The sequence below is a fragment of the Pinus tabuliformis genome, chromosome X (genome assembly GCF_031772625.1).
Source record: "Pinus tabuliformis cultivar Carrire ecotype Pingquan chromosome X, CPIR1, whole genome shotgun sequence".
Classification (NCBI taxonomy): Eukaryota; Viridiplantae; Streptophyta; class Pinopsida; order Pinales; family Pinaceae; genus Pinus; species Pinus tabuliformis.
This window is the reverse complement of record NC_142308.1, coordinates 601,070,335-601,142,423: the sequence shown is the minus strand read 5'-3', so window position 1 is coordinate 601,142,423 and position 72,089 is coordinate 601,070,335. Positions and strand designations below refer to the sequence as shown.

At 38.2% G+C, this 72,089-nt stretch overlaps 1 protein-coding gene and 2 pseudogenes across 1 annotated transcript; all 3 read right to left on the bottom strand.

Moving 5' to 3' along the window:
* Positions 1-23,777: 23,777 nt before the first annotated feature.
* Positions 23,778-24,793, bottom strand: LOC149141469 (class V chitinase-like). Its single transcript, XM_089450099.1, has 2 exons — positions 24,332-24,793; positions 23,778-23,934 (listed from the first exon to the last, which is right to left on the bottom strand). Exons 1-2 carry the CDS (start codon positions 24,654-24,656, stop codon positions 23,912-23,914), a joined length of 348 nt encoding a protein of 115 aa, XP_089306225.1. The 5' UTR covers positions 24,657-24,793; the 3' UTR covers positions 23,778-23,911.
* Positions 24,794-24,801: 8 nt separating this feature from the next.
* LOC149141468 (class V chitinase pseudogene) lies at positions 24,802-25,389 on the bottom strand (annotated as a pseudogene).
* Positions 25,390-47,046: 21,657 nt separating this feature from the next.
* Positions 47,047-57,421, bottom strand: LOC149141467 (class V chitinase-like; annotated as a pseudogene).
* Between the last annotated feature and the right edge of the window lie 14,668 nt (positions 57,422-72,089).

Below are 72,089 nucleotides of genomic sequence, written 5' to 3'. Positions count from 1 at the left end.
AGAACAAGAATCTGTGACTTTCAAAAGAAGAGTGGTTAGATTGCTACTTGTACATAGAGATCCACGAAATTTTCTTCGCATCTTTCCCTACTAAGCTATACGAGTGGATCACGAAGCTAGAACATGGCCAAGGAAGGTGCAAGCTTGACAGTCCTATTGTGTGGACGCCATAATTGGTGTGCAGATTGGAAGCATCAGAGGATAAGATCATGCGTATTATTGATCACTGGCTCAATCAGATTATAGGAGGATTCATCACTGATTTCGCAGTAGACACTACGGTAAGCTACATCGAGGCCCAGTGACACTTTCTCAAAGGATCGTGAGGTAAGTATGTTTAGGGCTACGCGAAGTGGGAGAATTTATAGAAACGAAGGTAGTGCAGAACTAGAAACTAGCCCCTTGATTTCACCTCCGCGAGGGGATGAGGAATAGCTCGCGAAGGTCTAACCAAGAAGTGCGATCAATTTGATAAGGCAGAGGATTATGTGCATACCACCCCCACCCATTCCATCACCAGCTTCATTGCCTTCACCCCCATCTTCACTCGTACCACCTCTGCCACCACCACGACTCAATATGGCAAGGGCGATAAAGTTGTGAGTGTTCAAGGGAGTAGGAAATGAAGATCCGGACCAATTTTGGTTCATGATAAGGGTTGTATGGGAAGTGCAGGGAGTTATAGATGATAACACAAATAAAGCAACATTGGTCAGCGCTTTGTAGGATCACGCATTGACATGGTATATTAAGCATTCTAATGACAATTTGAATGCAGGGATCGTAGATATCCAAATTGCGTTGAACAGATAATTTAGCAAGCCGAAGTCAGAGGCACGGTCATTCATTGAATTCAAAGAGATCACAATGCTACCAGGCGAGAGTCCTTGGGAGTTGGATCGGAGACTGAAGTGCACAATTCGCGAAGCTAATATGATTTTGATGGATGGACAACACTACAAATTGTTTGTGGCATTGCTAACGCTGCATTTAAGGAATGCATTGTCGCAACAGAGGTTAACAACCCAGGCAAAGGCCTTGGAGATCGCGATGAGGCTGCATGAGACCTCGATACAAGATCCTAACCTGGGAGTTCAATAGATCCATGTGTAGTTGAAAAACTTATGCCTTGAGATGTAGAGTCTGAAACAGGAGGGGACAACTCACCCGAAAGTGTGCGAAGAAGTATGGTGCATAAAACGAAAGGGTCAGGGACATGACAAGGACCACTGCCTAGTGTTCATGAATTACCTCGCGGGAGGAGGACTGATGCCATTAAGACCGGAGGCCCAAGCAGGACCTAGCACGGTGCCTGCTTTGTGGTGCACGATTTGTCAAATAGGAGGAAATCATGCTATAGACAACTGCCATTTGTTACAGAAGTACACACAGAATTCGCAACAATTGTTCTGTAACTTTTTTAGATCAATTGGACACAATGACTGCGCCTGTAGAAGCTATGAGTTGATGATGGATAGGACTCCCACCTATAGAGTTTAGGTTGAAACGCGGCCCCTTGACTAAAACGCAGGAGTTGCACGAACCAGATTTTAGGGGGCGGACAAGGCCGAGGTGGAGGAGGACTTGGAAGAGGTTGTGGACAGCTGATACGTTACAATTGCAAGGGGCCAGGACATTATGCCCATGATTGTATGAATCCAACGTGTCCATCATGTTTGTATTGTACGTTGTTTGATCATGAGATGGAGGATTGTCCCACGCTAATAACTAGGTTGCGCGACAAGGGAGCGCTCCAACCTCCCTCAACTCAAAACCTATAGATGATGAGGTCTAAGCCACACGAGGAAGACCCCAATGTGAACATTGTGCTCCGACGTGGAAATACGACAAGAGATGATAAAGGCAAACAACCTGAAGATAGTACTTGGGTTCGCAAGGATCCGACGAAAGAACCACAGTTTGATTTGGAGCATGCTAAGGAAACCTTCATGGAAGCTAGGAAGAACTTCGCTGATGCCTCCACTCTAGGAAGCAAACACAGACCAGAGCCAGAAATGGACCCATCGATGCTCACGACATTCCTAGAAACATGCATGAAGCTACTACGTGATAGTAAGGCTGTAAAGGGATTGCAGGAACTCATTAATAGATGTGTTGAGACCGCGCCAGGAGAACCACTCATAGTTCGAAAGATTGGAAAGCATGCGATGAGGACGGGAAGAGAAATGATGTTGACTGCAAAAATTGGAGAATATGAGATGGACCAAGTAATTATGGACCTAGGATCAGACACAAACGTTTTGCCGAAGCAGACATGGGAGTGCATGGGAAGGCCTACACTGCAATGGTCTCCTATCCAGTTGTGAATGGAAAACGAGAAAAAGAAAATACCTATGGGGAGATTGCGGGGAATCATCGTGGATATTGAAGCGGAAAGTGCACTAGTAGACTTTGAAGTTATAGAGATTGTTGATGACAACAATCCCTACCTCGCGCTCTTAGGAATAGATTGGGCCACTTACACAAACGGGGTGATAAATCTGAAGAAGCGCAAGATGATTTTTGAGAAAAAGTCTTTGTGCGTAGTCGTACCTTTGGACCCTGCTGAGGGATCACGCTACACTGAGCCAGTGCGCGAAGACGACTTAGACTACATCTACAAGATAACTGCTGAAGAGCAAGACTAGGTAAATCCCATCACGGATGGACGAATCTCATGGGAGCACGAAAGCTCCTATACATCAGATTCTGATGAGGAAATAGAGTGATGGCAGAACTGGTACATGAGGTAACCACGGTGAAATGTAGCATGATGACAAGATCACTATGCTGCGTATCGATGAAAGTGAGGGATCTACCTATTATGATGGGTTAAGTGAGGTAGATGCTTTCTTGAACAGATTTGAAAGGGAGGTACCGGAACAACAACGTTTCGAGGCTTTGAAATGGGTACTATGCATTATGCCCACGAGGTGGTGGGGTACGCACCAAGGAAGCTTTGAGGACTGGTGTGAATGTAGGAGAATGATGCGCATGCATTTTGGGAAGCCTTGAATGCAACTAACAGGCAAATATGACGGACGGGATAGTCCGCGCGCACACCTGTCCAGGTGGGTACAGGCATATGTTAAACAACTTGCGTGGACGCACACAAACTTCGCGTTAGGGAACACGGTCAATAAGCATGTGTGGGCAAGACAATTGCACGAACGGTCCCTCCAGTTGGGGCAACAGAGCGTGGAAAGAACGAGTGCGTAGAAGGTTACCCATGAAGAATCCTTTAACAAAGTGTGCGAAGCATTGAATAGGGTATATAATGCGTAGCGAAGTGATTGGGACCTGCGCATACCAATACTTTTGTGGGCTCATAGGACAGCGTGAAAGAAACTGACGAGATAGATGCCTTCTAGGTTGGACCATGAAGCAAACACTATAGTCCCAATAGGGTATAATATTCCTAGTCCGTGCATAACAGCGCCGGTAGATATGATAGTTCGCGGAGCCTTGAAAGAAGGGATCGCGCAGCTGAACGAAGAAGAATGTTTGGAACCTGAGGAAGTAATCCAACAGGGTGATCTTAGGCTCCAAGAACTCATGAAAGAAAGAGTGCGGTTAAGGGATAATAACGCTATGGTGGAAGCGGAAGTTAAGAAGCTTGAGGAAGAAATAAAGAAGGATTTCCTTGATAAGAAAATTGTGGTGATAAAATAGGGTGCACATGATTACATTGGAAAATTTGGTGACTACCGCCGAGAGTTGATCAGCTTGATGCCTTGGATTGGACCATATATTGCTAGAGGGATCACCCATGGTGGTGCGATGCAGATGGTGAAGTGCGCGACACAAACAGTAAAAATAAAAGGTAGATTTTTTCCAGGAAAAGTGATGGATGACTGATTGAAACCCTATACAAGTGGCACAGCCACTTGAATAGCCATGGGAAGTACAGTCCTAGCACTCTAAGCAGTTGAAAGGAGGCGTGGGACTATAAACTACTCTGTCCGAGAGCTGCACGATGTCGAGGTTGCACGCAGGAGTAAAGTGTCACAAGGTCCGCGACCACACAAGGGTGGTTGCGCTGCTGTGTGGGTTGGCTGGAAAGTGATCATTGTAGTCACTATTCATGATGTGATGCTTGATTTGAGACCAAATGGAGCGGGCGACAGGCATTTAAGACGAGCTTTATGGGCAAGATTTGGGAAAATTTGTCGCCAAGGGAGCATTAATGGACCGGATTTGGGGGGAATGGTCAAATTCAAATTCAAAAGGCGTTATAAATTGCAAAGGGCTGCCCAGCAAACAACACTTGGTCATTTGCGAATTGAGTTGTCGTGTGCCCCGAGTGTTCCAAATTGAGACCTGTTTGTCCTGTGGAGAGCGTTGTTGGGCCGCCAAATTAGCATACATTTTCACTCCATTTTTGCCTTTATCCTCATTTTGTCACCTCATTTCATCACATTATCATTACATAACCCTATATTTCCATTACCATATGGGTTTATATTTTCATTTTCCAAAGTTATTAATTTCAAGTATTTAAAGTGAATTTATGATTAAAAGTTAGAAAAATAACATGTATTTGCTTATACCTAAAGGTGGAATGAGTTTGGTGACATGTGTAGGTGATTTGGAAGGTTCCAAGATACTCTTATGTGGCCTCCAAGACTCAAATTCGAATTCTCTTGAAGATTTGAAGGAGATTTGGGATAGGGGTCAAGCATATCTCGTGGAGAAAAATCATGGATAAAGGAACCTGCAAGGAGGTGGAATGAACTACCATATATGGCCACAGATGATGTGGTCTTCGACGTAATTGAGATGTGGCCGCTGGAATGGCACGCTCCAGACATCTCTACAGTGGAAAAGTCTGTTGTGCAGTAAAAGGAGGAGAGGGCAAAACTGCGCATGGCATAGTTGGCGGAAAAGAGAATGAAAGAAGCAGTAGTAGCAAAGGTGTAGGAGGCGCAAGACGCTGCACAGACAATAGAAAAACAACAGAAGGTTGCGATAGAAACACATAAGGTAGAAGAAATGGAACGTGAGGGTTGGAAGTCGCCTTTGTCTAAGCAGGAGCAAGAGATGGACACAGACATAGAGGAGGGTGATGTGGACCCATAGACAGCGTCAACACTATTGAAGCGTCAGCGCCCGAGAGAGCAGATGGGGTCGTGCAAGAAGGTAAAAGCGTCTAAGGTGTCTGTCAACCCAATCATCCTTACCAAGGGGGATTTACACGATATAGGAGAGACGGTGCACGACATCACCACAGAGGCCCTCCAAAACTTTGCAGACGAGAATCAGATTGTGTTGGGGGCCCTCCAAGCACAGATTTAGGAGTTGCAGGTGTGCACTCCTCAGGCAGTACTCTCTTGACCAGCCTCGTAGTAGGGACAGCCACAGTGGAGGAAATGCTGCACACTCGTACGACCAACACAATAGTGCTTCCATAAGGGGCACTGGTTATAGCAAATGAGGCCAATAGGCCTACGGTCAGTACATTGAAAGGAATAGGCATCAACATGGTTCTGCTCCCTCGGGAGACGCTCTATGTTCTACAGGATGGGATCACTATAGAACTGCGGGCTAGGGAGAGCTGCGTGCCGCAGGTTTTGAGTGAACAAAGGATCAACATGGAATAGTTGAGCTTGCAACATGATGAGGTCATGTCTCAGAATAGGCAGATGTTACACATAATTGAATAATCTTGCCAGATGGTCCCTGAGCTGGCCATCCCAGCAGAAGCACCAGCAGAGGCGCTCATCCAGAGATTAACAGCAGGGGTGCGCGAGGCACAAGAAGAAGTGGCCAAGGTTCAGCTAGAGCTGAACCTTCAGATAGCAGAGTTGTGGTTGAAGGTGCGGCCTTCAACTCCTCCAGAGGTAAGGGAACAACATGCCAATGCCATTACATTGGGGATGGAGGAGATCAGCGGTGTAGTAAGGACCTGCACCAAAATATTGGAATAATCGTTCGAGGTCCTCACCAATCTGCAGGAGGACCCGTACATACAACGGTTAGAAATAGAGGTGCATGAACTACAACAACAGTATGACAACGTCAAAGGGACTGTGTAGATGGTGGCCCTCACCTAGAGACTCGCGCGAATGCAACAGGCCAAAGTGCTTAAGGAGCAAGTAGACACAGCGCAACACAGAGAAGCGGTTTTGAAGGCGCGTGTTCAACCTTGGATTGACGAGGCCTTCGTAATAACTGCATAATCACCGCAATAATTGAAGGCAAGCTCGCGAAAATGCAGGGGATGCAGGAACATATACAAGGGAACAGTTCCGACACCACGGTCTCAGAACAACGCGCACAAGAGATACAGCAAGCAACCGCTCAGTGCACGGCCGACCTTATAGCAGTCTGAGCATAGTTGGGAGGTCTCTGCGTGAAGATCTTTGCACAGAGTGACTCGAGGGCGAGTCACGATGTTTGTGTTGGGGGCCTGTTGGGCGTGGGATCCCCCTAAGACACGTTTTGGGGCTTAAAGCCCAAGTTTTGACTAAGTCTGTTGTAAAGACTCCGCGATTTGTGGGTGCGAAGCGCGAAGATGGTAAATGAGTTAGAGGGTTGTTCGCCCGCATTTTTGTAATGTAATGTCAGTTTGAGAGATCTACGCATGGTCCGCAGACCATGGGATTGTATAAATAGAGCGAGGCTCTAAAAGTAAAAGAAAGGAATCAATCAATGGAAGATCTAATAAGAAAGCATTGAGTCTAAGTGTAGAGTCGTGTCTTGGTTCGTAGAGTAGGAGAAAGCTCTACAACTGAGTGCGCAAAGGCCTAGTAGTCCGCAGCTGAGTGCGCGGACCCCTGTAGTTGAGTGCATAGGGCAGGTTGAGTCTGTAACCAATTGAAGCATTAACAAAGAGAAGTTTTACAATATTTTTGTGTATCTTTTCTTGTTTTATATATTGAAGTATATTTGGTATGAATTGCAAGTTTACTTTTTATTTGTTGCGCGAAGGAGAATATAACAAGGGCGTGAAGGCCTCGCAGGTCAAGAAAGTGCGCAAAGTAACCTACGCGAAGGTATTCACAGTTGGACTAAATCGAACCCTCAGACATCTCAAGGGTGCGGAAACCTAGTTCCAGCATCCCCTATACTGCTTCGGGTGAGACCTCAGTCCGCGCTCCATGGACTGTTGCCGAAAGGACTAGTAGTACAGGGATTTGTTTGTCTAATTAACTCCGAACCTGGATCAGGCCCCAACAAGGCAACACTTTGGTTTATTATTCCCTTGGGTTTATAATAACAATCCCTTAGGTTTATAATATAAATCATGGTCAACCATGGTCAATTATAGCCAACCAACGTCAATCATGGGTAACCATGTTTATTTTAGTGTTTGCAATATTTATCCTAGGGCTTATATACCTTGGGTTTATAATATTAGTCCCTTGGGTTTAATACTATTCGCTTGGATTCATAATCCCTTGGGGTTTTAGTATTAATCACTTGGGTTAATTATTCCCTTGGGTTTATAATATCAATCCCTTTGGTTTATAATATCTACCAAGGCCAACCATGGTCAAATTTCAGATTTTGACAAAGATTGTCTCAATATGGAAATGAGCCATGGTCAACCATGGTAAAGAACCATGGTCACATCATGTCAAAGATTGTCTCATAGTCCAACATTGCATTAGGACAACCATGGTTAACCTTGGTCTAATGTCGCATTTTGGCATATATTGTATCAATATGAAAATTAACCATCGTGAACCATTGTTAATCATGGTCAACAATGGTCAATTAGGGTCTAATGTAGCATTGTGAGAAAGATTCTCTCGATTTGAAAATAAGTCATTTTCAAGTACGGTAAACCATGGTACAACATCACATTATGACAAGGATTGCCCCAATATGAAAATCAACCATGGTCATCCATGTTTATTTTAGTGTTTATAATATTTATCGTTGGGTTTATATATTCTCTTTGGTTTAATATTATTCAACGAAGGTCAAACACATTTTATAAAATCAATTGTGGTCAACCATGGTTAATCAAGGTCAACCATTGGCCAATGTCACATTATGACAAAGATTGCCTCAATGTGATAATTATGGTGAGTGATGTTAATCATGGTCAACCATGTTTTATAAGGCCAAACATGGTCATTCATGGTCAATCATACTCAATCATGGTCGAACATCGCATTGTGACAAAAATTGTCTTAATATGAAAATCAACCATCGTTAACCAAGGTCAACCATGGTCCATCGTCACATTGTGACAAGGATTGTTTTAATGTGAAAATAAACCATGGTCAAAAATGGCCAACCATGTTTATTTTAGTGTTTACAATATTTACGTTAGGGTTTATATACCTTGGGTTTATAATATTAGTCCCTTGGGTTTAATATTATTCCCTTGGGTTCATAATCCCTTGGGGTTTTAGTAGTAATCCCTAAGGTTTATTATTCCCTCGGGTTTATAATAACAATCTCTTGGGTTTATAATATCAATCATGGTCAATCATAACCAACCTTGGTCAAGCATGGTCAACCATGTTTATTTTAGTGTTTGCAATATTTATCTTAGGATTTTTGTACCTTGGGTTTATAATATTAGTCCCTATGGTCCAACATCACATTGTGACAACCATGGTCAACCTTGGTCCAATGTCGCATTTTGACACAAATTGTCTCAATATGAAAATCAACCATCATAAATCATGGTAAACCATGGTTAATGAGGGTCCAATGTCGCATTGTGAGAAAGATTCTCTCGATTTGAAAATCAATCATGGTCAACCATGGTCCAACGTCACATTGTGACAAGGATTGTCTCAATATGAAAATCAACCATGGTCAACCATGTTTATTTTAGTGTTTATAATATTTATCTTAGGGTTTATATACCTTAGCTTTATAATATTAGTCCCTTTGGTTTAATATTATTCAATGAAGGTCAACCATGTTTTGTAAAATCAATTGTGGTCAACCATGCTTAACCAAATTCAACCATTGACCAATGTCGCATTGTGAAAAAGATTGTTTCAATATGAAAATCAATTATTGTCTCAACCATGGTCCAATGTCACAGTATGACAAACATTGTCACAATATGATAATCATGGTCAGCGATGGTCCATCATGGTAAACCTTCATTAAGCATGCTCAACCATTTTTTATAAAGTCAAACATGGTCATCCATGGTCAATCATGCTCAACCATGGTCGAACGTGACAGTGTGGCAAAAATTGCCTTGATATGAAAATCAAACATGGTTAAACATGGTTAACTGTGGTCCAACGTCGCAATGTCACAAGGATTGTTTCTATATAGAAATCAAACATGGTCAACCATGTTTATTTTTGTGTTTAGAATATTTATATTAGGGTTTATATATCTTGGGTTTATAATATTAATCCCTTGGGTTTAATAATATTCCCTTAGGTTTATAATTCCTTGGGGTTTATTATTCCCTTGGGTTCATAATAACAATTCCTTGGGTTTATAATATCAATCATCGTCAACAATGGTAAATCATAGTCAACCATGGTGAATCATGGACAACCATGTTTATTTTAGTGTTTACAATATTTATCTTAGGGTTTATATACCTTGGGTTTGTAATATTAGCCCATTGGGTTTAATATTATTCGATTGGGTTCATAATCCCTTGGGGTTTTAGTATTAATCCCTTGGGTTTATTATTCCCTTCGGTTTATAATATCAATAATGGTAAATAACAATCCCTTGGGTTTATAATATCAATATTTAATATATTAATTTAACATATTAGATTTATAATATAGCATATATTAAATTGACACTTTCAATGTATATCAACCATATTTATGAATGTGCTTGTCCTAGCTAATTAAATTTATCATACTGCAAGTTATATTGTTTTTGTTTTTAGTAAAAAATAATTGATTTTCAATTAGCTCTAAAAAAATTAACTTGACATGAGTTGTGAATATTTAACTTGACATGTTATGATTAAAATATTTTATAATTAAAATGTCAATAACAATTTTTATTGATTTGACATGTTATCATTAAACTATTTTATAGTTAAAATGAATTAGTTTATTTTTTTTAGTCAAAATGTATTTTTTACAAGTCAATATGAAAGAGATGTATAACTCTTATGTTCACATAAAAGTTACATATAATATTAAATAATAATAATAATAATAATATATTTCAATATTTATTAAAAGTAAATTAATTTAATATCAACCAATTAATGCTTGATTTTAGACTTTTTTGATCCATATTGATTTTGATAAAGCCTTTCGGATTAATCACATCGTTGAAAAGACTTTATCAAAATCAACAAATTAAATTAGACATTTTTTACCAAACACACGCTTTAACAATTTTCACCAAATTAATGAAACTAGCACAATTAAATTAATAAAGTAATTGATATGTGTGAATGAAGTAGTTGATATGTATGAATGAGCATCTTTTTCTACTTGTAATAATATCAAATAACATATTAAACATAGAAATATATATATATATATATATATATATATATATATATATATATATATATCTATTAAAAATCTATTTTTTTCCAAATTTAAAAAAATATATGTGTTAAATTAAAATTTAATAAACCACTCTTTAAACACGTCATTTAGTGACACAACAATACAGTGTATTTTTCCATTCATTGGTTTTCTACTTTCATATACATTTCTTCAGTTATCTCAAAACTATTTACATATATTTATTTTTTAATTTTAATCTTGTATATTAATGTTTCTTTTTATGGTACAAGGCTTACCTAGCTTTAAAATAAATATTTAATAATAATATTTAAACAATTTAAACCATCATAGTATTTCATTAATTGGTTTTTTGGAAACATGTTATTTTATGTTTACATACATATCAATTATAATTTCAAATTGAAATTTCAATTATTTAATTGTTATAAAGCATATTTATATTTCTATATTTTTATGTTTTTAATTCAAGATTAATTTACATTTTGCTATGAATTGCTTTTTGTCTAAAAAAGTAGGTACTAAGCAACAACTTTGCATATTACACTTGTTTTGGGTTTATTTTGAGTGATTAGAAGAATAATCGTTATCTTCCTACCCTCCACAACTAACATGTTGAATTCATAACTTTAAACTTTATGTCATATCACATTAAATTTTACAAAAAAATTAAAGAATTTCAAATTCTAACAATTACTAATGGTAATAAATTCAAAACATGATTTATAATAAAAGAGTAATCTATTTGGAGTTTTTTTTAGGCATATTTTCCTCTTAAATTTGAGTTGAATTTAATAAAAAATTACTAGAATCACAAGTTTGAGTTGTAAACTCTCTACAGATATAAACGAAAAACATAAACAGTGATCAGTTCTTCCTATATTTAGATCCATAGCTGCATCATGACATATAACATATAACTAGCATCATCGTTGTTATGTAGCAGCGTCCAAAGCACCCAAAAATTATTATTATTCCATCTAGTGGCTACGACCTGATGCACCAACAGCCACAATATTTGCAGCACCAACAATATTGCTGAGAAAAATCAACCGACGATGCTACCGGCCCTAAACGCCCACACATCAAATAATTTTACAATTAGTAACAAACTATTAGATTATATTTTTTTTAGTGTAACTAGATGTAGTCCAGAGTTTTTTTTTTAATTGCATATTTATGAAAGACAAAAGAGCCCCGTGATTCAGTAGTATTTTACCTAATGATGGTGGCCAAGTTACCTGAACAAAAACTATGTCCCCATATTCCAACCCAAAAAACAAAATAAACTATAATGGTTAGAAAATAGGTCATCTGTGCTGCCACACATGCATTGTTTATTTGTACATGGTATTGTTAAGAATAATCCTATAAAATCACAAACGATGGACACACGGCTTATAGAGGTCCAACAGTGGCAGAAGTGTTATTCTGACATCATCCATCCCATGTGCCAGCGACCTTGGGATTTTGATCCTAATTTAAATAGGAACGCAACAAATTACAGATATAACCATAAATACAGAGATTTAGCTTAAATAAGACTTCCTTTCATTAATATCAAATAATGAAATATTCTTACAAATAGAATGGAAATGAGACTAGCTCGTGCGATGGTAGCTTATCTCTGAGAAGAGATGTGGCGGCTACATGCCTTTGAAATGAGTTATAATGAGGCTCAAGGGAATTTTTATTATTGAACAATAAGAGAAAACCCTAAGCAACCAAAACCCTAACCCGAGGAGATGTAACACAAAGAGTTTATGAGCCCCGTTGGGGTTAGTTGGGCAACCAACTTCCTGGGGTTGTAACTTGGTCATATTATTTCCGTTTGACACGCATGATACCTCGTTGGAAAGATCTCTCTTAGGAATACAACAAAAAACATGATTTCAATGAAATCACCCAGAAGGATATTGTTAATAAAATGTTGTTTAGGGCCTCAAAATGGCTCCGGAAGTTCAGGACCTGAAAAAATTCCAAAAATAGTAAAATGTGCTACAATTAAGGAAATTGAAAAAAGCTGACAGAACAATGGTGGGGGTCCAAGTGGAATAGGTGGGTGGCCACCAATATCCACCTAGGAAACTGAAAAAAATAAAAAATAAATATATAAATAAATGAAAAAAAAAAATAAAAAAAATAAAAAAAATTGACAGAACAATGGTGGGGGTCCAAGTGGAGTAGGTGGGTGGTCACCAATATCCACTTGGATCATTCATGCCCCCTTAGGAAGCAATGGTCTCCATTGCGTTGAGTTCCTCCATGAGATGAGGAAACTTTTGCTGAACTTGGTCCCTGGTGAGCCATTTTCCTTGGTGCAGGAGTTGGTCGGCTTTGACAACTTGATACAGTTGGATCTTCTATTGGCGAATGTTCTTGATCTACGTGTCCATGATCTGATCAGTTGCATCTTGTTCCATGCGGTCTAGATTTAACTCTGTTGGTGTGAGTTGTTCTATAATGTTGGATGCGTCCAGTAATGGTGGAAAGTATGGCCAGAGGTGATCCAAATTAAAAATTGAGTGCAGGCCAAGGAAGGGGGGAATGTTGAGCTCATAATAATTATCTCCCACAGCCTTGGTGATGGTGTATGGCCCATATCGAAGCAGGCGAATCTTGTCGTGGGGCCCAGCGAGGCGCTCCTTCTGCAAATATAGCCAAACTTTATTGCCCACCTGGAACTTATGTGCCACCAATGTTGATCATGCCATTACTTGTACTTAGCATTGGCTTTGTCAAATATGTCCTGCACCTGTTGGTGGATGTGTTGAATGTGCTTAATGAAGCTATTTGCCTTATCGGCTTCGGACTGGACATGAGCCGAATCTGTCAGAGTCACTACAAATGGTATGGCCACATCAATGGGACATAGTGGCTAGAATCCCAAGACCACCTGAAAAGGGTTGTGGCCAATCGAGTTGTGGAGAATCTAATTGTCTTTGTGCTGGACATAGGGGAGGGTCTCATCCCATGTGCATGGATGCTTTGAATTGTACATGCGCATAATGTGTACGATCATCCTGTTGACGACCTCTGCCTAGCCATCAGTTTGGGGATGGAAAGTTGTGGAATTAGTGAGCTTGGTGTCCAACATCGACCAGAGACTGGACCAAAATGTACTAAGGAACCTGTTATCCCGATTTGAGATGATAGACTGTGGGATCCCAAAGTGTACCCACACTCATTCAAAGAAGAGTGGAGCAGTGGCTTCTATTGTGATACTCTTCTTGCAGGCCGCCATAATGGCCATCTTCGAGAATATGTCGAAGACCACAAAAACATAGTCGTTTCCATTCTTAGTAGAGGAATTCCTGACATGTAATCCATGGAGATGGATTCCCAAGGTCGACTAGGGGTAGGAAACAAAATATAGATACCTTGCTTCATGATGGTCGGTCTAGAAATCGCACAAGCAATGCAGGATCTAATGTACTTCCAGACATCCTGTCGAAGATTCAGCCAATAGAGATACTTCTGAAGTACTGACATTGTTTTCTTGACCCCGAAGTGCCCAATAGCCCGACTATAGTGCTCTTCCAAAATTATCTTCGCATGCTCACTTGAAGGAACACAAAGGTGTCCCAAGTGGCGTAATAGAGAATCTTGGAGGTGAAAATCCGGAACTTGTTGACCCTCCAAGAGTGTATGGTATGTGTGGCTGAATTCTAGGTCGCTTTTGTAGAGAAGTGGCCAATCAGAAGTCTTGTGCCCACAAGAGTTGAGCACGGTGCTTAATGCCATGATCGATGGTTGACTGAGATAGTCTGCAACATTATTTGTGTTGCCCTTCTTGTACTTGATTTTCAAATGGAACTGTTGCAGGTATGTGGACCACTTTTGTTAGAAATCATTCTGCAACTTCCCTTGTGTCTGTATGAACTGCAGGGGTTAGTGGTCTGTGTGGATGATGGTTTCCTTCCCTAAAATGTAATGCTTCCATTGTCGATGGGCCTACATAATGGAATACATCTCTTTGTCATAAGTGCGATACTTCCAGACTGTGTCTGAAAGTGTCTCACTGCGATATGCCACTAGATGCCCATGTTGAGTAAGGACTGCCCCAATAGCATAGTCAGAGGCATCTGTCTCGATCTCAAATAGTTGTTGTAAGTCTGGTAATGTGAGCACTAGTGCAGAGCAAAGGCAATGTTTCAACTCTATGAATTCCTTCTGTTGAGATTCAGACCAAAATAGTTTTTCCTTCACTCCTCCTTTGGTGACTTGACTCAAGGGCCAAGTGATATGAGAGAACCCCAACACAAACCTGTGGTAGAAATTGGCAAGACCCAGAAAGCTACGAAGCTCTATCAGAGTGGTTGGGGCTGGCCAATCCTGAATGACTTGGATCTTGGTTGGATCCACATGCACCCGTTGTTCATCAATAAAGTATCCCATATACTGAACTCGGGTCATGCCAAAGGTGCATTTCTCCAAATTGGCACACAACTTGTGTTGCCGCAGTGTTTGGAGAACCTATCGGATGTGGTGGAGGTTCTCTTCCAAACTCTAGCTAAAGATCAGGATGTCATTTAAGTATACCACTACAAATGAGTTGGTGAATGGCCACAAGATGTCATCCATCAGCTTCATGAAGGTTGCAGGAGCATTTGTCAACCCGAAAGGCATAACCAACCATTCGAAAAGGCCCTCCTTGGCTTTGAAGGTAGTCTTCCACACATCGGGGTTCAATGGGTACTTGGTGATATCCAGACTTCAAGTCGATCTTGCTGAATTATTTTCCCCCCTTGAGTTGGTCCAGAAGGTCATCAATCCATTGGATCGAGTACCTATTCCATACAGTGATCTTGTTCAGCGCCCAATAGTCAGTATAGAGTCTCCAAGTCCCATCCCTCTTTTGTTCCAACATGATCGAGCTCCCACAAGGTGATGAACTCGGTCGAATGTGACCTTTCTACAACAACTCCTGAATTTGCCTCTTGATTTCATCGTTCTCCAGAATGGAGTGTCGATATATTGGTCCATTGGGTAATGATGCACTTGGGGTCAGATAGATGGAGTGCTTGACCTGATAGTTCAGAGGCACCTTTATGGGGGAGGTGAAGATGTCCTCGTACACATCCATGACCTTGTCCATCTGTTGTTGTCGTGTGGAGGGGCCTTGTCTAGACATCGTGCCCACCATATTCTTCTTTCCTTAAGGGGGTATCATCAGGAAAACAAATTTCCCAATTTTTGAAATGAGTTTACTGCATTATTTTGTAGTAACCAAACAGATGGCGATAGGTGGTGCTACCTCTGGTATTTTGTACAAATTATTTCCCAGTGTAATAATAACAGTGCGAGGCCTTAACTCATACACAACATGTTGCTTCCACAAGTATGGTTGGCCTAATAATACATCACAAACATTGAGGGGAGCAATGTCACATAATACATCATCCATGAAAGGCTTGATGTTGTATGGAAGGCGACATTGTTGGCTCACGCGTAGATCCCGTCCTTGGTGAATTCACCTGATGGTATACGTTTGTGGGTGTGTTGTAGTCGGTAAGCTCAGCTGCTTGATGACCTCTGCTGTAATGAGGTTCTTTTGGTTCCCCCTTCTCTGGATCTTCAAGTTCCTCCTTTTGGATCTTTGTGGTGGCACAGGTGATGTTGGACTCTGCATCAATAATCTAATTCTCTTTGTCATTCCCCTTGTTGGGTTCTGACTCATAGTCGGAACATGCATCTGATTCGGAAACCTTCAGCTCGGCCACCTGTGAACGCTTGGCCTGGCACTCACTTATGTTGTGGGTGGAGCTCTTATGGAACTCACACCACTTTCCTATGTCCTTCTTTGGCTTCACAGCGTTGTCCTTTGCTTGTGGCCTTGACGGTTTGTCTTGGGTCGTTCCGCCTTGGCTCTGTCCTTTGTTCTGCAGTTTGGGGGCACCTTTCCCTTGCTTCAGATTCACAGATCCAAAGTCTCACTTCTTCTGTTTAAACTTCTGCTCGATCTTGACAGCATATTGGTATGCCGTGCCAAGTGAGGAGATGTCCAAGAACTCCATCTTGTCCTGGATGTGTCTATGTAGGCAGTTGCGATACTTGAGTGCCAAATGTTTCTCAGAATCCTTGATACCCAACTTTGTACGAAGGGTATGAAAAACATTGGTAAACTCTGACACATCTTGGTCCCTTCCCTGCCGTAGCATGGTTCACTTTATGTATTTTTCCTTGTAGCTTCCGACAAGTTAGTACTACTCCTCATTAGGGGAGTTTTGAGGTCTAAAATGGGCCTCCTAAGAAAATTATAAGATAATAGTGGAAATAGTAAAATAAGATTAGATTACATCATCAAATTTTAAAGGGTAAAATGAAAAAACTAATTTTTCAACTCGTATTTTCAACTTATCTCCCTATGGGTTCATTCAAATTTCGAGAGACAACACTCGTTGGATGCAAAATTTGATTACTCATCCAAGGAGTACCCATGTTTCATACTTTCGATGGACTCTACTACATGAAAAATGAGAAATACATGAAAAACATTATTGCAATCACGTTTTTCATGTATTTCTCATTTTTCGTGTAGCAGGGTCCATCGAAAGTATGCAACATGAGTACTCCTTTGATGATAAATTAAATTTTGCATCCAACGAGTACTCCCATTCAAAAATTTAGTAAAACCTTAGGGAGATAAGTTGAAAATACGAGTTTAAAAAGTAGTTTTATTATTTTATTATTTTTTAATCTTTTTACTGTTTTACTCCAAAAATGGTGAATCATCCCCCATGGTTGACATCATCATCTTGAATCCTATTGGTTCTTAAAAAGTTTATTTTGGTTGTACATTTTTTTTTAGGAGGCCCATTTTAGACCTCAAAATTCCCCTAATGTAATGGCATTCCAGAATGAATTCCAAGTGGGAGCAACTGAAAATAGTGAGGTCGTACTTTCATCCTTCTGCTCACAATAGATTTCCCACCAGTCCTTGACATGGGGGGCAGCTTTGAGAAGAGAAAAAATAATCTTTTCCCGACTAGAAAAATCATGAACAGAAAAATAACTTTCTAGCATATTCAACCATTTATCTACAATGTCTGCATTTATTTGGCCCTCAAATATGGGAATGTCAAAGTTTACGTGTACCTTAAAAGGTGTGAAGCCTCCAGAGTGGTTGTTGGATGTGGATGCACCGTCGGTGGGCAACCGTAGATGGATCTAGGGAAAGTCATCCATCATCGTGTTCCTTTGTTTCCCAAGGGCCTCCTCGAGAAATATTTTGATAGGATATCCTATTGCTTCATCTTTCTTTTCGTCCCCCATGGGAGGTCGTCGAGATTTATGACGCTGGTCTTGCAAAGGTTTGACGAGTTCGAGCCCTAACTCCTTATATCCCGATTCGTTGGGGACATGCAAAGAAAAACAGAGAAATAAAAAACCGCTCCGATACCACTAATCCGAACTTAAACATGAACGCAACAAATTATAGATATAGCCATAAATACAGCGATTCAACAAAAATAACACTTCCTTCCATTAATATCAAATAATGAAATATGGTTACAAATAAAATGGAAATTTCTTCTCTTGCTTTTGTTGAACCTATGTTTAATAATGTTAGTTTCCACTATAGAAGTCGATATCACAGCATCCTTCCCTGCCTCTTCCAGAGAATTTTGTCTGCAATTTACAGTGAAGTAGTGTATACAAAATCTTGACCGGAGAAAAGATGCAAAAAAAAATAAAATAAGAGATATATTCACGTACTGAAAGAGTTGAAAGGAACAAGAAGCATTTCCCCTAGTAGCGTTCTGAAAAACTTTTGGCCAACCTTGGACTGATTCACGGAATTCCTCAATACACCGCTTGCTAAGTTATGTATTCCCTTCACAACGTTCTCACTAATATTCTCTGTCGTCATTGATAGCCTTTTCACTCTAGTGCATATACCCAAACAAAATCAGATGAATAATGTGAAGACAAATAGTGAAAGAATGGCTACTAAATTACGAAAAACCTACTTGGATGAGAAATTCAATGAAGCACTGGAAACAAAGTCCCCTTGGATTACATTAACTTGCCTCTGAATTCTTCTCATGACTTTTGGATTTATTTCTGCACTGCACTCTTTATTACATGTTTTGGCTTAGGAGTAATGATTTTCATTTTTACAAGTCCGATTTGACCAGCCAGTCAAATCCTGGTGTTGTGGACAAAAATAAATTCATACTAAATTTCGCTCCATTAAAATAATTTACAGATCAAATGAATCTCTAAATCCAAACGACGATGTCTATTATAAGCTTTAAATTTAACGGAGTAGCTGAAACATGGGTTAGTTATATATACATATGTATGTAAACTTGAGACACAATCCCAGATCTTACTATATTTTGTTAATTTAAAAATTCTTGACAGATAGATCGCAGCATGGAAGATCTATAAGGTACTTTTCTATGAACATGAGTAACCCTAATTATCAAATAAACAGGAAGACATGTCTCTCGTGCCGATGAAAGCGACGATCATGTGTGGGTTGCGTAGATCAGTGAAGGCCAGAGGCACTTTGAAAAGCCTCTGGCATGCTAAGCCCAAATGAAAAGAAGTTGAACAAAAGCCTCTGCCATGCGAAGCCCAAACAAAAAAAAGAAGTGGAACGGACAGGCCACGTTACGAGTGGAAGCCCAGATAATTTTTTATTCATCCGCTTCGCTCTACTTCGCGCCACAACCCTCAATCTGAGAATCAGACGAAGCCATATCCAGGTTTATTGGCCCAGATTGAATTGCACCCATCCAAATTAAATTTTCGAGAAAAAGACAAAAAAAGGTCAACGCCGCCCCATCCACTGGGGGCCGCTATAGAAACGTCTACGGTGAATTATGGTGTCGATTATTTTTATTATAAATTTGGATGATTCAGTTTAATTTACAAAAATGATTATTGTATTGTTTTTTATTATAAAAGAAAAAAATATTAATTAAATTTATTATGCTTGTTGATGGTTGATTCTTTTGTTTTTGTTTTCAGTCAATTGACTTTTAATTAATTTTTAAAATTTTTAAATAAATTTTATTAAATTTTTGAAAAAATATAAATATTAAACTTAATATTTTGAAAATCAAAAATAGGTTTTGAAATTTTGTAAATTTTTATTTTTATTTTTTCATTGGTTCATATAGATGGAGTGACTAATATCATGGGGTTATAAATAGTATTTGTAAATAAAAATTATTTAAAAAAAAAAATTATATACTACTAAGTGTCATCATAGTATACATATCAATGTCAATATTTATGACCAAATTTCAATCAAATCTCATGATTTGTGAATATTTGACTTCACATGTTATCATTAAAATATTTTATAAATAAAATTTCATTAACAACTTTGATTGATTTGACATATTATCATTAAATTATTTTATAGTTAAAATGAATTAGTTTATATTTTTTTGTCAAAATGTGATTTTTACAAGTCAATATGAAAGAGATTGTAACTCTTATGTTCACATAAAGATTACATATAATATTAAAAACATAATAATAAATAAATATTTCAATATTTAATAAAAGTAAATTATTTTAATATCAATCAATTAATGTTTGATTTTAGACTTTTGTGATCTATATTTTGATAAAGTCTTTGGGATTAATCACATCATCTGAAAGACACTATCAAAATCAACAAATTAAATTAGATAATTTTTACCAAGCACATAATTTAACAATTTTCACCAAATTAATGAAACTAACACAACTAAATTAATAAAGTGGTTGATATGTGTGATGTGCATCATTTTTCACTTATAATAATACCAATTAACATATTAAACATAGAAAATAATATATATATATATGTTTTAAAAAATATATTTTTTCCAAAACATTTTAAAAAACTATTAAATGAAAATTTAATAAACCACTCTTTAAACACATCATTTAATGACACAATAATACATTTTATTTTTCCATTCCTTGTGTTTCTACTTTCATATACATTTCTTCAGTGATCTCAAGACTATTTATATATATTTATTTTTTAATTTTAATCTTTTATATTAATGTTTTTTAATGGTACAAGGTTTGCCTAGCTTTAAAATAAATATTTAATAATAATATTTAAACAATCTAAACCATCATAGCATTTCATTAATTTGTTTTTTGGTTCAAATTGAAATTTCCAATTATTCAATTATTACACTGCATATTTAGATTTCTATATTTTTATTTTTTTAATTCAAGATTAATTTACACTTTGTCGTGAACTGTTTTTTGCCTAAAAAGATAGGGAGAGCAATCTCAATAGAGATGACGGCTTGAAAATTAGCAGTTGTTGGATCCTTGCCCTCTCTTCCTAGTCGTTTTTCCCCTGGTCTTTTGGTTCGTTGGTGTGTCCTTTTATATCATCTCTTTGATTTTTACGTTTTTAAATTTTATGGTCGCCTGGTCTCTTTCACCCCTTCTCAATTAATGATTAGAACAAATTGTCTATACATGGAATAAAAATCCTTTTTCTATTCCTAAATATTGATGAGTACGGTTTTAATTTAACTAGCCAATTAAAACAAACTATTTTCTTTCTCATTAGTTCCTCTTTGGTTTTAGTCATTTTAGGGAAATTTCCCTCATATTCTTTTCCTTAAATTTATTAGATGGTCCATTATCTAACTAACTTAATGGGTTTAAAAAATTGTCTATTATAGATTATTATTGATCTAAAATTTATATTTAATTAGAAAGTTTAAGTTTATATTAGATAGCTTAATGATTTAAGTTTATATTTAATTAATAAGTTCTATTAATAAGTTATACACACCATTAATAATAATAATAATAATAAGATAATTTATAAAATGATTATTATTATAGTTATCTATTTAGGAATATTAAGAGTAATAATAAATCCATACTATTTACATCTATAAGATAATTAATATTAATGATCCCTAGGTTTATTAATATTTTACTATTAATATATTAACATAAATATAGTTACTCCCGGATGCGGGTGGTTTTAATGCATAACAGGTCAGTGGCTCGTCACAAGGGCATGTGTCAGCCCGGACGAGCCACGTATGCCAGGACGATTCACGTATGGTTTATCTGCGCGATTCATTTAAGAACGGAGGCGATGGTTTATTGCAGTCGAGTCCTTTCGGCATTTACTGCTCTTCTTGGTAACGGGAAAATGGCGTTACAAAGCCATGGCATCTCTGTCATTCTCCCGCAGTTTGTGTTGGCTCACGCTCTGGTTCTGAGGGAGGTTGTGGTGGCTCACTCTCTGGTTCTGAGGGAGGTTGCGAGGGGGTATTCCTGCTCTTTGAACAATTCGGGGATGTATGGCATCTCTGTCATTCTCCCGCAGTCTGGCATAAGGTTTGGGTGCTCGGAGGTTGTGTTGGCTCACTCTCTGGTTCTGAGGGAGGTTGCGAGGGGGTATACCTGCTCTTTGAACAATTCAGGGATGCAGCGTGAGCGCCAAAGGATGATAAGTAGGCGCGGAAGCTCCAGAGGTCGGGCTTCGTCTCAGAGGCAAGCCCCTTCCCCCTCCTCCTCAATCGAGGTTTCTTCCGACCGCAGACGCTCCAGGGGACGGGCAGTTGGCCGAGGTAGAGCAGCGGAACACCGAGAAATTATGGACTGTGGGCACTCTGCGCATCCCATGGTGAGATATCGTATTCCATGTACTCTGTCAAATTCTACTTTTTTTGTTACGGTTTCGGTGGAGCATTGCAGCAATCCTGGCGGTCAAGACGATGCTCTACAGGCCAGCCCTCCGCAGATTCCTGGGTCGGCTCCCACAGTAGACATGCAAGTTCCTGTCGTTGATATGCTGCGCCCCGTCCAAGAAAGCTTCTCCCTAGATCCTGGGGCAGGCCCAAGTGAACCTGCGCAGCGAAACACTCTCCCCGAACCGGACATCCACAAGCAACCCAGATGCAAAACAGAGGAAGATCCGCACACCACTGATGATCACTAGCTCACTCTGCGGTTCGCCTCAGGTCTCTGAGAAAGGAATTTTTTCACTGTCTGCTCTTACCGCTATCTTATATATGTCAGGTCTTTGTCCTTATGTATCTTTGTCCTTATCTGTTACAGTGACGGATATCCATATTTGTTCCAGTCTTTATGTGTTTCAGTTTCGGCTAATCATGTATGTTCAGTGTCGGTCTCATGTACTGTCGATATGGTTCAGTGTCGGTCTTATGTAATTTTGGAGATGATTATTCCTGAGCATTCTGTCAGTCCTTCGACAGGAATCACAGGGCTACGGCTCTGTTGTAACACTGATGATGTAAATTTTGCCTTTTTTGTAATATAATAGCTTAGTCTGATTCAGAAAGAAAAAAAAAAAAAAAAAAACACATAAATATAGTTACCATTTTACTTGATTAATAAATATAATAATCTCTAGATTTATAACATAAATATAATTAACATTTTACATAAATAATAAACATGACTAACATAAAAGTATTAAAATAAATATTCATAAATAGCATTCATAAGATTATTATTTCAGACATTAATAATATTCAGAGCATTAAAAAAATATTATGTTAATAATATTGATAATATGTATTAATACATTTAATAATTATTTATCTAATAATATTATCATAATTAAATAATATTATCAAATATAATATTAGTCCATGTTCCTATTCCTTGGTCCAGTGCTGTGGGCTAGTTAAATATAGCGGTTGGTCTAGTCTAGTTGCCTAGTCCGATATAGTCGCTTTCGAGTCAAACATAGCCGTTGGAAGATCTTCGCTCCCTATTTAACATGCCGCCATGATCTGGGTTTCAACTTGTCTTGAGGATGAACCACACTCTTGGTTCGAAACACATCGAGAAACGTATTATAATGTGATTTAAGCCGAAAAATCTTCTTATAAAACAAGATAGGTACTAAGAAACAACTTTGCATATTACACTTGTTTTGGGTTTGTTTTGAATAATTAGAAGAATAATTGTTATCTTCCTACCCTTTACAACTAACATGTTGAATTCATAGCTCTAAACTTTATATGTCATATCACATTAGATCTTCCAAAAAAAAGTTTAAACAATTTTTGTCAAACTCTAACAAATTAGTAACGGTAATAAATTCAAAACATGATTTATAATAAAAGTAATTTATTTGGAGTTTTTTCTAGGCATATTTTCCTCTTAAATTTGAATAGAATTTAGTAAGAATTTATTGGAATCACAAATTTGAATTGTAAACTCTTTACCATCCAAATACTTAAAAAAAATTAAAATACTAAATCCATATGAATAATCAAAAATATATTTTAAACAACCAAACATTATGATTTAAACAAAATAAAAACTATTTCCCCATATTCCAACCCAAAAAACAAACTAAACTTAATGGTTAGAAAATAGGCCATCTGCACTGCCACAAGTGCATTCTTTATTTGTACATGGTATTGTTAAGAATAATCCTATAAAATCACAAACGATAGACAGACGGTTTATAGAGATGCGGTAGTGGCAGAACTGTTATGTCGACATCATCCGTCCCATGTACCCGAAGCTGCAAACATAAATTTTACAAATAACCACAAATCAAATTCAATCCAGGGGTGAAATGGAGTTGTCTATAATGCGACTTTTTGAGATTCCGGTGACGGAATCCGGCTGAAGAAATTGAGATGAAATCATGATTTGTTGCAGTTAAAATGGTTTTTTAACTGCATATTCGGATTCAGCACCCTGAAAAACCCCTGGGACGGTTTCATTGTGCAAAAATTAGCTATCAAACTTGGATTCCAATAAATTACTACCGGATTTTCACCGGAAAAAATCGCCGGAAAAGCTTTCAAAAAGTCGCGTTAAAGACTACTCCGGGGTGAAATTACCAAAACGAAAACGAATAGGGAACGAATAAAATAAATATCATGGAATTATTAATGAACACTGTAGAACGTTACCTGTGCGGGAGAGTGCCCAATTGGCGGTGTCCTGCACGACGTTCCAGAAGAAGTAGCCCAAAAGCCCTTCCTGTTTAGCAAACACCACCTTCCTGGCAACAGACTGCTGATTATCGTAGCCAATCCAGTCGAGTCCTGCGTAACAGTAAGCCGAAACGGTGGTGTTATCGAACACCTCCGTCGCTACATTCTGTCCAATGAAGTCCCTAATAGCAGAGTATGTAACGGAGCCATCGTCTATCCCTGCACGGGTAGCTGTGGCGCCGATTCCCACCTCCCCCGCGTTTTGAAGTTTCCACGAGTGGCCATAGAGGGGCATTCCCATGACCACTTTGCTGGAAGGCAGGCCAGCGACCAGCCATGATTGGATTCCAAAGCTGGTGCTGATATTAGAATTAGGGTCGTAGAGGGCCGCGTGTGCTGCAGTCCGATTCGGCTCCCAAGGACCGTGGAAATCGTAGGCCATTATGTTAAGCCAGGGGGTCGTTGCCCGTGGCCCGTGGCTTGAGCCTCTGCTTGTACGGCAGCAGGGGGTCGTTGCCCGTGGCTTGAGCCTCTGCTTGTACGGCAGATCTCCACTCAGACAATAGATGCCCCAAGTTGTCCATTTCCGTCACAGTCTGCGGATACTCCCAGTCGAGGTCGAGGCCATGGAAGGAATAGTTCCTGGCGAGAGCTATGGACGAATCTATGAACGCTTTTCGTAGTGAGGCGTCGGCCGCCATTTTGGCTAACTTGGTACGGATGGTGTCATCTCCTCCCCCTCCTATGGAAAGCAGAGTCTTCACCGACGGATAGTTGGTGTGCAGTTGGGGCGTGAATTGTTGGATGCTCTGCTCATTCTCCACACTCACGCCCACCTCGAACGTCTGGTCGTGGAGATCCACGAAGGCGTAGTAGAGATGAGTGTAGAGGGATGCGTTGATTTGTGAAGGAGGGAAGGAGGAGTAGCTGTCAGCAGGCCAGTACCCGCCCTTTAACGCGGAGGTACTCATGACGCAGAGGAAAGTAAAGACAATTCCAATTATCTTAATTAGCAGACGATCCAATGCAGCCATGATTTGAATCCAACTGGAAATTGATACATGCAATGAGCAGACTGTGCAAGTTCTGAGGCAGGCTATCATTATATATATAGAAAGAAGTGGTATTCTTTTTAGGCATTTTTATCTAAATTTAGAGAATATAGGAAATTAATTGATTAAATAATAAATTAATCAATCTTACTGCTCTTAGTCAAATTCCAATATATTTGAACTTTCCTCGTCATGAACATAAGATATTTTATTGAAGACAAGAGCAGTTACTAAGTGAAAGGCGGGACTACCGTGTGGAAAGCATGGCCGGCATTCAAAGGAGACAGTTACGGTTCCAGAAGCCATGACCCAGGTTTTCAGTCCATCATGAGTACGAATAGAATGACGTGTGTTCTTATAGGAAAGTATATATGAGTGGAATAATTCAACAAAAGGATCTTGTTCTAACATATTGATTACTTCATTGTCAAAGTAGCATACGTGTAACAATTAAGTTCATTGAAACGTAGACTGTAGCATTTTGAGATAAATTCATAATAAACATAGTAACATTTACGATAATATAATATGGTATATTATAAATGGTTAAAATTATAAAAATTAATTAAATTATAATTTTATTTAAAATAACAATAATTATTATTAATGATAAAAATAATTATTATATAAGTTAAATATTTATATATTTAAATATATATATAATAAAAAAAAATTAATCGTAGAGATTCATCTCTATTTTATTACCTAGATTTTTTATCTATAAACATGTTATTTTACAATATTATGACCAATATTTTGATTTGACCATATCTCATTTCATATCACATTTTTTTTAAAATAGTAAATTTAATTAAAAGGGAATAAAATATAACTTTGGAAATAAATTTGAGTTATTGATTTGCTTATACTACTAAGAATATTTTAAAATATTTTACAGAGGTTAAACCCCTATCATCCACCTAAAATTGTGGAAGTTTTATTCCAAAATAGACATGCCTATTCGCATAATTAGTTGATTGAATTTTCTTAAAACAAGTTTTGGGTTGAGGTTAACTTTGCTAAAAGGGGGTTAATCATTGTGGTCCCAGCTCTTGCGTTGAGGGTTTAGGAAATCCTTGCTTAAAACTACTAAATTGAAGAGTTTATGGATATTTATTATTTAGGTTTTTGTGGGTGAGATTACTAATTAATGGAAGATATTTTAGAAATCCTTGCTTAAAACTACTAAATTGAAGAGTTCGTTTATGGATATTTATTATTTAGGTTTTTGTGGGTGAGATTACTAATTAATGGAAGATATTTCAGAACCACCATCCTGGTCCATCTTCAAGACATGAGTAATTTAAGATGAAGACTAGATTAAGAAATAAATAGCATGAGCAAAGTATTATGGTTGGCAAGAATTGTACCATTCAAAACCCTTATAATAATTGAATTTAAATAAGCCATCTTTTAAAAATGTGAGAAAAAGAAGAAGGTAAAAGTGAAATAATAAGTATATAATTATAGATATAAATGTATTGGTGAATAATAAGATTTTTTTATTTTGCTATATATATAATCTATGTCACTAAAATATATAAACCTAAACTAAAGGTAACATAAATTAAACTAAAAGGCAAACACATGAAGTTGAAAGATCAAAATTGCCCCTAATTTTTAAAATTTGAACTTAGTAGCCTTCAATGTCCTTAGCTTTCCCTTTATGAGATGTTTAACCTCAAACACTATGTCTTCTACATAGAAAATTCCTCCTTTGTAAAAAAAAAGTTTGGTTATTGTCCTTGATGTCAAGGGATTTGTAAATATTTTTAAGGTAGGATTTATAATTCCTCATTGCCTCCAAAATTTCTTAGGATCCAACTTAGATAGATGCAAAATATTCTCTTTCTTCATTTTATATAGCACCTATTTTTCTTTTTCTTTTTTCCTTTTTTCTGTAAATTAAGTAGCGGTTATATTACTTGAAAAATAAAATTCATACATCATATTTTATGCCTAGTCTTCCGTTAGGGAAACCACACCAATAACATAAAAATAGAGCTGCTTTTGTCTATATAAATTGTCTAAATTCAATAAAAAAACTAAAAAAGTTAGTGTAGCCTAAAACAATTTAACAGTTTGCAAAACCAAACAAGAGTTGGCAATGCCTATGATCACAACTAGGCTACTATCATATTTAGTCGAAAAAAAGAGTAAGAACAACTACTTTGATGGACAATCTATGTAGATGGTGTTAGGTAAATTACACTACTCATTAAAGGTGGACAACTTAAGGTCTTCTAGCTTCATAGCTAAAATTGAAAATTTGTCAATCAACTTCCTTGTGTGTCACTACATTTCATCAATGCACAAGAGGATTTCCTTTTGGGTTTTTGAACATTCTACTAGAAATTTTCCCAATATGTTTTTCAATTACCAATAAATGTCCATAGTCTACAAGTACCTTTTCTTTTTTTGGTCATAGTATTCTCATTTATTTTCCCTTTGAATATGAGGAGAGTTACACCACACATAAATGATAACAGACCTTTCCATGTAATGCTAGGCTTGTGAGCTGAAGGGAGTAAATTGATTCCTTCTTCCTTGCGACTTCTAGAATGGATAAAATGAAACATGGTTCCCAAAGGACCAACTGATAACATTAAAAAGGAGAAGGGAGAAAAGCTTAAGCACAAAGCACCAAAAGAAGTTTTACACGAGGATCTAAGGAGAGAGGCGAGGAATCGAGAATTGAAGAAGGACGAAACTAGAATGCTCCCACCTAGAAAACAAAAGATGGGACTCAAAGAAGACCTATAGACGCAATAAATTAAAAATCCTTTTTTGAGCAAAATATGAAGGAAATAATGAGCCAAACATAGTAGTTGATTGAAAGTTCAAAAGAAGGCTTGAATGAATAGCTTATGCCCAGAAAAATCAAATGGAAAACCTAGAAAGAGAGGCAGAAGAAAGAAAACTAGAGGTCGAAATAGAAGTAAGAAAAAGAAAAACACCTAGTGATAGATTGCAATGTTAACCTGAACCTAAAAGCATATTCTTAGGCTCTAGGTATATCACTTGATTCACAAGGTTATGCTAACCACTCATGGGTCTTCTTTTGTTTCCTAAGAGAAGGAAATTGAAATGGTCCCTTTCTTATAGTCCTATTTCTTTGTTTTTATAGTAGAAGAATGAAGATACTCCTTCCTACGTGTGTTTTCAACCCAAGAAAATAAACTAGCAAGGAATGAAATGAAATTCTAGATAAAAAGAATATTTGTATCTTAGACAAGTAATCACAACATATACAAATGACCTTGATCGACCAAAAACTAGGGGGTTTCTTACTGAGTTTATCTAGGAATTTCTATGTCCTTGCATTTGAGCTCATGTCTTTGCTATGATGTCAATGTAAACAAGCACCCCAGCTGTAGAATAATGACTCTTGGATTAGCCAAACACCATATTAAGCCATAGAGACACTACTATAATCCCAAGGAAATATTCCTCGTGAACATGGAAAGGTTTTGAATGCCTATGCCAAAGTGGTTGAGGGCATAGACCACCATCATCTTAGCCCACCACATCCCATTAAAACTCCACTATCATCCAGGATTTTCACCCATGGTGGGGAACACCTATTTTTCTTTTAATTAAGGTTTGTACCTATTTATCTTGTCATATTTTGCAGACATGTTACAAGCGTCCCTAATGGATTTTCTAGAAATATTAGAGGGTTAATTAATCTATTTTTATTTTCACACATCACCTTAATAGTGTTTGTAATGAAATTATGATAGAGGTGTTTAATATTGTCTTAATTTGATAGAAAATTTAATTCATTATTTAAATCTTTTGAAAAATTATTAATATTTTATTTGATGAAGATTGTGTGCTTTTGGTTATTATAATTCTTTTCAATTGGACTTTTGTACATGAAACAATTTAGAGTTAGGATTAAAGGTCTATAATGAAAGTCAAGCTCATGGTCATTTAGGATGTCAAGATTTACTATTTGGTTGTATACAAGTATTATTAGATATCACATACCTTCTTACACCACCATGCAAAGCCTATGAATACAAGTAATTTGGTTGGATTTCAACCACTTCGTTAAACCATTGCAAATTATTAAATCTTTAGAACTACATATCTTAATGAGCTTGTTATAAACAATTTTTCAAGCAAAACCTTCCTTGTATATATGCTAGATAAAATAATGTATGCATCCAATCATAAGGGGTTTGGGTTAAAATAATTGTTTAAAATAAAAACTTGATTAGTTATTATTTTAACATTAAAGTCACTTCGCAAGGACACTATTTTTCTTTCTCAAAGTGTAAATATCATGCTGTAAACCATTATAAAGAATTTTTCTTTCTCAAAGTGTAAATATCATGCCGTGAACCATTATAAAGAATTTTTTTAATGTATATATTGTTTTTTATAAAAGAAGTAAAATTAATAGATATGAAAGAACATATTGGACATCCTTGCTTGTTACATATTACTCTCTTGACAAATTGCACATTCTTGAAAGTGACAATGACATATGTATTGATGGCAAGAAGGCACATCATGTTAGGTGTGCCACCACCCAATGTCCCCCAATTCACGCGTTCTCAGAGTCTTTTCGTCCCAGTCGTGCCTCTCTTTGACTGTGTGCCCGTTTTCTCCACCCCCTTCACCATCACTAACTCTCGGTGATGTTGATGCCATCCAACCGCGAAATGATATTTAGGTGGAATTATCTAAACCACTTTCATTACTCTCCTTTACCATTGCAGCAATTAATTTTAAACTATAAAAATCATTATTTCATTACTCGCCTTTATCGGAGGGTGACTAATTTTAAACTGTAAAAAGTTTCTGGAGAGGTTAAATGCTTTTATATCTGTGAGAATTGTAAGTGTAATTCCGGAAGGCGCCGTTTAAGGAGGTCATAATTTCGTTTGAATGGTAAGCTAAAATTTAGCGCTTTTTTTTGGAAGAGTGTTTGACTCATTTCAAAAAAAATTCTGGGATATTTAAAATCTTAAAATTTGACTTCTAATTTAGATTTCCAAAAATTTATATCATATTTTCTCAAATTTTCCACAATTTCTAACCAAAATTATGTTCTAATTAGACTACGGCATTTTAAAATTTTAATATTTACTTGTGAAGTGTAATACTGTAATTTTATTATTATATTATAAAGAATTTTAAAAACTGTTTATTCATCAGGTTTTCTAGAAATATAATATACATATATATAGAGTTAGTGTTAAGGAAATTTTGTTTTGATCTGTTCCTCTTTCCCAGGAGAATTGGATTAGGAATATTACCCAATAATATTGATTTTGATTTGTAATAAGGTTTTAAAAGTAAATAATTTTTAATATAAAACAAAAATAACATGTACATGCTAAATGTATAGTTATATATCAGTTATTGTATAAAACATTAAAATTTAGAAAATATTATAATAGTAAAATATATATTATTATTATTTTTTTTTTTATTAACAAAAATATGATTTCAACTCAGTCAAGGTTAGGGTTTGATTTTGGAGAATATTTCAAACCTTGATTTTGTAAGAGGATATTTTTTAGATTTAGACTCTCTCACTTCGGTTTACTCTTATTCAACTAAGAAGTTCCCTTGGGGAGGGGTGAACAAGCAGTGTGTTTCGGTCTCAAAATTCTGCAACTGAAACATGGGGGATAACCACCTAGTCCAGACCTTAAGACAACTCCTTTTTCATTTAAAGTGGTGGCTCCGATTGGGGATAATGGGACCAGTTTCTCAATGTGGGTTTTAAGGGCGGTTCATGAGTATTCTGTAATAGAATAATGATAATCTAAGTGACTTATTCTATGATGTAATTTCTCTAACTTAACTTATTCTAATATAAACCTGGGTCTTTTTGTATGGTATGCAATCTACAAAGATATCTGTTTAACATGTGATAATAAAGATTGAACACAATTAAATGGAGATAATAACATAAAAGATCATTCCTTTGACTAAATTAGTCAAAGAAATTTATAAAATATATCACATTTTTAATGAGTTATATATGAAAGTCAAAACTTCAATTATGGCATCATACAAAAGTGCAATTAATGCTTCACAGAAATAATAAATCTCACATATAATTCATGAAAATAAAGTTTTGCCACTAATTAAATGTAGACAGAATTATGCATACACAATAATAGTACCAGATGTATGAAGTCTTGCTCATTTGACAAATGACATAGACCAACTTCTTCCTTCAAATCAAATTGTCTCCCAAGAATACAAAAGTGCATCAACAAAGGAAAGTAGTCTGATATCTAAAAGAAAAGATCATGTTCCATCATTTCACCAAAGCATTCACAAACTTACAATAGTGCATTCTTTGCAAATGTTTTTGATAAAATTCTGGACCCTTCTCTAAATGCATGAGAAGGGTATAAATACTATTCTAGCTAAGTGTGCAAAAATAGATTATACAAAATTTGAGGAGGTTTCAAACAACCTTCCTCCTACATAGGTAACTAACTCCAAAAATAAACAGAGATCAACTAAACAAAACTAAGAGGATGACTTGCTGTCTGCCAGCTTGTCCTTTAAATCGCAAATATCGATCATCAGTTGAATTTGAGGAGGTGGCCCGAAATGAGATTTGAGTTGTCCTGTAAAGATTGCATCGGCAAGAGGTGGCAGCATCCTTTGAGTCGCATGAAGGGAACAGTTGAGGGTCATAATCTGGCTATGTGGCTTGACCAGATACTGCCAATACGACTCCCAGTCGGTCGTAGTCAGTTTTGTAATTGCATCTCTTTGATTCCCTGCTTTTTCTTGCCAGCCTTTACTCAGAGCAGTTAAGTCAGGCATTTCTTTTGTATTACCCTCCTTCATGAGATTGGTAGCGAACAGGGTATGATTTACTGCCTTAATGATGTTCTTCGATACTCCAACTGCCCTCGCGACTGCCAGCTCAGCCTGTTTGATCCTAGCATCCCAATCAGTGAAGAGGATGTCTTTGTGAGTTTCCTCAATCTCGGGTAGATTGACCTTCTTTCCCTCTTCTGATTCCTGCCATTCAATGAAATCAGAGATTTTGGTGTTTAAATCATTAAACTCTGTTCTCTGGTCAATGGCTTTGTCTGTGAGCTGGTCGCTAGTAATCAGGTAAGGAGCGATGTGTGACAGCTTCTGGTAGAAATACTCTTGCTGCTTGACTAGAAGAGAATTTAGTTCTTGAGCTCTTCAATGAATTCCTCAGTAGTGGGAACATTCTTGTACCTGTCCATAGATTGATTTAATTCTTGGAGCTGCATGTTTTTGGCCGATAAGTCGACTTCATGGCTTATTTTTAAGACTCCATGTCCTACTGCAATTGTGCGAGTTGCTCAGCTGCCTGCTTGTTTGTGCTTGGTTTTTCTCTCTCAAGCTTTTGTTCGACCTGCACGATTCTTTCCTCCTTTTCCTTTAGCAGAGTAGACACCTCAGTAGTCTTATCCATAGTGGCTAATGCGTATGCTCTTGTGAACTATGACACTCTAGTCAAGTTCTTGGCTGGAATGAAATACATGTCCTTCCAAACAACGTCCATTGGCTCATCACCAAGTGAGAATTCAGGTGCATCTACCCTTCTCCTTTTCCTTTGCTTTCGGACTACAACCTTGTGGAGAGGGCTATAGAATACATCAAGTGGAGGTGTCTTCGTCACTTTCAGAACAATTTCTGATGTGGGCAGAGCATGGATAATTTCAGCATGCTAGGATGTTGTTGTTTCTTGATCCACAGGTGTAGATTGTTCATCGATAAACTTGGGCTCTGTATCTTGATGAATTTTCAGAGGAGTTTTGAATTCCTTTGTTTCTTGAGTATTTGGAGCTTTGGGAGTGTCTTGTAATTTCTGATTGAATTGATCCCACTCCTCCTCAAAACTATTGCCTTGGGCCTTTGAACTTGTCTCTGTGGTTGGGGTGTCCATTACTTGTTTTTCGCTTGGCTTCCTGCTGGACTCAGTCGTGTTGTCTGTATCCTGGATTTTCCCTATGTCTGGTGTATTCTCAGTGTTTACCTGAGAGTCCTTTTGAGAGCTAGGGGTTGTGCTATCGACAGTGTTACTTGGGGTAGGCTTATCTTCAGGCTTTAATAGATGCATTGGAATGACCCAGAGCCTCTCATTCCTGAATTCCTGAAATCTTTGAAAATCTTCAGGTTTCAGGTTTGCCTTTGCCCATTCAAGTGCTTGCTCGAAAGAAATCGTTGACTATAACAAACCCTCAAAGTAATTATCTCCATGATTGTACGCCTTGAGCTTTAGTCCTGTAGTGACATTGTATGCCACTTTGTTTGGGTCGAATTGCCTTGTAGGCAATGTATGAAGCCTGAGGGCTTCCATTTGTGCTGATTCCTTAGTAGCATGAACAAAATTAGCTAAAGTAAAAGAGCCGCATTTGATAGGGAAAGTAGGCCATAATGACTTCTTGCCATCTTTAAGAACTTTAGTCAGGCCCTTTCCTACAGTCTAGTAGGCAATCTCCCTTGCTAATAGCTTATCAGAAACATATAAAGGAAGGACATGTGGATCAGTAGTGCTACCAAAAACCCTAATGTAGGTGAACCATTCCTCAATGAAATACTTGCCTACAGCAAGCAGGTCTGTTGCAGCTTCTTGGGAAAACCTAGGGGCTTTCTTATTGAAAATCATTTGGTGTAAGGGCAACACGATAGAATGAAATATCTTATAGAAGTGAGGTATGTAATGTGATTCCCATATTTGTTTATGACTGAGATGGATTGGGTAAGGATCTTGTATGGTCCATTTCCAACCCATGGTTGGAAATGTCATGCAAAAATAGATAACATCCATAATATAAGCACAGAAATAGAAGGGAGGGAGGTTATCTGAAGAGGAGGCTTTCTTTTGTCGATATTCAGTAATGGAGGTGGCTAAGTTGTCAGATAGGATAGAAGGCCAATTCATGATATAGGAATTAACACAAGCATCGATCAAGGGAATCCATTCTATTGAAAAATTAGTGTTATTTGGCAGTCCATATAGTCTACATAACATTTTTGCTGCATAATTGTAGGGGTTTTCCAAAGAGGCTATTGCATACATACCCAATTTGTCATACTTGAATTTGTTGTCTAACATTCTCCAAGTCTAAATTAACTTGAAGGGGTCTGGATTATTCTTTGCGAAGTTAGCCACAAATGTGTTGTCGTAGATTTCCTGCGAGTCAAGTATGTGATACATTGCCTTCAATTCTTCTACCCTGAACGATCCTATGAGCTCCATCCTTTAATTCGTGAACTACCTATCTTAAATGATAAGGTTTTTGACCACCCATATGATCATGTCTGTGTAGGGGAGGATTTTGGCTCTTGCTCCTATCCTATGAAGGAAAGAACATGAGGCATCCTTGCATTGAGGTCCTGAAGGCTTTGTTGACCCAGTTGTTGCTCTCGTAACAGTAATTTTAGGACGCTCGTCCTCCAGTCTATTGTAAATTACTTCCCAAGCTGTTGCACCTCCAGCTGCATCATAGACTGTATCAGCAAAGATAGGAGCCATCTTTGTATCCTCTATTTCAACAACGGTCTTCTTAGTTTGCTTTTGCATCACCTTTCTTAAGGACATGTCTTTTGTCGCTTGCCTGAAACAGATAAGATATATCAGCGCAGACGATATCAAGTAATTAAGACTAAAATCCTCTGTGAAATGACTTTGGATCGTGAGAAATTTTTTTATGAGATATTCAATTATAACTACCCATAACCTGGAAAATGATTATCCTTCCTCAGGCCGCTAAATATTTAATAACCTGCCAACTCATTTGTTCTTATTATTTAAAACACAATTATTTCACACGCTTTACCTTCTTAATCACAGATCGTGGTCTTTAAAGGGGTACTGTATAACACTTATCAGATATATTGAGTGAAATGTGATTGCGAAAATCACAATATCGCATTTTGCAAAATCGTTAACGTTTGTCCTAAGGCATGTTCAAGTTTTTTTTGCGAATTTCGAAATGCAATTGCGTAATGACAAGATGAGGTTATCGTAGCGGGAGATTTTTTCGCATATCGCAATTCGTAAAGGTTTTATAAAATAGTGATGTGGAAAAGCACGATATGTGATTTGCGATATAGGTTTCCTCCTTAGCTCTTTTTTCAAGGTTTTGCTATTTTTTTCTTTAGAGTTAGGAATTATTATCCTAGGCTTAAAAAATTAAAAAGGGTCCCCATTAATAACTCAAATGCTAACTATTGTTAGTTAAAAATGGGGGGGTTGTTTCGTAGTACAACACAGTGATTGGTGAAAAATAGTCCATTTGGAGGCTCTGGTGCTAATAATGGTTTTGGAGCACAATGACAATCTCATTTCAAGAGTAGATGTCTATCCCAAGCAACAACAAATCTAAAATATGAGGTTTGGACCAATAAATTGGAAGGCTACATTCAGTATATGAAATATCACATCCTTATATGCAAATTTATTGGTATATGGCCTTCTGAGAAGAATTTGGTGAAATGGATTTACACCAAATGGCAACCGAAAGGACAAATTGATCTAGAATTGGGGCAGGGGGATGCTTATTTATAGTTATCTTCTCCAATTTAGAAGATAGGGTCAAGTGTTCAAGAACAACCCTCATTTTTTGAAAATGCAAGTATTTTCATCAGATTTTGGGAGGAAAAATATAATCTAGAAAAGGACTCAATGTCTATTGATGTCGATATGGGTGGGTATGTTCTCTTTACCCAAAGAGTTTTGGAATCTAGAGATACTTGAAGGAATTGGAAATTCGATAGCCACATTTGTTAATATCTCAAAAGTTTGTTTGAAGATTTCTGTGGTGGGTATGTTGAGTATGTTTAGTGCTCAGCATTAATTCCACAGTAGCTATTTCTGTATCGACATTTCGAGTCTATAACAAGACTCATCATCAGGACAAATTCCTATGGGGAAGAACGAGAAATGAAGGGAATAAATACAGAATGGAAGGAATTGGAATGTGAAAGAGCCGACGAATTAAACCTAAAGAATTATTGATAAGTAAGGAGAATTAATAAATAATATATATATTTTTTATTATTAAATTACTTTTATTAATAATTGCTATTATTAGAGATGAAGTTTATTAGTTAACATAAGGGTGAAAATTATTAATATGTTAATTTATTTATTTATTTTTTATTTTTTTAAGTTTGGCAAGACTACATCTTCATCATGTCCAATATATCACCCCAATCAGAGTGGCAATTGAACCAGTGACTTCACATCAAGGAGTGCCTTAACAGAGCACCCAATCACCATCTATCCAAGACTCACTGGACATTAATATGTTAATTATTATTAGTTTTAATTTTTATTAATACTAATTGATAATAAAGTTAATTATAATTATTCATTATTATTAGTATTAGTTATTATTATTATTATTATTATTATTGGTATTAATTACGTAATTAATATTAATAATGAAGTTATTTAATAGTAATAATAATGTTAATAATCATTATTAATAACCTTCTAAGTTAATAATTATTATTATATACCCACTAAGTTAATAATTATTATTATATACCCACTAAGTTAATAATAATAATTATTAATAAAGTTAATAATAGTAAAAATTGTTATTATTTGCATTCATTATTATTATTATTAATCAAAAAGTTACTAGACGTGTATGGTATACTTCGTATGCCTGAATGTGCGTCTACATGAATATATCATAGCCTTTGCTAGAGTCCATAAAAAATTCCTATCATGATGAAGTCTAGTGCCAACCTTTGGATTATGAACACATGCCCTTCTAGTGTTAGCATTGCACGAGTATGGCCATTTATTTTGAGAATGTCTAATCCACTAAGTATAATTGTAAGCTAAATCCCAAAAATCTAATCCATAAGGGTCTCAAACTGTGGACACCAAAAAGAACCCCAAAACCCAGTCTATTCAAATGGGAGAAAATGCTACCACGACTGAAAATAATTATGTGGTGATTTCAAGCCTAAATGACAATATTGAAGTCCTTAAAGACCTAATGAATCTAGATATGGATGTGGAGGATCCCTAGGCCATAGATTCTCCAAAATTAAAGTCCCTATAAACTTCCCATGAAATACCAAATTCGGGAGAGACGCCCATGTTAGAAGTTGTGGAAATAGATGTTGAGGAGGAAGTTGAGACCCTGAGTAACGACGCGAAAATATTGTTAAACCTGATCAAAGAGTGGAACAATAAAGATCCTAGTACCATCCTTGAGCTCTAAAAAGTGCAGTATTAACATATCTATCTCAAACTAAGGGGTCAAATATTTCTTGTCAATGGAGGTCCTGACTCTGCCACCTATATTTTAGGCATTCACGCACATAATGGTGAAGGCAAAGGTATACTGCATAAGAAATTCAAGAAAAGAGGTAGATGGAAAACCACAACTTTGATCTAGGAGGTAGGGGAACACCTAGTGAATATAAGCCAGGTCATAACATTACCAGAGGTGTTTTACTCCTCTAGGAATATTCGTGGCCTTAATAGTTAGGGTAACCAAATATATCTCAGGGAGAAAATAATAAGGAAAACCCCTTTATTTTCATGCTACAAGGAACCAAAATCTCTAGTGAAGAAGTTAAGGAAATTACTTGTAGGTGTTGGAAGGGTTGTGAAGAAATCACTTTGGATGCCAAAAAGAGAACGAGGTGCATAACTATTGTTTGGAAACCCCCTCGAGGTTACATTTCAGGACTAGGTTACATTGTCGTGCATTCTCTTGGGATGGTTTCATTATGTAGGAGAAAAGGAGATGAGTTGTATGATAACTATGTATGGCCCTCATATTCTCATGGAAAAATCAGCCTTCTTGTCAGATATGCATACAATTAGGTTTGTTCATCAAGATGAGTTGTGGGTCATTGGTAGATATTTTAAACTTATTAAATATCTAGAAGGAAAGAAGAGAGGAATCAGAATACTTGACCCTAAGGCATAATAGTTTGGGTAGCTTATCCATGATCTTCAATTAGTTGACCTTAATACCATCAATGGGCATATAGATCCTTGTCATATGTAAGGTAATTAAGAACATATTCGTGGAATACTTTAGAATGGTAGCATAAAAGACCTCTTCCCTACATCAAGATCACTCCCATAGCATACCAACGTGCATATGTCACTACTTTGAAGGGTTGTTGCAAGTTCGTGTAGAGGAAAAAGTAATTTTTGAGTTGCTGCTTCTTTAACGTCTCTAGCACCTGCACCAAATGTGATATGTTTTTCTCCGAGGTAGAATTGTATACCATTATATCATCCAAATGTACAATAACAAATGAATCTAGTAAAGGGGAAAATATATCATTCATTAACCTTATAATCATAGATGGTGCATTGTGTAGGCCAAACAACATGGCTAACCACTCATGCAAATCTTGCTTGGTTTTGAAGGAAGTCTTCCATGTATATTTATCTCTAACTTGAGATTGGTGATATCCAAACTTTAAGTCCAACTTGGTGAATTATTTGGCTTGCTACAACTTATCTAGTAGATCATATATCCTAGGTAGGTGGTACCTATTCTTAAGCGCAATTTTGTTTAACATTGTAATCAATACACATCCACAAAGTCCCATCCTTCTTTGGTACGATGATGATGGGTGGCCCACATGGCGAGGTACTTGGTCAAATGACACCTTGTTCCAATGGTTTTTACAACTGCTTTTCCACCTCAATTGCTTCTATAATAGATTGCTTATATAGCCCCATCTTTGACCATGGGGATTGTGGTAATAGTTGGATCTCATGCTCCACTTCCCTCTTGGTAAGTATCCCTTTAGGCTCCTAGAACACATCCCTACGTGACTTTATCAACTCTTCCAATTGCCATTTTTTTTCTTAGTACACCCCTCCAAGGATGACTTTTCTCTTAGTAACTCTTATACAGACTGATTTTCTCTTTGAAATAGTAAAACATTCTTCTTGCTAGAATTGATCAATTTTGTGACATGGTTGGCACTTACTAGTGAAATTTTGGACTTGCCCTTGCATGCATTGATGGTGAATGATTTTCCTTCATTGGTGAAATGGTACTGGTTGGCTCTTTGCATTAATATTGTGTTCCACATGTACATATAGGGACTCCTAAACAACACTCCACATTCATCAAGGGGGGCTACCTCTAGTTATACTTCATCAATAAAATTAGAATTGATGTTAAATATGATTTTGCATTGTTTGGTTACCTTTATTTTCACATCGTTTTTTATCCATCCCAATGGATTGGGCTCGAATGATCACAAGATCCCAATCCCAATTTTTTAACCAGCTCTATTGTAATGATATTTGCCTGTGATCTTGAGTCAAACAAAGCATTAATATTTTCCTTCTTTACCTATATATTCATATGGAAGAGTTTGGTTTTTTTCTTCTCTTCTTGTTGCTAAAGGCTACTCAAATTCACCTCCTTCTACACGATGTATAAGCAATCTTCTCATCCATGTCTACGATGCTTTCAACTTGGTTGTTTGAATCAGTGGCCATGAAGTTCTTCTTCTTTGCATTTTTTTTGTTCTTCATGCTATGTTATTACAACTTCCAACACTTTTCCTTTGTACAACCATTAATGTTACATTGGTTGTATGTTGGAAATAATAAGACGGGGGGTGAATCAATATTTCTTTACAATTTTAATATTTTTCAATTTAAGATCATTAATAAATCATAACACAAGATGTACAACAAGAAAATAAATTTATTAATTAAAATTATGAGGACTCCAATCCTTTTACAAACAACCAAGCTCCAACTTGTACAATAAAATTCAAAGCTCCAACCTTGGTCTCAATGAGGCTCCAACCTTTTATGAGGACTCTAATCCTCAAAGACAATTTAGGCTCCAACCTAGTTTCCTACAAGGCTCCAACCTTGTATGAGGACTCCAATCTTCTAAGGCTCCAACCATCTCTACTTGTGTCAATCCTTTAAGGTGTCTTCAATACTTCTTCAAGTCTTCCAAAGGGTTCTTCAACAAGGCCTGAAATATGTCAAATAATCCAACAATGCTTCAAATATGTCTCTAATATTGTTCAAAAATATTTAGGAATCTACTTAAGGTTTGTCTCCAATTATCTTCAAGTCTACCGAACAATATTTCCAAGTTTTATTTTCATTTTTTTGTGTCAAATCTACTTCAAGAAATCTCCAAGGTATATTTCAGGAGGTCTCCAAAGTCTGCACCAAAATCTCCAAGATCTGCTATAAATCATATCTTAGGTGATGCTCCAAGTTTTCTCAACAAAAAATCTTCAAAGGCTGCTAAGGACAACAAGAGAGATTTCTCCAAACAATTCCAAAATTGCTTCAAAAATGCTTCCAAAGGTGCTTCAATAAGGGTTAGTTCACATGATTTGATCCATAGGAAATTTGGGCTATATTACAAACTCTTTCTTATTTGAAAATTCAGCCCTGTCCACATAAACGAACCATAAGAATTCATGCTTGTACACAGAGTTAAAACACTTGAATTTGGATCTTACACAAGTTATAAACAACATGATTAAGTTTTCTTGCACAGGGTATGAATACAAAAATTCTCCTTCTCAGAATAGAGATATTCCACATAGATAACTTTTTCTTCCAAGAGTCTTATTCACCTTCGATTTTCTCCTTAACTTGTTTCATATGCACAAAATGTATTTATTATGCTCAGAAAAGTTCTGCTCTAGATTAGATAAACGTGTTTTGATGATCTTATCATCCACATATGAGACTATTTCAACCTTGTTTCGTGAACCAGTGGCCATGATGTTCTCTTTGCATATTTCTTTTTGTTCTTCATGTTAAGCTATGGATGCAACTTCCAACACTTCTCCTATGTATGACCATCAATGTTACAATGTTTGGAATGGTTCCTAAGATCTTTTCATCGGTGTGTTGTGGCTACTGTATATATATCTTTTCCCATTTTCCATTTTTTGTTCCCTTCCTTAGAATTGTCCTAGTGGTCCTTTTGATTCAACCCACTTGATTTTCCTTTCTACTCAACTATGCTCTCCAAGTATTGTGCCTGTATATAAGACTTGACCACTAATCTAGGTTTGAACAACATCACTTACTTTCATAGATGGCTATGTAGACACCCCAGATACTTAAGGAGTATACTTGGGTTCTTTGTGGATATCCATAACATTATGGCCATGTTTCTAAATTATGTAGTGTACTCCTATACAATATGCCCCTAATTCTACCTAAAGTAGTGCCACTAGATCCACTGGTCCTCTACATACTAGATCAAGTAAAATTGTGACTTCATGAGGGTTTTCAAGTTCTCCCACTTAGTCATTGTAGGATCTCCCTCCAACCTCAAGGTCTTTGTGTGGCTTTCCCACTAGGTTGGGGCATGGCCCTCTAATTTTAATTGAGAAAATGAAATCTTCTATTGTTCCTCTATATGAAAAACACTAAAATAAACTTCTAATTACTGCAACTAGTGATTTATCTTTAGAAGGTCGATCTTACCTTCACACAACTTGTGTCAACATTTGATTCCATTTTGATTAGGGACTATGAAGGGATCATGGCACTAGAGTTGGGTTGATCCTTTTTGGGTTCCTTCTTAGATTCCCTCTCTAGTTCTTCATAATCTACCAATTTCCCATCTGATCTGGCCTCCAAGTTAGGACCTTCATCTTCTCTAAATAACCCAACATTATTGGTTAGGGCCACCATGACGAGGCTCACATTATGGCTTATATCTATGACTTATACTTCTAGCTATACAAACCTCTCCTCTATAGGATCATGAGGGCTATTCATAAATCCATCAATCATGGTTGGGGTTTTGTGACTTTAAGTTAACTGATATAATCCCCTACAAATCTCAACAATATACCCAAAGAATCTGTATTTGATACCAATATGATCCATAAACTTTCGTGGATATTACACTAGACAATTCCTCACAATATACCTAATAAATTCTATTAGAAAATATAAAATATACACTACGAGGGTTTATTACTCAGATTTTTGGATCTATTAATTACTATATATTACATACGCATTCAAATTATAATTATGTAGAAAATAAAGAATAGTGAAATAAAAATCAAAAACCAAAAATTAACACAATATATAACCTAGGAAACTCTTTCAAGAGAATACCCACCTAGAAGGCAAGGTTGCTTTCCTCTCTTTCTCTGAATGGAAAATGGATGCAAGTACAAAGAAGTGAAGTATGTGGCTTGTGGGCTACTACAATGCACAATCCCTCTCTATTTTCTCTTTTTCTATCCACTCTTGGCTACTCTACTCATCTATGGAACAAAATGCACTTGAATAGAATGGAAGCCCCTTTCCTCGTAGTGGTCTGGTTATAACAAAACTCAATAGCCTACTAGTGGTTAAGTTAGACTCCTTCAACTCTTAAATAGAGTTAAAATATGGCTTTTCTAGAGTATTATTCATCATGATTATGTGGCTAGCCCCTTTTCCATCAATAATGGGCGCTAATATGGGATCCTATCAAAATATGGTGGTCAAAATAGGAAGATCAACTTTTGAGTGATATAAATTTTGCATACAAACCCCAATTGAGGTTATTCATATGTTGTTGGAAAGGTATTTGTGCGTAGAATAACACAAAAAAGAACAAAACTTAAGAAACAAATTTTACCCTAAAGAAAATTTGTTTGATGCCTCAAACTACTAGAAGGTTTCAAACCCTGATTTTCCAAATTGGTTTTCGTTAGTAAAATGGTCCTGTGAGTTTATTCCTCCACTTTTTCCACTATGAAAACTTCAATACAGTTGACAAATAATATAATTATCCAATCTGAATCAACATCACTTAGGAAAATTGCATGTCAACAAACTTATTTGCATTTCTAAGTAAAAATCATTAGATACATCAGCAAGAAGAATTACAACATTCTCCTAGATTCCCTCATATGAAAATCCAAGCATTCTTACGACAAATTGAAAAACTTTCACTGGTGAAAATTCAACCATTAGCTATCTATTTGACTTCAATTTTGACCATCGAAATTGATCTACATCCATATTAGAAATAGGTCCATCAACTTCAACCAAAGAAAGATTATAACCTAATTCAAAATAAATTGAACTAAACTAATAGGACAAGGAACATCAATTATGTGCATAGAATAACACCAAGATGTTAGGATGTCAATGTTTCCTCGACTTATGAGAAATGTTTGACATATATCTAGAAGTGTTATCCATGTAGTCATAGGAAATAATCAAATTTGAAGTGTTACTAGTAATTTTAAGGTGAATGGTATATATTTACTCAACCCTTCAACCCTTCCATGATGACATTTTGAAAAAATGGTTGTACTTCAATTCATAAGAGTAAACTAGGTGCACTTCGTAATCGGTATAAAGATATTTTGTACTTTCAAATATAATGTCTTGATGAATTACAAATATATTAATAATAATAGTAAAATTATAAACATTAAGCCACATTTTCTTGAGAGAAATTTCAAAGTGTTAAAATGACAATATAAAATTTTAACCACAATCATAAAATCAAATATTTTTGTATACACCTTTGTAATAGAGGGTGTAATCTATATATCCATATGATACATGAACACTACATCTTATATTTAAATTTTCAGCATACCCAAGTCTCCTTAACCATTGTAGTCATGTTTATTCTAGTTCTTATTATGAAATACAAAATTGCTGTAATTCCCGAGGGCTTCATTGAAGGATGATAATTTTACAAAATATGATAAAAGCAATGAAGAGATGTTACTTGTTTTATAAGCCTCTAGGAACATGGGAATCTTGTGTGACTCTATGCATTGATTATTATTTAGGATATGATGTTTATAATATGGAGCTTCTCAGGATCCATAGAAACACAAAATTAAAGAAAATTAGTTATTAAGAACACCTAGTATGTTATTTTTATTGAGGATATTGATTGTTCACTTATCTCACATACCATGGAAAAATGCATGAAAGGGTGTAATGGTAGAGCTTGATCCCCAACACATAAGTTTGATGGTTATAAAGTTAACTTCTCCCTAGCTTTCTTAGGAATCCCACTAAAACTTCAAAAATGGTGTTCCTAACATTAATGCTACAAAGAATGCATGTCCTTGATCTTGTGACGAGGCAAGGGAAAAGATAGCTATGGAGCAGTACTGATGTCAATGATGCTTGAAACAAGGAGAATAGTGAAAGAGTGTGATAGATAAAGATGCGTAGAATTGAGAAAAAGATGCTTGAATCATGATCATTATGGATAACAAGGGAGTGAGAATTTGATGATGTTATAAATTAAATGAATAGAATCAAAAGTCTTATTGTTGTAATCTGAAATTCATTTTGTATGAGTTCAATCTATACATAATTAATAACATACACATTAAAAAAAGTCACCAAGCTTAATACATATTATATCCCAAACATAATTATTAAATAGTTTTATGTGGAAAAAAACACTTCTCAAGAAAATTAAACAAAAAACCCTATATATTATCTTTATGATGACCTAGAATCTGTCAAAGATTGGTGAATCATTGAGCATGGAAAATTTTAGAGGTTAAATTTTATACATATGCTAATTTTCCATGTTCCCCTAAAAAGATTTATCAATTTCCATTTTTTTCCTAAAAATTATTTATTCAAATTTTACTTTAAAAATCATCAACATTTTATAAAACCTTATATAAAATTATTCGAAATTCAACATTTTTTATTAAAATAACTCTCCATCTTTAGAATTTTCCATTTATTGTGATATTTATATTTAATTTTCAATTATGTATTTTATTTCCATTATCTATTATGTTAATAGAGATAGCATGAATTGTGCACTAAATTATTGAAAGCCTACCCATGTATACTGAAATAATAATCAAGTTAGATAGCAGAATTATAACCATATCATGTGTTTTAAGCAGCAACTCATATCATTATGTTCGGCCTGGAGTATGCCGTAAAACTGCTTCTGCTTGGCTAAGAGCTCGTCTTCCTCGGACGTAAGGAAACAGGTTAACGGCCCAAGACCCAGAGGCATCTGGCAGGAGTGAAAGCCTGCTCCCTTACGGACCACCAGCGGGTTATTACAGGTGGCGTGGTTTTCCTTGATAACAGTGATGAGTCAAACCGACATTCGCGGATAGCAGCCAGAGATGGCTGTCCTCACTGTTGGTTTGACACCTGAGTTTGATAGGTTTTGCCACCTTCGGAAAAAAAAAAAAAACTCATATCATTATGAAACATGATGTTAAATACTATATGGAAAATGTGAACCTGAAAAATGATAGATCTACGATTTATACATTTGCATCTGTCAAATACCAATCTACGATGGATTTACGAACCGTATGGGTCATAGATTTGAATTCACAATTCTGTCGATTTGAATGGTAAGCAGCAGCAACAACATTGTGGGAGGAATGGTGCATTGGAAACATTATAACAATGCTTATTCAAGACAACAATATGTTTTAATGTTATTGCGAAGTATGTTTTAGAAAACAAATTAATACCTCTATTCTATTTGCATAATTGAGTTAGAAGAAGTTGATTATATATATATATGAATGAAAATGTTGCAAGGAGAAGAGGATGATTATATATTTGAAAATATTGCAAGGAAGGAGCTTTGTGTAAGAGGGGAAAAAAGCATTGAAATTTTTTTTTGAGTTGGTTGTTTGTGATCGATATAATTGTTGGTTTTCTTTTATTTTACTAGAATTAAAATATTATTAATATTAAAACATAATGTATTGAGAAAATAATTAGATTGCGTCATGCATTTAAATAAACGAAGAGTTTGCTGATCTGCCCTACGGGAAATCAAGAGAGCCATACTTCTCGACATGTGTCACTCTGTTTTTAAAATTGTCGAACCTATTCGCTTTGACTTCAACCTTCGTAAATAGGAGAAAAAATATGATTTTTTAAATACGAATGATATTAGAAATTAATTTTTCACTGGAAAAATGAGATATTAAATATAAAAAAATTAAATTTATTAAACATATAAATAAAAATAATATAAAATTTTTAATAGGATAAATTTTTAAATAGGTCTGAAAATGCTCACCGTGCACAAGAAAATTGAAATACGAATGATATTAGAAATTAATTTTTCACTGCAAAAATGAGATATTAAATATAAAAACATTAAATTTATTAAACATATAAATAAAAATAATATAAAATATTTATTAGGATAAATTTTTAAATATGTTTGGAAATGCTCACCGTGCACAAGAAAAGTGATAGGTCACTGCTGTAGCAAGTGTATTATTTATTTATAGCATAATTTAGATGAAATAGTTTTTTTCACAAAAATTCATTAAAATTTGAGAATATAATTTTAATATATTTAATTATTTAAAATATATTTTTGAATGCATAAATAAATTTAATGCTCTGAAAAACCATAGAACATTAAAATTATACCAATTATATCATTTAAATTCAAATTTTTATAATTTAAATTCAAATTTTTAAAAATCTCATTAAATTTTGATTAAAATTAACTCGAAAACATATCATAAAAAAATCATTTCACACGTTTCCCTATAAATTAACCAACGCCTTTATTTATTGATTTCGGTACATGGATTGTTAAAAATCCTCAGCGCACACATATTAAATGGATGGACGGCTCATAGAGATGCAATGGTAGCAGTTGAACTGGTCTTCCGACATCATGCGTCCCATGTATCAGACGTTGCATACATAGATTTTACAAATAACCACAAATCAAATTCAATTCACTGATAAACGTAATTTCTAAACCCAAAACGAAATTAATAGCGAATGAATGAAAGAAACGTTTAGGAATTATTAATTAAAACACTACAACGTACCTGTGCGCGAGAAAGCCCAATCGGCGGTATCTTGCACATCGTTCCAGAAGAAATGGCCCAACAGCCCTCTCTGTTTAGCAAACACCACCTTCTTGGCAACGGACTGGTCGTTATCGTAGCCAATCCAGTCGAGTCCTGCGTAACAGTAAGCTGAAACGAAGGTGTTGTCGAACACTTTCGTGGTCGCATTCTGTCCAATGAAGTCCCGAATATCAGAGTAGGTAATGGAGCCATTTTTTTATACCTGTACCGCTAGCTAGGGCGCCGATTCCCACCTTCCCTGCGTTCTGGAGTTTCCACGAGTGCCCACAGAGGGGCATTCCCATGACCACTTTGCTGGAAGATAAACCGGCATCCAGCCATGATTGGACTCCAAAGTTTGTGCTGGTATCAGAATCGGGATTGTAGAGGGCCACGGGTGCGCTAGTCTAATCCGACTGCGCAAAATCGTAGGCCATTATGTTAACCCAGTCAAGATTGTCCCCTGCAGAGGGGTATTCTCTAACGTCGCCCCACGCGAAGAATTTGTGAGAGAAATAGAGGGCCGCTGTGAGGAGCAAGGTGTCACGCCCCCAAGCCGGTGGTAGTCTTTCAACCGCTCTTAGCGAGGTGCGACACCACCGAACACTTTCTTTTTACCAATACTTATGTTAGTGGACTACGCCTAACCACTTACTCCTACTTAATTTGTGTTTAGCAAACAAGTATTACTATGTTATCATTTATACCAATGAACACCCATACACATTCATTAACATCAGCAATTATAAATGAGAACACAATTGCACAATATAAAGGGAGGGGAAACTCCCACAACAATGAGTCTGCTCGAATAATATATTATACAATCTTTACAAGTTACAAGCTTTACAAGTATACTTGGAAACTCCAAGTTTCATACTTAGCCAATTTTACAATCTTCGGCAAACTCGGTTGCCCAGCTCGTCGGCACCTCCGCATGGTCGCCGCACGACTCACCAACCCTTCGTTCACCTCGTCGCATGATTTTGTTGTTTTCCCACCTTGAGTGCGCCTCCAAGTCGCCACACACGGGCGCTTCTCCCCGAGACACACCTCCGTTCACAATATCAACACTTCACCAAGTCACCGTGCACACTTGCACGCTGGGCGGGCGCTCACCCGAGTCGCCAAGACACCCGCGCCAAGTCGTCGCACAAACCGGGCGCTCACCAACGTTTCACCGTTGGGCGCTCTACACATCAACCCGGGCGCCACACACCCGTGCACGCCCTCAACCAACCGTCGGGCGCTCCTGCCCGCACCCTTCACCCACAACCGAGTTAAGCGTTCCTTCACCGTGCAACCAAGCCCAAGAATGGGCACATCCAAATTTGCGCCTTCCTTTCCTTAGTTCTGCGCACTAGAACTGCGCCTTAACTCCTTGAGCAAAGATGTTGAGCGAGTGATTGATTGTTGAAATGCCATCCACGCACTTGCAATATATACCAAAGTCAGGGCGAAGTCTGGCTGCCCAGCCGACTTGCCCAACGCCCTCATGCCATCGCAAAAGCCACCTAAATATCAAGTCGGCCCCTCATCAAATGTTGGTCGGCCTCCATATGTTTACACCACGTCTCCATGCGTATAAACTCCAGCTCGCCCTCCTTATGCCTTTGCATTATTCCCCAATGCCTTCGCACAAGTCTGAGCTTGCACATATGTTGTTCGAACGACCTTCCACCTGCAGTCGCACTCTGCCCGGTCGCGGTCGTTCATCGGCGGAATCGCAGGTCGTTACATCCTCCTCCACCTGAAATCGTTGTCGTCCTCGACAACATACCATCCTGGTAGCCATCCACCAAGATCATCATCAATGTTTGTCTCATCCTCGATCCATGATGTCAACTCCTCCACATACTGCAAACATCCCTACAACATATGTAGAACTCCCATCTCCATCATGTGTCATCCTCACCCTGTGAACTATCATCCTTCTTGCCTTCCTGATGCCAGCGTCTCTCCGTGCACTTCCGGACCTCATGTTTGAACTAGTTGGGTAGCTAATCCAACTGTCACACTCAAGCCATGAGAGTGAACATCCTTATGCCTTCACCAGTCTATCTCGGATTCTGCCACATCTCGGACTCACCAAGAATCTCACCCATGTTCAGGTCCATGGAAACTCCATCTCATTTGCAACATGTCATGATGCTTGATGCCAAGCCATCCCTGCATCATCTGTCATACTTGCTCAACCTGCTTTAAGGACTCACTGCCATGAGCAGCTAACAATGAGCCCCATCTTCTTGTCATCTAAGAAACACATATTTCATTAAACTTAGAAAAAACTTATTCTAAGGACTTTTCTAGAATTGAGTTTTTTAGTTATTTTGGAATTCTAAATCCACTATTTAATTCCAAATTTAGTGAAATTTAGTGAAAGAAGATGTGGAGGGAGTAGAGCCTGAAGGCTCACCCTCACTAATCATCTCAATCCATCTGTCAGGATCTTCTATCTCCATCCTTTGTAGATAAGTGAACCGATCCTCCTCCCGGACATTCAGCCTCACATATGCCTCCTCCTCATCATCATCATCCTCGACCACTTCTAGCTTTCTTGAAAAATCCAAGATACTATCTGAAAGTGTCCTGATGACCGATGATTGCTCGGTAAGCTTAGTCCCAACTGTAGACAACCGCTTACTCATATCTTCCATCCGCTTCTCATCCTCCATTTGCATCACTGCCAACTTACAATCAGGCCTTGTCACTCCAATGGTTGGTACACCAATGGGTACATCTTCCCTTCCATCGTAAATGTACAGCTTCCTCAAATGTGGAACAATCATAGCATCAAACTGTTTCATGAATTCCATTCCTAGCACGGCCTCATAGTAATCAATCTGCACTATAGTGAAGTCGACCTTCCCTGTCCGCTCACCAAGTGTCGTGTCCACCTTTTCAGCTACACCAAGAACATTATCAGGAAAAGAATTGACTGTCTTCATTTGTGCCTTCACCGGTACAAATTTCAGCCCAATTCTTCTCGCAGTATCTTCACCCATGAAGTTGTGAGAAGCCCCACTATCCACCATAGTGAGTATATCAGCACCCCCAACCTTCATCTGAACATACTCCAAACTGTTCCTCTCAGGATCCCTCTGAGAGACCACCTCTGTAGCAGCAGCAGCACCAAGTATCTGCATCATCCCCACAGAAGCTTCTTCATTCTTCGCATTAGATTGTGCAATCGCAGCCACTTTCGGTTTAGAAGGACAATTCTTCACCGTATGTGGTCCAGCACATATCCAACACTTCAAGGCCTTCTTTGTCTTTGAATTATCATCCGATTTCGAAGCATCCTCTTTCTTATTCTCTTTCGGCTTATCGGACTTCTTCTTCCTATCATCAGAAGTCTCATCATAATGCTCCACCAACCTGTCCACAGCAGCAAAAGCTTCCTCAAGTGTTATAATCCTCTACCTCTTCACTTCATTGCGTGCCCAAGGCTTCAACCCAATAATGAAATTGAACATCTTGTCCCTCTCCGCCATGTCAGGAAGTTCCAGAACCGCACTTGCAAACTCCTGCTGATATGTCTAAAGGTTCCCGGTCTGCTTTATGAACTTAATTTTCATCCTTGCTTCCCATGTTTCATCCTGAGGACTGAAATGGGTCTGCAAAGCTTTCTTCATCTCATCCCACGAAGTAATGTCACCAACACTGCCATTGGCAATCTGATCCATCCTCCTTCGCCACCACATCTTAGCATCCTTCGTTAAGAACTGAGCAACTACCTTGACTTTCATCTCATCATCAGATAGACCCAATCGTTCCAAGTATTGCTCCATGTCCCATAGAAATTTGCCAAGAGTCTTTGTACTCCTTGTACCATCGTAAGATTCCAGTTCCTTGACTTTCACATGAGGCACTCCTCCACCTGAGTTATGCCTCACGACCTTCTTCAACACCGCGATCTCATCTCTGGCTCCGACAAGAGACTTTCGCAAGCCCACGATCTCTGCAAGACCTTGGTCTCTTGCCTCTTCAACCTCCTTGACCCTTACTTCAAGTTGTGTACACATAAGATCAGTGTACTCGTGTTGAGTCCAGAGTTCCTCGAGCTCTTCCCTCATCTTCGAATTGGCCTCTTGATCCCTCTTGATCAAATCCATCTTCTTATTCCAAGAAGCTTCCAAGTCCTCCATCTTCTCCAACACTTTTTCCATAAGTGCCATAGTAGCATCCTTCACACTGTGACTAGACCCAGCCTGAGATTCAACTGCCATTGCTAACAGCTTCCTTCTTCTTTGCGATCTAGTTTCGACCATCCAATAGCTTCACCAAGATGCCTACAACTTGAACTAGCTCTTATTCCACTTATATGTGAAACAACTTCCTTCACCTGCAAGTACCTACGTCATTGTCACCAACTGTCACGCTTCTTCAACCCTAAATCAGCTTCAATATCTTCACTTCATCATGAGCAACCCTGCACTGATACCACCTGTCATGATAGTGCAATGGGATCAGCACTTCATCGTCAACCCGGTCATCAGCTAGCTATTATACCACCTTCACTTCAGTGGAGGTGTGTAGCAGCTTCAAACTTCAATGCCTGAATCAGCTGCTCCGATACCAACTGTCACGCCCCCAAGCCGGCGGTAGTCTTTCAACTGCTCTTAGCGAGGTGCGGCACCACCGAACACTTTCTTTTTACCAATACTTATGTTCGTGGACTACGCCTAACCACTTACTCCTACTTAGTTTGTGTTTCGCAACCAAGTATTATTATGTTATCCTTTATACCAATGAACACCCATACACATTCATTAACATCAACAATTATAAACGAGAACACAATTGCACAATATAAAGGGAGGGGCAACTCCCTGAACAATGAGTCTGCCCGAATAATATATTATACAATCTTTTACAAGTTACAAGCTTTACAAGTATACTTGGAAACTCCAAGTTTCATACTTAGAAACTCCAAGTTTCATACTTAGCCAATTTTACAATCTTCGGCAAACTTGGTTGCCTAGCTCGTCGGCGCCTCTGCATAGTCGCCGCACGACTCACCAACCCTTCGTTCACCTTGTCGCACGATCATGTTGTTTGCCCAACTTGGGCGCGCCTCTAAGTCGCCACACACGGGCGCCTCTCCCCGAGACACCTCCGTTCACAATATCATCACTTCACCAAGTCACCGTGCACACTTGCACGCTGGGTGGGCGCTCACCCGAGTCGCCAAGACACCCGCACCAAGTCGTCGCACAAACCGGGCGCTCACCAAAGTTTCACTGTTGGGCACTCTACACATCAACCCAGGCGCCACACACCCGTGCACATCCTCAACCAACCATCGGGCGCTCCTGCCCGCACCCTCCACCCACAACTGAGTTAAGCATTCCTTTACTGTGCAACCAAGCCCAAGAATGGGCGCATCCAAATCTGCACCTTCCTTTCCTTAGTTCTGCGCACTAGAACTGCGCCTTAACTGCTTGAGCGAAGATGTTGAGCGAGTGATCGATTGTTGAAATGCCATGCACGCACTTGCAATATATACCAAAGTCAGGGCGAAGTCTGGTTGCCCAGTCGACTTCCCCAACGCCCTCACGCCATCACAAAGGCCACCTAAATATCAAGTCGGCCCCTCATCAAATGTTGATCGGCCTCCATATATTTACACCATGTCTCCATGCGTATAAACTCTAGTTCGCCCTCCTTACGCCTTTGCATTATTCTCCAATGCCTTCGCACAATTCTGAGCTCGCACATATGCTGTTCGAATGACCTTCCACCCGCAGTCGCTCTCTGCCTGGGCGCAGTCTTTCATCAACGAAATTGCAGGTCGTTACACAAGGGGTCATTGCCCGTGTCTTGATCCTCTACTTGTATGGCAGATATCCACTCAGACAATGGTTGCCCCAAGTTATTCATTTCCGCCGTATCCTGCGGATACTCCCTGTATGGACCTGCAGTCCGTGCGACAGGCAGGGCAACTCCACCGTGCGAAGGATGTGCGAAATGTGAATTGAATGAGCCAAAGGCGAGTTTATACGATGTTGGGCGAGTTGAGAGGGCGGTCCCACGAGTTGGGCGGGCCGACTCTCCAGTCGGGCAAAGGCAACATGTTGAACGAGTCGGTTTGGGCGTTGGGCGTGGGTCGGTCGGGTGACATAACCTGCCACCCGCCCGTGTATATTAGTGGACGGTTTGTGGAGGCAAATCATCATTCGATCATCACGAGTTCGGTCAAGGAGTTCTTCAGTGCGTGGATGAGCCCGCACGACGAGCGGAACTTGGGTGAAAAACTCATGCAGAAAAGTTGGGCGAAAAACTCAAGTGAGAAACTTGGGCGAAAAACTCGTGCAGAAAACTCAAGCAAAAAACTTGTGCAAGAAACTCATGCAAAAAAACTCGGGCGAGGTTGTCATGCAGAACTCGGGCGAGGTCGTTCAGGCAAGACTCGGGCGAGGTCGTTCAGGCAGAACTGAGGCGAGGTTGTTTAGGCAGGACTCGAGCTAGGTTGTTCAGGCAGAACTCGGGCGAGGTCGTCGGGTAGGAAACTCGAGCGAGGTCGTTCAGGCGACCCGGGTGAGGTCATTCGGGCGACCCAGGTGAAATCGTGTGGCGACCTGGGTGAGGTCGTTCGGGAGAACCGGGTGAAGACGTGTGGCGACTCGGGTGAAGTCGTGTGGTGATTCGGCTGAACGAGTTTAGGTGAACGGGTGGACGTGCGAACAGGTGAGGGCGCGCGAAGGGTGGACGTGGAGAACTGGCTAAGTGCCTAGCATGACTCATGGACAGATTGAAGGGCACACACTTGGGTATGATTATGCTTGGGTGGACTTCTCATGGCCGAGACCAAGAGCAAGTCTTGGTGGAACCTTCGGTGGGGGAGCTATGATGGAAGGGACTTGTGATGATGATATGGTTGGGTGACCGAGTTCACTAGATTGAATATGCAGACTTGGATGGGACGACTGATTGTTGTGATGGGTCTACTTGGTTGGACTACATGGGCAACTTAGTCATGGACATTAGGTTGGAGACATGGAGCATGACCGTCTTATGCAAGGACATGACGTAGGAGCACTTGTAGAGGTGTCACTTATGGGCATCCAATGCAAGGATGTTGTGCAGGTGGATTCGCTGGTGTGACATGGAGATGTTTTACTTATGAGCCGATGGAGAGGTTGTGCACTCTTGTACAACAAGGCCATGGACATGGATGGAGTTGTGAGCAGACTATGGAGCATTCGTACTACATGGAGAGCTGAGGCATCTTGCAGAGACCTTTGGGCCGAGACTTGTATGCTTGCTGAGATGTTGGTTGGAGATGACTCATGGAGCTCACGATGACATGAGGTTGTGACTTTTGGGGACTTCATATAAGGTGGACTTGGACGATCTGAAGCATTGAAGAGCCGAGGTCAGAGACTTTGATGCAGAATGGGATGCATACTTCCGGGTACACGTATGGGTGTGGCTTGGAAGAGTGACTTGATGTGGAGGGTCGATATGAGACACTTTGGAGTGATGGAGTTACAATGATGATGCCTTGGTGGCAACACTTGGGCATGGGTTGAGCCGAGACTTAACCACTTTTGACACATGGGAGCTGATTGATCTATGATCATGGGCAGCACATGGATAGATGAGACAAGTGTATACTTGTTTCTATGGCAGACTTGAGGGATGGCACATTACAGATATGATGGAGGTTGCTTCATGGACCTGGATGTGGCACATCGAGAGTCGGGAGATGATCTCTTCCTTTGAGGAGATGGATGTTTTGCAGATGGATGATCATGTTGGATAGAAAACATCATGGACAACATGTTGTAGATGAGATGGACATTACTTCATGGAACTGAGCATGGCTTATTTGTATGGAAATGGATTCTTGATCGCGCTGAGGATGTGACAGGATGTTCTGAGAAACGACTGATGATGGCATGTGGATGGACATTCTCATGGTTTGGGCGTGACAGTTGGATTAGCTACCCAACTAGTTCAAACATGGGGGCTAGCAGTGTACAGAGATGTGTTAGCATTTGTTGGAGTATCATCGCAGCAGTTCACACGAGGACGATATATGATGAGGTCGACACGAGATGTTGCAGGAAGCATGTCTCTTGAGATGGAGGGGCCAACCTTCCACGATGGGGAGCAGCATGTGGAGATTGTGATAGGGTGGTTGATGGTCATGGATTGAGATGATTTCCGATATATGACATATCGATGGGGTGTATACCTTGGTATGGTGATCTTGGTGACAGGTGGTTGCGGGATGAGATATTTTTGAGGACGACAATGATTTCAAGTGGGAGAGGATGTATGGACCTACGGTCTGTGCGACGGGCAGGGCGACTCCACTGTGCAAAGGACGCGCGAAATGCGAATTGAATGAGCCAAGGGCGAGTTTATACGATGTTGGACGAGTTGAGAGGGCAGTCCCACGAGTTGGGCGGGCCGAACCTCCACTCGAGCGAAGGCAACATGTTCAACGAGTCGGCTTGGGTGTTGGGCGTGGGTCGGCCGGGTGACATAACCCACCACCTGCCCGTATATATTAGTGGATGGTTTGTGGAGGCAAATCATCATTCAATCATCACGAGTTCGGTCAAGGAGTTTTGCAATGCATGGATGAGCCCGCACGATGGGCGGAACTCGGGTGAAAAACTTGTGCAGAAAATTCGAGTGAAAAACTCGAGTGAGAAACTCAGGTGAAAAACTCGTGCAAAAAAATCGGGTGAAATACTCGTGCAGAAAACTCAGGCGAAAAACTCGTGTAGGAAACTTGTGCAAAAAACTCGGGTGAGGTCGTCGGGTACAACTCAAGCGAGGTCGTTCAGGCAGGACTCGGGCGAGGTCGTTTAGGCAGAACTCGGGCGAGGTCGTCGGGCAGGAAACTCGGGCAAGGTCGTTCGGGTGACCCAGGTGATGTCGTTCGGGCGACTTAGGTGAAGTCGTTCAGGTGACCCAGGTGATGTCGTTCGGGCGACCCGGGTGAAGTCGTTCAGGCGACTCGGGTGAAGTCGTGTGGCGACTCGGGTGAGGTCGTTCGGGCGAACTGAGTGAAGTCGTGTGGCGACCCGGGTGAAGTCGTGTGGTGACTCGGGTGAAGTTGTTCGGGTGAACAAGTTTGGGTGAACGGGTGAACAGGTGGACGTGCGAACGGGAGGTCGGGTAAGGGCGCACCGTGCACGCCCAAACGAAGAATCGTGCAGACGGGCGACTTGGGTAAGGCACGCCGTGCACGACGAAACGGTGGAAATGGTGAAGTGTTAAGGTTGTGAACAAAGGTGTGACTCATGCGGGGACGCCCGTGTGTGGCGACTTGGTTACAACGAGGCGCGCCCAAGTTGGGCAAACAACACGATCGTGCGACGAGGTGAACGAAGGGTTGGTGAGTCGTGCGGCGATCGTGCGGAGGCACCGACAAGCTGGGCAACCAAGTTTGCTGAAGTTGGAAATTTGGCTAAGTGTAAATTTTGGGTTTCCCAAGATTTAACTTGTACTTATGAAAGAAGATTATATATATTGATTTGGGCAGACTCATATTGCAGGGAGTTGCCCCTCCCTTTATATTGTTGTGCATTTCTATTGTATAATGTTGTTTATGTGAATGTTATAGGGTTTCACTGTATAAAGGACAAAGATAATACTTGGTAATGAAAAAATAAACTAAGTATGGAATGTTAGGTGTAGTCTACAATCATAAGTATTGGTGAAAAGAAAACAGTTGGTAGTGCCGCACCTTGCTATAGTGCGGTTAGAAGAGTACCGCCAGTATAGGGGCGTGACACTCCCAGTCGAGGTCGAGGCCGTGGAAGGAATAGTTTTTGGCGAGAGCTATGGACGAATCTATGAACGCTTTTCTTGATGACGCGTCGGCCGCCATTTTGGTGAACTTGGTGTGGATGGTGTCATTTCCTCATCCTCCGATGGAAAGCAGTGTCTTCACCGATGGATTGTTGGTCTGCACTTGGGGTGTGAATTGTTGGATGCTCTGCTGATTCTCCACACTCACACCCACCTCGAACGTCTGGTCGTCAACATCTACGAAGGCGTAGTAGAGATGAGTATAGAGGGACGCGTTGATTTGTGAGGGAGGGAAGTAGGATTAGTTGTAGGCAGGCCAGTACCCGCCCTTTAAAGCTAAGGCCATGTACGGTGAAATGACGCAAAGGAAAGTAAAGGCAACTCCAATTATGTTAAGCAGACAATCCAATGCAACCATGATTTGAATTGAAACTGGAAATTGATATAGGCAATGAGCAATTGGTGCAAGATTTGAGGTAGGTTACTAGTAAATATATATAGAATTGAGTTATCATATGTCTAGTTCATAATCATAAACAAAGTCTTCTACGGCGGCTCGGCGTCTTGGCTAAAATAAGATATTTATTGAAAACAAGGAGGTCATCCTATGCGGGAATGCCGTATGGATAACATGGATTTTACCCCCCGAACATGCCTGCGCTTTCGAGTCAGGGGAGGGGAACGCACCAAAGTCAACTGTCGCAGCTACGATAAGAGTCATCTATAAGTGAGATTTTTTAGAAATATTTTGGTAATTTATAAGTGAGCTTTTATAGAAAGTGAGGTGTTTTTTGTTTTTCTGATAGAAAGTGAGGTGTTTTTTGTTTTTCTGTTTTTAAATGTAATTGGTTGATTTATAGAAATTATAAGTTTGATGAGTGAATTTTTCAAATCAAAATATTTTGAGAGTTGATGGTGAATCCATATATACTATCAAATAACCAATTTATTTTCTAATATAATATGTAGATTCATTGAAATTATAAATTTGATAGATGAATTTTTCAAAATCAAACAATTTTGAAAATTAATAGTGTTTAATCCATATATATTGTCAAATTTAAACAGTATTATAAAAAAAATTAATTTAAACAATACCCATTAAAATTTGACCACAATTTTGTCAAATTTTGTTTTACCAAATTTAAACTAAAAATCCACCAAATGCTCCAAAACATCTCACTCATAGACAACTCCGCTCTTATAACACAAACCCACCAGACAGAAATCTTTCGAGAAGGTAGGAAGTTCAGTCCTCCAGCACCATATGTACTTCCAGATGGCTTTGCCATCCATTTTGGGTTGTCCTTATAACCTCTTTCATTAATTTCCAAGTTCAAATGGTTGAATATATCCCATGTTCTTAATTCAATAGTATTACATTTGATTCTATCACAATCTAACGTATTGAATACTTCACAATGCACCGTTGGGAAACATAATAAAATGTTGACATACACTGAACGTTTTTAAAGCCAAATTATTGCATTTGACGACGGAAGAATCCCAGAAAAGGAGCTCACTTTCTTATTGATTATTTGATTGTGTTGTACGGCAAACGATAAGGATAGCTGAGTCACCGTAATAGCATTACATTTGACTAGCTAACAATCCGAAAAGAAACGTCCTCTGGCCTATGGCTCTTCCATTATATAACCTACACTACCATTTTTGGTAGGACTTTTGGCTATAATGGCTCGCAGACTTTCCGTTTCTGACTACTATAATCGCCTATTCCACTCATCTATCTAATTTTCACAAAAATATACTTATGTTATCTCATCCTTGTGCCCACTACTCAACACTCGGAGATCGCTCGCGCTTCAGGTACGTGGTATAATTTGTTTTTCTGAATAAAATTGGTACGCTCTTCCTATGGTTAGCATTCACATATAATGATGAGGAAAATTGCTCTCTTGCATGGTTATACATTTTTCTTTGCCATCCTCTTATCTAGCTGAAATTTCATCTTGCTTCTCATACATCTCCCATGTCTTGGCTTGCAACATCTTGTTGGTCGTGGCTATCCAAGATTAAAATCGAGGAGTGCGTGGTCATTTCTAAACCGTGCTTCGCCATCCATTTCAAAATCGGACCATGGTGGTGCATAGTTGACATTTGTTGTTGTTGTGTTGTCTGCCTTGATGTATCAATCTAAGTTTCTGTATGAACACTGGTTTTTTTCCAATGCCTGAAAACCAAGTTATTTGAATTTTCCGGGCGATCTGTTTAGCCTTGGTCTACGTTTCACTTGCCCTCATTTACTTCTCCCATTTATTTTCCGCGACCTATGTATCCTATGTAGATCTCCATGATCTATTTGTTGTCTCTCTTCGATGAATAAACTTGACAGAAGGGATGTTCCTGGTACAGGGGTATTTATGTCCTCTCCCCCCTATTACTATATTCTCGCCCTTCGGTGGTTTTTCCCACCTAATCCGTCCTTTCCTATCATATCATATGATCTTCCTCCTGTTTGATTATCCATATTGGGATCCCCCATTACCTTTTTGGTGTCAGTCCTTATCCTGTCATGGATTTCCCCTCTGACCAATCTGCTGAGTCAGCCATGGTTCGCGCTACTATGGCCGCTGAAGTATCACATGCCAGACACGCTCCTCAGTCTGACTGGATGAAATCGCTGGAAGCCGACATCATTTTACCCTCTCTATCTCCATTGCTCCCACATGATGATGACTTGGCATCTCGGCAGCCTCCAAAACATCATAGACCTGTTAAAACCTCTCCTCCTCCCTCAGCTATCAATCTGGATGGCCCCCTGTTAATGGATAGAATTATGAGCTTGCAGAAGAGGGCGCTCGTTGGGAGATGGTTCTTTCCGTCCATGGAGGATCCACAAATTCGGGCTTGGATTGCGGCCAGATGGACTCCTTTTCTGGGATACGCCCCTACCATTGTTCGCCTCATGAACAACTGGTATAGTTTTCATTTTCTCAGGGACCGCGACATGGAACTCATCTTCTCGAAACCTTGGGTGAAGGAGAGAAGCTTTCTGGCTCTGCACAAATGGTTTATCGGATTTAATCCGCTCCGCTGCACGCCCCAGAATAATTATATCTGGCTTAAATTGCCCGGCCTTCCCCTCGAATTGTGGAATATGGAATCGATGAAAAGGATAGGTAATGTTGTTGGGCGATTCATATATGTGGACCCTCGATGTATTGGTGCCAAAGATAAACGGGTTGCCTGGGTTCTCATTGAAAAAGAATTCAGGGGAGGTTTTCCAGAGACTATTGACCTCACTTGGGAGCTGTCAAAAATTCAACAACGGCTGGACTACTGGGGCATGCCTTTCAGGTGTTCCAACTGCCACAAAACTGGTCACCTATTTCCAAACTGTCCTCGCTGCCCGAATGCCAAGCTAAAGAAGAAAATTGTTCATACTTCCCCCTCGTTGCATGACAGAGCTACTCCGGCCTTTGATGGGCCTACATATACTGAGATATTTCGGGCTCCTATCTGTTCCCTCACCGTTCATCGATCTCAAATGGGTTGCTTGCTTGACCGATCAGCCAGCCTCACTCTTTCTCGGTCAGCCTCTGTGGAACCTTCTAGGTGTATGTCTGCTGATCAACCTAGATCATCTACTATATCGAAATCTCCTTCTCAACCCCTATTTGATCCAATGGCTGGGGTAACGAGCTTTTCCTCCATTCCGCCGCCTTTACAACTGGATCCGGACCCCGATAATCCCCTACCCCCCGCATCATCTATTCCCCCTGTTTCTGACCCTGCGTCTGCCCCCATATACATTTCATCATCGCCCCTTTCACCCCCCTCCCATAATCATCATATCCCTGGTCCGTCGTCTCTCCCATCGCCTGATCATCCTTCTATACCCCTTGCTTTCAAACTGGATTTTGATCGTAAAGGTAAGGTGCCTCTTACCCCCATCTCCCCGCCTCCATCTCCCCACATCTCTCCTCACAACTCTCTTGACCAGGACATCGATCTTCTCCTCCAAAGAGCGTCTCTTGGTCTTCAACCATTAACTGTTCATCGCCCTTCTCGTTCCCCTTCTCCCCACATTAGCCCTACATCTGCTGGAAACATAACTGTCCGCCGTAAAGAGAAACGAGGCAGCCGACATTTTCGGGGTAGAAAGGGTAGAAGGACCTCGCCTATCAAGGATCTTTCCCTTATCGACATTCCTGTTACTGAAATCACTGATGATGTTTTTTCTGATAATAGGCCTCTTAGAGCTTGCCGGCCTCATGAAGCTCCCAAATGATCGACATCCTGTCCATGAACATCCGGGGCCTTGGTGTTGAACACAAATTTCTGGCCCTTAAACACCTTTTTGTCTCCTCAAAATCTAGGATGGTTCTCATTCAGGAAACCATGCACGAATGCTCTCAAACCATTTCATACTTCCGGAAGATGCTACCGTCATGGCACATGGTCGCTACAAATGCTGATGGCATGTCTGGTGGACTTGCGGTTTTGTGGGACCCCAAATGGATCACTGCTACTGCTTTTCATTGCTTTGCAGGCATTCTTATTTTGGCTCATTTCCGGGGCTCCACCGACCCCTTCCACATATTAAATCTTTATGCTCCTTATAAAAATCGGTTCCCATTCTGGAATGACCTTCTTTCTTCGGAACTTCTTGATATTGACTCTTTGATTATTGGTGGCGATTTCAACTGCACTTTTTGTAATGATGAAATATGGGGCAATGGCAGGAAATATGATCCTATAGGTAATCACATTCGGGAATCCATTATCCAGTACAATTTCATTGATGCCCTGCCTGCTGTTATGGGCCCAACCTGGGACAATGGAAGATCGAATAGCTCCTATCTGGCGAAGAGAATAGACAGATTCATATTTCATGAGCACCTGATTGATAAATTCGGGCCTCCAACTATGAACATCATTCCGTCCTTTATTTCCGATCATCGGCCCATTACTATCCAATGGAAAAATTTTGGACGCAGATTCGGCTATCCCTTCAAGTTCAATCGAACTTGGCTTGCTGATGAATCTTTCAATACTTTTATTAAGGAAACCTGGAAGCAATTCCCCAAGCTGGATAGTGTTCCCACTTGGCTTTTCATTGAGCGCCTGCATACCCTTCGAAGGGAGGTCAATAAGTGGCAAAAGGAGAAGGCAGCCGCCAACAAAAAGGAGTTAAAAACCATTTGCAAGGAACTGGAAAAGTTATCCGCTCTTCTTAAAAATTCTCACATGCCATCCTCCACAAGGAACCGAATTTGGAATTTAGAAAAGAGAAAACAAAAGATCTTGAAAGAAGAAGAAGCATCATGGAGGCTCAAAAGTCGCGCATTATGGCTCAGGGAAGGCGATAAGAACACCAAGTTCTTTCACAGATTTGAAAATAAGAGAAGGGAATCAAATGCCATTTGGGAAATCAAGGATGAGTATGGAAATTCTCATACCACACAGGAGGACATCTCTAGGGAGGCTGTAAAATATTTCAAAAGGGCATACAACGAGGGCTCTGTTTGCAGTTTTGAGGATATTTTTTGGGGTATTGACCCATACCCCACTATGTATGATGAAGGCCTAAACAATGTGCTCATTGCTGAAGTTTCAGAAGAGGAATTATTGGCTACGATGAAAACTTTCCAGAAAGATAAGTGCCCCGGGCCGGATGGGTGGACCATTGACTTCTTTATCCATTTCTTCGAATTATTCAAGGAAGATATCCTCAAGATGGTCGAGGTCTCCAGAACTCAAGGATTCATCAGTCAGAAGATTTCCTCTACATATATCGCCCTTATTCCTAAGAAGAAGCTCTCATCTACATTCGCTGATTATCGTCCCATATCCTTATGCAACGTGCTATATAAGATAATATCTAAGATTATCGCCACTCGAATCAGGAACACTCTCTCTCTCCACTTGTCTTCAGAACAACACGGGTTCCTCAAAGACAGAAGCATTACTGAAGCGGTGGCCCTCACCCAGGAATGTATACATTCTATGCACAGCAGGAAAATTAATGCGGCACTTCTGAAAATCGACCTGAAAAAGGCTTACGACTGTGTGAGCTGGAGCTTTATCAGATGCCTTCTGACCAGGATCGGCCTAGATGACAGGTGTTCTCGATGGATATTGGCTTGCGTGGTGGATATAAATTTCGCGGTCCTCATAAACGGGGTTCCTACTCCTTATTTCAGAGCTGCAAGGGGCTTACGCCAGGGCTGCTCCCTGTCTCCACTTATCTTCATACTTGTCATGGAATCCCTGAGCTTACACATCAAGATAGCGGTTCAACAAGCGAGAATTAAGCCTCTTCCCATTAGTAAGCATAATTACATGTCTCACTCTCTTTTTGTCGATGATATTCTTCTATCAGCGATTTTGTGCAGATCTACGTGGCTGTGTATTTTTGATATTCTGGAGAGGTTTCAAAAAGCCACCGGAATGCTGATCAACGATCTGAAATCTTCTTTCCATGTCGCTGATGAAAATGCTGATACCATCACTTATATTTCAGAACTTTTCCATATTAAGGCTTTTCCTATTATGAAGGGTTTCAAATACCTTGGTTTCTATTTGAAACCTGCATGCTACAGAGTGGCTGATTGGACATGGATACTGGATCGTTTCTACAACAAAATTTCCTCTTGGGAGTTTAGATGTTTATCAATTGGGGGTCGTGCCATCCTTACCCAATCGGTTCTGGTTCAAATCATGGTTTACTGGGCCCTTCTCTTCTATATCCCCCCCGCCATTATTAACAAATTAAACAGGATGATCGCCATTTTCATTTGGGGTGGACAGAAAGAGAAGAATAAATTCCATCTCTGCAAGTTGTCGATGCTGACCCGGCCAAGATTCATGGGGGGTTGGGGCATATTAGATTTACACTCCTTCAGAAGAGCGCTTCTATGCAAAACTATGTGGAAGGCGATAATGGGGGAGTCCAGCTGGAGCAAATCTATCAGGGCGAAATACATGGATGACCGCGACATAACTTATTGGTTCAGGCAGCGCTCCATTGGGTCCGCCAATGGCTCAATCATTTGGAGAGGGTTTAAAAAATTGGAGCCGTTCTTCAGAAAAAATTTGATATGGAAATTCCAAACTGGGTCCAACATTATTATGGGTTATGATGAGTTTGCAGGTTCAGGTGAATCGATCCACTTCTCCCAACATCTCCTAAGATATCTTCATTGCAGGGGACATTATTTCTGGGCCAGTGTTATCAAAAAATGGGACGGCGCCATCCCAATATGGAAAAATGCAAATGAGTTACAGCTGAACGGTGTTCTTGCGGCCCAATGGAAAGACATCACTCTTTCATTACAAACGCATGGTCTCTATCGTTCTTTGGACAGGGATGGCATCATTTGGAAAGGACTCAGCGGATCTTCGGCTGTATGTGCAAGACACATATACTCCCAGATTTTACTTACAGAAACCGATACCTCTGATCATATCTTTCCGCCAATTTTCTGGAAATCTGGTTGCCCTATTAAAATCAACATTTTTGCATGGCTGGTTTTTCATAACCGGAATCTCACTTGGGAGAATCTCCAGAGGCGTCATTGGTTTGGACCTGCTATTTGCCCCCTCTGCAGATCGAATTCTGAAAATAATGTTCACATATTTCTACAATGTCCCCAATCCCTACTGATTTGGCAGCAAGTATCTGCACACTTTGGATTCACTTATGCCAACTCGCCTACAATCTTCGAGGCCTTCTATATATGGAGCAACATGTGTAACAAGAAGCGGCCGATCCCTTTGATCACCATATGGACCATCTGGAAATGGCGCAATCAGTTGATCTTTGATTCCAAAAGGAGCCCGATTAATTTGGTCTTCGAATCTATCCTTCAACTTTATGAAGCGCTTGATCAGCCCCGTCTCCCCAAAATCAAGCATGGAGTGAATCAGCGGCCCATAGATAAATTCGAATATCCTTATGCTTTTTTTGACGGCGCTGCTCAGCTGGACATTTGCGCCTGTGGCTTTTATATTATTCCAGTGGAAGGTCAAGCTTTTGATATTCATTGGAATGGTGGACCTGGAACCAATAACAAAGCGGAAATCATGGCTCTGGCTGGTCTCATCATTTTCTCTGATTTCCTTGGTCTCAAAAACCTTCACATTTTTGGAGACTCCAAAGTCACCATTGACCATGTTTTGTCCAAAAATCGCATTAAAAATATTCACCTAGCTGGCTGGTTGGACAGGCTTGAGGCTTTGTGGCTTAACAGGAAGGACTACACAATCTCCCACATCGACAGAGGAAAAAACCAGAGAGCTGATGCATTGTCAAAGCAGGGACTGTCAGCGCCGCAAGGAATATGGAGGCTGCTGATTTCAGTTGACAACTCCTCCCACCAGATCCAAGACTTTTCTATGCAGGGTTCTTCTTTCACTATTTTATGAGAACTTCACTGATAGGAATTTTGCTCCCCATCCTTTGTCTCATTTTTTGGTTAATGATCACTCATACTCTGGCTCATGGGACTGTTTATTAGTTTTTTCTATATCAAGATATCCCCAATATACATCTTTTTCCTCATGGCTGCCATGAAGCAAATCTGCCTAGGAGGCACATATCCTTTCTCCTGGAGATCTTATGCCTTCTTTCTTTTCTCAAATCAGAGGTTCCCATGATTCTCGTTGCTGTATTTTTCATGATGTTTTTTTCGACAATCATAATATAACTATAGAGATTTTTTTTCGTGTTGAAAAAAAATAATTTAAATATTAAAATTAAAATATACATAAAAACTTTCTTCTTCAAAGTAACAGGAACCACATGATTCTATTGAGTGTTTAATAATCTCATGACAAGGCCCATATATCTTGGAGCTGTTCTTTTTCTTTCATTCTTTGCCTCTGGACGCGTCACTTTGCCTTTTGTTGTGCACTTGCCTATTTTGTGCCTTGGAACGGGCTATGGTTATCGACCTAGAAGGGAGAACCAATGACCATTGGTTCTTGATCAACAGATTATTCGACTCCATCAATTGGAATAGGATCGGCTGGCTCTAAATACCTAATTCAAATTCTACACAATGAAACACTTTCTATTTACTTTTCAAAATAAATTTTTAAAAATCTAATTTGATTGCTAAATCTATAAAGGCACATATATTCTAACCCTCTCTATTTTTGAACTTGTGACCTCTTTGAAGAAAACACAAGCTCTCAAGCTATATATTTTGTCATAGGGTTTTTATTTTTTGTTTTTGTTTTTACAATTAAAAAAGAAATAAATATGTATATGGATGAGATTTAATAAATGAGATATTTATAAGTCTTTTATTTTATAACTAGTTAAGTCAATAGGTATGTCCAAGGGTTTTTAATTTTCTTTTCCAATAAAAATAATTATGTGTACTGATGAGATTTAATAAATGTGAGATATTTTTAGTCACCTTTATGTTCTCAAATCTTAATTTTGGTAGTTTAGAATCTTTTTCTTTAGGTGGATCCATTCTCCACCCCCCACTTAAGACCTTGAACCTTATGGACCCAAGGAGAATTGATCCTGGGCCTCATGACAAAGGACCTATGACTTGGCAATGAGGCTTCAATCGACTAGGCTACGCATCAAGGCTCTTTCAATAACATTTTATAACCATTGTTGTAAGAAAGGAAAAACTAAAGAAAGTAAGATTAAAGTAGTAAGGAACTATTGATGGAAAGAAATAGGATTAAAGAAAGTTCATTTTACTGTAAGAGGATAAAATTTAAATACTGGGCCAATATCCATTTAAGTTATATGGCTGAAATAGTATAATAATCTTTCATAAACTCATTGGAGAGTCTAGCCCATAAAGGCATTTTCAATTAAGATGCCATCCTACATAAAGACAACTTCTTTACATAGTTGATTAGCTTTGCATTTGAATTCCCTATGAGAGAAATAAATAAACTCAAATTTTCTTTTATATTTTGTACCAAGGTCATAATTGGTTTTAAACTTAAATTATTATACTAGGTTCATAACTAGTTTTGAACTTAAATTGTTATACTAGTTGTTAGGATCATGAAACAACAAGAAAAGTGGTGGTGTGGTGGTGTCTAAAGATATTTTTGTTGGGATCCCATTTGTTACTAGGACAAATTTACCTGAAGTCATTATGCCTTTAAATGGGCTACATTACAAATGAATACCATGGATTCTAAAAAATATAGAGCTCGAAAACTATTGGTCACTTGACCAAGTCAAGTTTACCCAAACCATCCTAAAAATCCCCCGGTTAAGCTTGACTCAGGGAGATTAACCTGGTCCCAACCATTCATCAACCATCTCAGCTGAGATCTCACATTACCCCTCTCAAGTTAGGATACCAATTCACCAGCCACCCTGGTACTTATCCAAGTGGTCCATTCCATAACCTATTGGCTCCATGAGCCATTGCATTACATGTATGCCTAATCAAAGTCTTAAGGCCTTACAATAATCCATGCTATTGTGAAACATGTATACATGAACAACATGTCTTACAAATTCCTTGGGAAATACATGTTCCTTGGACCAAAACCCTTAGCGTCTTCACACACCATTGGTGTTATCACACCATTGCAGCTCTTATCACACATTGGCTCCTTCACTAACTTCAAAACATTGACTCTATCTCCATTTTCTTGTCCATATGACCACTCTTTCACTACATATCTAGCTTTGTTGATCCATACCTTAACCTGGCCTTCCAACTTTATTTGCACTCGCAAGATCTATGCAACCTCTCATTGGCCCAACTTGCACCCTTTTGATGAGATTCATCTTCCTTTGCCACGATCAGTAAAGCCTTTATCTATGCATGCATATTATCTTCCCAATAGCTTCTTCATGACCTCCAAAACATGGATCATAGTGTCTTTTTCATGGTTCGAATCTCAACTACCTTTGCCGCCATATCCTTGGTTCTCATTGTTGTGTCCATCGCCCGTAGTGAAATGCCACCAAAACTATTAATGAAAATATGTTGCAGTTGCACCATAATCAAAACCCAAATGGTGTTTCGTTCTTTCCACAATAAGTCCACCAATAAATGACGAGAACATTAGACATATAACCCTTTATTTCACCTGTAATTGTTCATCAACGTGGCTCTAATACCATTTGTTATGATGACGAAACACCGAGAGAAGTGGTGGTGTCTAGAGATGTCGATTTTGGTATCCCATTAGTAACTAGCACAAATTTGCCTGGGATCTCTCTATCTTTAAATAGGCTACACTAGAGATGAATAGCATGGGAAAAACCATGGGTTCTCACAAACCTATAGCTTAAAAATCGTTGGTAACTTGACCAAGTCAAGTTTACCCAAACCACCCTAAAACTAGGTTCATAATTGACACAAATTATCAGATCAAAAAAATAGTTTCTATTGTTCATCTTATAGAAAATTCAACACCCATTTTATAACGCATGAAAGTAACATAGGACAACTGCAAGAAAAGGAAAGAGGGAAAATCACATGGGAACAAAGTCCCCCCTCAAAATACAAAACTGAAAAAGAAATACAATTATTAGGCAGTTATGTCCTTCACCCCAAGGTGGTTTCGTAGAAAGTGAAACTTTTGCTTAGTGAAATTCTTTATGAAGATGTTAATAGTTTGTTCAGAAGTGGGACATTGTTGCAAGTCGATGATCCCATCATGTACCAATTCTTAGATGTAGTACATGTAGATCTCAATGTGCGTTTTTGTTGACACTGCACTGGATCATTGCAAAACTTTAGTGTGTTTTGATTGTCACACCAAATGACAATCTGAGGATGAAATATGATACCAAGCTCACTAAGGATGTTATGTAACTAAATGGCCTAAATGTCAATGTTGGCTGCACTTGTTTCTTCGGCCTCTACCAATAAAGGAATCATGGAATGTTTTTTGTTGAACCAACAAATGGGTCAGAACCCAAATTGAGAACATATCCTAAAGTGAACTTGCAATAAATGTTATTTCCAACCTAATATGAATAAATGTGTCCAATGAGATCCAAAGTACACTCTATTACATAATGAATCCCATATTCGATGGTCTTATCAGCATAATCACCATGTTAATCATTTAATAAAATCACAAAGTTTCAAAGGGCTGGTCCCATCAGATTTTCCTTTCTGCTCTTACGTTTTTTCATTTTTTTATTTTATTTGTTGATTTCTTTTTCAGATTAGGAATTATTTTCTTTTTTTCTTTTTTTTTAGTTCTGATTTTGGTGACTTTGCCATTATTTATATGAAAGACCTTTTTGTTACCTAACAATGGTTGACATACGTAGAAAAAGAAGGATTAATAGTCAACCATTGGATTTTTCTTAAATCTCTTAATAAAGTTTATTTTTCTTATTATAAAGGTAGACATACTTAGGGAAGAGATTACAAAACAAGAAAAGTTGACAAAGTATCATAAAATCTGAGAAATTTCTTTGTCATCAAAATTGTAATTATTTTGAGATTTCAATATTTTATTAAGATCTTTCAAAATTCTATTATCAGTCAAGAAAAGTTATTTTTAACCAAGTAAAGACACTTTACAGCAAAGCACCTTTAACTCTGAAATTGTCATTCTTAACTCTTAAGGAGTCAATAATTCTCTCTCTCCAAAAAAGTCTCTTTTTTTTTTTAGAGTGTAATCCAAAAATAGATTTAAACTTAAAAGATAAGAGGTCTCATCATGAGCCTGCTTACCATGATCATAGGGGAAAAATAGGCTGACATTACCAACACTGTTAAACAAACCAGGGTAATGGCTTATGCTTACAAACAATTATAAGACAAGGGGTCTCATCACGAGCTAGCACTTTCAGTCCAATTATAACCAGTGAATGACATTGTCAACTATCTGGTTACCAAACCAGGACAATGGCTTTTAAGAACTAAAAAAAAAAAATACAAAGAAAATAAACATATGTAAATGGATTTATCTCTAGGTCAATAATTCTTAAATAGATGAGATTCTGAATCATTGATGATTAAAAGGTAACCCTATCGAGACTATAGATGTTTGCTGAGAGCAGTGGCTCTACCTGTGACAAATGAGTATATCTTAAAAGCTAAGCTGTAAAGCGACCCCTGCTTTATCTCTACAACTAATTAAGCACTGATATAGAGTTTTGAAATATTTTAATTTATGAGGAATTTTAAGAAAAATTACAGTAAGATGATTCTTGCTTTTATTCAAACTAATGAACCTAGTCAAACATTTCAAAAATAATTCTCTCTTCTTTAATTATTTTTACTTTAATTTTAGAAAAATATCATTCATATCAAATAGAGATACTTGGTTCTTCTCCCATGTGTCGTCATTGCTGTGGTGAAACACAACCCCCCCATTATTGATTTGTTTACTTCAAACAATGAGGACCCTTTCTACAAAGTTTTTAGCTAAACACCTTTTAGGACTTTTATTATCTTACGATTTTCTTAACTTTTCATTTTCTTTAAATTCTTGTTTTGATTTCTTTGTTGAAATCGATTTTTTATAAGCTTTCCATTGATACTTGTTTTACCTCATTTGGTCAACTGGTTTGTATATGACACTCCTTTGAAGTTTAATCAATTGTGTCTCCTGAGTTAAAAAATGCATTTATTGTAAATATTAATCTTTAGTTGAATATTTATTAATTTTTATTTTTTCTCTAATAATCTTGCTAAATAACTAAACCAAATTATAATTCATTTTTAAGAATATTAATACCAAAAATAATTATAATTTATAATAAAAAATACAATTATAAATAGACCCCACTTCACTTCAATATTCATTTTATAATATCACCAACTCACAATTATTTTAGATCCCCAATAATATATCTATATATATATTTTAGATCCCCAATAATATATATATATATATATATACTATTTTAATAAACTATCGAGTCCATCACATCACACATATTACATATGCGACAATTTTAAAAACCCCGATACACTTCATTCTTCTGATTGCGAAAAGACAAAAGGGAAAAAGTCTCATTTTAATCCTTCGAATTCGATTTTCAAACTTGGATTCATTCACGTATGAATCAATATGTTTGGTTAGATTACTTTAATATTAATTTAAACATTTAATATTTAAATATTAAATTTTGAATTAATTAAGTTAATTAATATATAAGATATAATTAATTTAATTTAATTAAAATTAATTATTAATTAAATTAATATTAATTATTTAATTAGTTTACAAATAGTTAATTTGTTTTATAGTTAGATTAAAATTAATTATTAGATAATTAAAATATAATTTATGATTAAAATTTAATTAAAAATTTTGATTTTTTAGGTCAGCGATAGAATTTCCAAAATTATGCTAGATTTGTCTCATCAACTTTGGAGGCTCATACATTGAGTTTTAATTGGTCAAATGAAGCCCATGACGGCTCATTGGAAAGATAAAATCAAGGAGAACATTTCTAAGGAGGTTTCACTAACAGATTTAGTTATTTATTGGGTATAAAATAAGACAGAAGATCAAAATCTGAATTTTTAAACAAAATCAAGTTTCTGAGTTTTATTTTCTTCATTTTCATTTGCCCAAGCCTCTTCTAAGTGCAGATTCATTCATCAATAATATCCTTGGCCAATTAAAATCATCATATGCATCAATAGAAAGCTCAGATTTCATTTTCAAATTAATTAATTGCATTTGATTGGATTTGTTTTAATGTCAGAAATGACATTTTGATTTTATTGTTGCATCTTAATTTATTTTGATTTCTTTTTGCAGGAAAACAGTAGAAGAGATATGGAGAAAAGGATCTCAATCAATGAGTATGCTCAAGCAATAAAGATTGGAATTTTGAGGAAATAATATTGATTGGGCAGATTTATTCTTGAACAAACTGTCTTTTCAAAAATACCTTTGGAAATATTATAAATAATAGATTGCAGAATGTAATAGGGGTTGCTCTCCTTTGCAATTTTAGACTTCTAAAAAGCACTTCTACAATAGGAATTTAGAGTTGTAGGAGGGAGGAGAGAAAATCTCAGATCTGAGGATTATTGAGGATTTTTCCATTGTATCTTGAATTATGTATGATGGGCAGAGTTTGCACTATTGAAGCTCTAGTTTTGAAAGCAGAAGTTCAAGCAATGTAAAGGACTGTTGGATAC

Bases quoted from the DNA above. Each gene is read 5' to 3' on its own strand.
- LOC149141469 (XM_089450099.1), bottom strand. From the start codon at position 24,656: ATGGGAATGCCCCTCTATGGCCACTCGTGGAAACTTCAAAACGCGGGG. The intron at 23,935-24,331 runs GTAACGTTCTAC...TTATGTTTGCAG, and splicing joins TTGGGCACTCTCCCGCACAG to CTTCGGGTACATGGGACGGA.